Consider the following 72,089-nt stretch of genomic DNA (forward strand, 5'->3'; position numbering starts at 1 on the left):
TTAATAATTAATTAATTATTTATTTATTTATTTATTTCATTTACCTCATCATTTCGGCTTTAAATGTTATTACGTATATTATTTCATCATCTTTCAAGATTCAAATTTGACAAGAATTTCACATTATGGTGTTAAATGTTGTACATTCCTGTTATAAATAACTATCATGTGGAAGACCAGTAAATTAAGGTGAAACTGTTTCTGCTATACGTGTCTGTCTATTAGAAAATTAATAATAAATGAAATGTAAGTCCTCAACTTTGCACAGGTGCTATCACACAAAGCACACATCACTCCGAACATTTTAAGCCGAAATGATGAGGTAACCACATCCTAACACAAGCCCCCACCCATACATGCATCATCATGTTACGTCTAAAAACGTGCAAAACTCTGCAAACTAACTCACAACTCCCCAATAAATGATTTCCCAAAAATGCAGATTAACGCTGTCCGGTCACCCATGTGTGTCCAAATTGCACATCTTGAATTGAGACCAAGACATGCTGTTATTGCAATTGTTATACCGTTCCGGTTGGTTTATTACCTACCATTGCCTACGAGATGCAGTTCTAAGGTGACAGAGGGACAGGTCTGCAATTCGATTCCACAACCATTCATACCTTTCATCTGTTTTATTGTATTATCGTGCGAATTGCTCCGTGGTACCTTACGGGTACCTGAATTTTATTTGAATGAAGATGACTCTGTCATGCTCGACGTCATATTGCATAATTTCTATACAGTATATGCAATAAACCAACCAGAACAGTATAACAATTGAAATAATAGGCAGTTCTAAGATAGGTTAAGAAGAATATAACGTCACAATTCTGTATTATTATTCAAGGTTGTAACGTGTGTCTATGCTGTCATGTAGGCCTACCTGGCAACAGACACGCCCCCGGTACAAACAGATGAAATTTGTAGAAAAGCGTGATTATGACAAAAAACATTAAAAAATGATACTTTGAGGTATTGTTTTTTTAATTTTTGTATGGCATATCATACATACACATGTGCTGAGGTCAAAAAGGTAAACATTTTGTTTTTGACCCCTGACTCACCTGTCATTCCAAACAACCCCTTAATGGAGGCTACTACTAGTACTATAGGTAAGTTCTGTGAATAAGTGACTTGTGATTAAAAGCAATTAGCTCTTGGAAACCTTAAATTTCTCTGTCAGACGGCGGAGCTCTGTCCAATTTTTTCAGAAAAGCTTTATTTTAAAGAGCTCTATCTCTTGATACAGTTCATATGTACGTAGGGGGCACAGTTTTCAAGTTATGAACCTTTGAAGTTGACACTTTAACATTCAAGCTTTTCATAACATGCATTTATTTAATAAAGGAAACAAAAACACGTTTTTGGTCCAGGATATTTCCAAAATTGACCCAGGCAACAGCTTCTTAATTATTTTATGGTTAAAAGCACCTGTTTCTTAGTGTTGTTTAGGGGTAATAATTGCATCAATTGTTTAGGGTTAGAGAAAAGACAACTACTTGTTTAGGGTAGCAAATCACGCTACTTATACTTGTTTAGGGGTGCAAATTTCAGTCTTAGCAATACTTGTTTAGGGTGCTTTTTGTGAGTCCACGGACGCGCCTGATACCCCCCTTCACCATTACAGTGGCACCCCCGGGGGAAAGTGGCATCATTTCACTGCCGTGAAAAAAGTGTGACAACGGGGTGCACGAAACCATATTAATATTTTCATTTTCAAATTAGGTGGCGTTGTATTGAACTGTTGCTTAGTATGACAGGGATAGATGGCGCCTTAGTTACACTGGACCCAATCCCCGGGACCCAATCACGAAAACCATTGGCTACTGCGAATGATATGAATTGTCACCACCACCATGACCACAGAACTAGTTCTGTGATTGTCACGCTTATTGGTTTATTGCATCCAACAACCGTTCAGAACTTACTCATTGGCGATTGGTCAATAGAAAAGCAACCCGTAATAGTAGGCGTGACAGTTTATATGTGTCACGTGTATACTACACCGAAAAGTTATAAAATGGGGGTTCTTGGTTGATCGATTCTATTTCGGATCTGCTCCCGGGATCTGCTCCGAATAGACTTCATGCAAAAGTCGTCAACCCAGGACATCAACCGAACAACTGTTCTTCACGGACCGACAACTAGGACAATACTCCTTGAATCTCAAGTTCAGCAGTTTTCTGTCAGGAAGGAACAGGCATTTCAAATCATCGCAGAAAGACAAACAGAGCCAGAGTTATATCACACCTATTTGCAGGTAAGTGTTCCATTTCACAATTTTTTTATGTGAATTTATCATTTGATGTGTATGAGCGGCAGGGGTGGGGCCCGGGGGCGTAGGGCTGGCACTTTCGCAGTAAGGGGCATTCTGTGAGAGCAACATATCAAAAATATGGGGCCATTTGGGTGAGAACATGTTTTTTGGCATTCGGTGAGAGCAAAATGTGCAAAATATGGAGTCATTGGGTGAGAGACGGACCATGTGGATCTAAATTAGTGAGGCGTTGGGTGAGAATAATATGACCTTTTTTAAATGGGGTCTTTGGGTGAGAGCCAAAAGAAGCATCGAAAATTGAATTTTTAGTTCTAACTGGCTTCAAAAAGTACGGTAACAAAATTAGTGATAGATGACTCGTTCCTGTTCAAATGGAAATAAAAGGGTATTTGGGTGACAGATCGAAAGGAAAAATATGGGGTCTTTGGGTGAGAGAGCATATTTGCTCATAAAAAATATGGGGTCTTTGGGTGAGAGCGATGGGGTCTTATATAACAGCCCTATACATACGCGGCACCTCCAAAGTTGGAGTGCCCTCCCCCCGTGGGGTACGCCCTAAATTTTCCATGGGAATGTCCCCCTAAAAATTTTAAGAGAAGAAAAAACAAAACAGAAATTGCCCTGTGCATCTTCTTTTTTTAGCTTAATAAACACCATGTTTTGGGCCAAAATAGGGTGAAATTGCACAATTTTGCAATAGACCAGTATAATGTCACAATTATTCACCTTCATTAAGGGATCTGTTTAGCGACGTTAGTCACGCATTTTTTGTGGGAGCTGAATCAAATAATTTTTGAAATTCGCGATATAATACAAATTTTATGACAAATTATTAAAATTTGATATTTTTGAATTTTGATATTTAGCAGTCCTCGAAGTAAACTTTATAAATCTAATGATATGTACTTAAAGTGTATGTAGCTGGGATGAAAAGCCGACGATCAATTGAAAATTTTGACCTTACATATTGAAGATATACATTTTTTCCCCCAAACACCTAAATTTGTTACTTTTGTTTGGTGTTTTGGGAAAAAAAATCCATTTTTGATATTTAAAAATATCAATTGTTAATCATTCGCTATGTATATCGCAAATTTCAAAAAATCAAAATTATTTGATATCAGAAGGACATTCTTCGTATGCAGAATGCAATTCGATATGTCTGATGTGCTCTCATGTCCAACAAAAAGTACTGTCCAAACGTTCATACCCACCCCTTAATATGGGCTAATAATAATATAGTAAGAAATTGCACATTTGCGCGCAATTGTATGAACAGCCCAAAAGAAACTTCGACCCCCTAAATTTGAATGCTTCCGCCCGCCACTGATTTCCGAATAATCGGCAATTGGCTTAAATAGTTTCTTATTCGGACCTCGATCCCGCCTCAATTTTTTAAACATTGTCACTACGGTCGTTTCCTAATACTAACAGAGGTCCTGGGTTTCAACCATCTGTAAATTACACCCATGGTAATTGGTTATAACGCTTTTAGGCCGATAAACAAATTGTTTGCTTGCCCTCAAATGAATTTTAAAAATTGGGTCGATCAGATTTCTCTTTTTTTTCTGTTTTTTGTAATTACTCATAGCAAACTCTACTGTTTGAAAAATCAGACAATTTTGGTGTCAAAATGAATCAACTAACATTACAAAACAACTATAATGTTGAACACAAGCTCTAAAATACATTTTTTAACATCTTGAGAATGCAAAAATTTGAAAGAAAAAAAAAAACTTCAGGAATTTCCAAAAATAGGGTCGGTATTCTTTTGTACAGTAAATAGAAAAAAAACCCTTTTTTCTGATTTCCAAAATTAGGGTCGGTCGGTTGAGGGCAGCAAACATCTTTTTTTAGCCTTAAGTTAAAACATGCTGAAGTAGATAACGGGTGGGATCCATGGGATTTGAATTTTATTATTTTATTTGACTATTATACGGTAATATCGTGAGATGCATTAATTGGATAATTAGAAAATCCTTAAACATGATATGTATAGATAATATGTCATTAAACACACATGTAATGTCCCTTTATGAAGACCAGTGTGTTTTAAATTTTCATATGAAAATGTACGAACGGTGCAATAAAAGCAATAACTTGATACTATTTTTTTTTATATCCTGGTGTTAAACTGATAGGCGTGACATTTTGTCTTCTAGTGTAACATTTTCAATTTTGACAGGCCTTTGCTTACTTGGCTCTTGAAGTCAAAGTAATTATTTATCCTATCCTGTATCGTTTTATGGATAACAATGACTCAAAATGTTATTTTCTTTTTATTTTACAAATAAATACTATCTTGAGTAGATAGCGGAAAAACTAACAAGCAAACAAATAAACAAACAAACAAAAAACATCAAACAAACTTTCCTAACAGACGTTTTCTAAATTTGTGAAATATTTTCTGTGTTGTTTTATTAAGCTCGTGAAGCCATTTGCGAATTCCGAGAAAATTATGCAAGCCGTATAGTAAGTATAGGCTTTGAGCGCGTTGATGTCGCAAAGGGCCTATAATGATTTGCAAATCACACCGTGAATTCTATCTTGAGTAGATAAGACACAAACAAGCAAACAAACGACAAACATGTAGTACCATAAAGTATACCAAATGAAATTTCTGACTTGTCTCATGCTAAATCTATGGTTTTTCTTAATTAGTTCATACGGTTCCAAATGGTATCATCAGTAGATAACAAAATATTGTCAACCTTTCTTACTTACTTTCTTTGTATTTTATAAAAATGATACTCTCTTGAGTATTATATAGATAGCGGAAAAAACAAAAAAACAAAAACAAAACAAACAAAAAACATCAAAGACAAACTTTCCTAACAGATGTTTTCTAAATTTGTGAAATATTGTTTTATTATGCCCGCAATGATATCCCCAGAAGATACCGGTAGCTGTTTGCGCGCGAGTTCCGAGAAAATGATGCATGCCGTAAATGATGCAGGCCGTAAGTGGGCTCGCGCGTGTTCACAGAAGATGATGCATGTCGCAACGGGTGATTTGCAAATCGCACCGTAAATGGTATTTTGAGTAGAAAAAAACAAAAAACAAAAAAACAAAAAACAACAAATATGAAATATAAAATATAAAAAATATACCAAATGGTCTTTCTGACTCGTCTCATGCTAAGTCTGTGATTTCCTTCTTTTTTTGTATTATTTCATTAGGTTTTAAAAATGCTATCATCAGTAGATAGGCCTAACAAAATATATTCAACCTTTCTCAATTTCTATGTATTTTACAAATAAATACCATCTTGAGTAGATAGCGGAAAAACTAACAAATAAACAAACAAACAAAAAACATCAAAACAAACTTTCCTAACAGACGTTTTCTAAATTTGTGAAATATTTTCTGTGTTGTTTTATTAAGCCCGTAAAGCCGTTTGCGAGTTAACTAGAAAATGATGCGAGCCGTAAGCATAGTAAGAAGGCTTTGAACGCGTTTTTTGACAGTAGATGATATGCGTGATGTCGCAGGCCCTATAATGATTTGCAAATCACACCATAAATTCTACCTTGATTAGATAACAAACAAACAAGCAAACAAACGACAAACATGCAGTACATAAAAAATATATCAAATGAAATTTCTGATTTGTCTCATGCTAAATCTATGATTTTTTTAAATTAGTTTCTATGGTTCCAAATGGTATCATCAGTAGATAACAAAATATTGTCTACCTTTCTTACTTACTTTCTTTGTATTTTATAAAAATGATACTCTCTTGAGTATTAGATAGCGGAAAAAACCCAAAAAAACAAACAAAAAAACATCAAAGACAAACTTTCCTAACAGATGTTTTCTAAATTTGTGAAATATTTTCTGTTGTTTTATTAGGCCTGCAATGCTATCTTCAGAGCGTTCCGAGAAAATGATGCAGGCCGTAAATGATGCAGGCCGTAAGTGGGCTCGCACGTGTTCACAGAAGATGATGCATGTCGCAACGGGTGATTTGCAAATCGCACCGTAAATGGTATCTTGAGTAGATAAAAAACAATCAAACAAACAAACAAACAGACAAACAAACAAACATGAAATATAAAAAATATAGGAAATGATCTTTCTGACTCGACTCATGCTAAGTCTATGATTTCCTTCTTTTTTTGTATTATTTCATTAGGTTTTAAAAAAAAAAGTAGATAGGCCTAACAAAATATATTCAACCTTTCTCAATTTCTATGTATTTTACAAATAAATACCATCTTGAGTAGATAGCGGAAAAACTAACAAGCAAACAAATAAACAAAAAAACAAAAAACATCAAAACAAACTTTCCTAACAGACGTTTTTTAAATTTGTGAAATATTTTCTGTGTTGTTTTATTAAGCCCGTAAAGCCGTTTGCGAGTTAACTAGAAAATGATGCGAGCCGTAAGCATAGTAAGAAGGCTTTGAACGCGTTTTTTTGACAGTAGATGATATGCGTGATGTCACAGGCCCTATAATGATTTGCAAATCACACCATAAATTCTACCTTGAGTAGATAACAAACAAACAAGCAAACAAAGGACAAACATGTAGTACATAAAAAATATATCAAATGATATTTCTGACTTGTCTCATGCTAAATCTATGATTTTTAAAAATTAGTTTATACGGTTCCAAATGGTATCATCAGTAGATAACAAAATATTGTCTACCTTTCTTACTTACTTTCTTTGTATTTTATAAAAATGATACTCTCTTGAGTATTAGATAGCGGAAAAAACAAACAAACAAACAAACATCAAAGACAAACTTTCCTAACAGATGTTTTCTAAATTTGTGAAATATTTTCTGTTGTTTTATTAGGCCTGCAATGCTATCTTCAGAAGATAGCTGTTTGCGCGCGCGTTCTGAGAAAATGATGCAGGCCGTAAATGATGCAGGCCGTAAGTGGGCTCGCACGTGTTCACAGAAGATGATGCATGTCGCAACGGGTGATTTGCAAATCGCACCGTAAATGGTATCTTGAGTAGAAAAAAAACAATCAAACAAACAAACAAACAGACAAACAAACAGGAAATATAAAAAATATAGCAAGTGATCTTTCTGACTCGATTCATGCTAAGTCTGTGATTTCCTTCTTTTTTTGTATTATTTCTTTATGTTTTAAAAATGCTATCATCAGTAGATAGGCCTAACAAAATATATTCAACCTTTCTCAATTTCTTTGTATTTTACAAATAAATAAAAAAAATATCTAACAAGCAAAAAACATCAAAACAAACTTTCCTAATATATATATATATAAAATACTGTTTATGCAGAAAGGGCGGGAGAAAGAGTAGCTTACTTCATTCATTAAATGAAATATGATATCTGTACTTTAATAAGCATCGGTTTCGAAATAATAATAATAAAAATAATAATAAAAAATTATATTATTATCATTATCATTATTATTATTATTATTATTATTATTATTGTTGTTGTTGTTGTTGTTGTTGTTGTTGTTGTTGTTGTTGTTATTATTATCATCATTATTATTTTCATAGTTGTTATTATTATTATTATTATTATTATTATTATAATTTTTCAGATACCAAAGAGTTGTATTTTTATTGTTAAGAGTCCAGTCATTCGATCTGACCAGTCACCATGAATGCAATTTCGGTGGTGACGGTGACCTTCATGTTACTTGCATGGCTGCACACAACAACCGCACAAGGTATTTATGGGATCTATATACAACAATGGGACAGGACCATGCGCACAAGAAATTGAATCGCCTCACATATTAGCGGCGCTCTTCATATTTTATACCGGGCTTTATCCCGTAACTCTAGTCTGTATACCTTCCTCGAAAAAGAAATTCAGATATTGTTTTTTTTATTTTATCTCTAAATGCAATGATGAGAAGTATATAAAACTAACATTTTCTGAAAGAAAATGGTGTAAGGAATCCAACTAGCATAACAGATTCCTGCGAAAATTAGCAGTTTTTGAGAAAATCTCAATTTTTTTTTACTTTAGGAAGGTATATGGACTATAGTATTGATTTTTTTCATGAAATAGGTGCATTTGTAGGATTGATGATTAACTGATTTTAATGATAAAATAAAAGCTTTCACCGGTACCAATTTCGTGCTCAAGTTTCATACTACTGCCTGTTAGATTTTTTTAAATTTATTTATTTCCTAATGAGATAGAAAGGGCAATAATAGAAAGTGGAAATCACTAAAGTATCAATTTGAAAATATTTGATCCAGTTGCAGTGATGTATAGCTACCATAGGCGTAGATCCGGGGGGTAAATCCTCCCAATATTTTGCCATATATTTGGCCATTCCCCCCCCGTGCCAATTTATTCCACTTGTGCACTATATTTCATCAGTTTAGCTTCAATATGGCAAAATTTTCACTCTTATGGCTAAATGGCTTTACAGCAATCATAGTTCATCAACGGATTCGGCAGTAGACTTACCACTTAAGAATGACCAAAATTAGATCGAGTATTGCAAGTTCCCAAAGGTCTTGGCAAGTTCAATTGATCATTAAATCTTGGAATGTCATGTTACCTTATTTTATCCCCGGCCCGCATCCTGCTCTCAGTCAGGACACTGGTTATGCACAAAATTAATACTAGTGTTGGTTATTTGGTTTTCTCTTGTTTGGTTTGGTTTGTTTTGTTTTTTTCGCATAAGGGTAAACGCCCCTAAATTCCACTTCGGCACGGGGCCGAGGACGTCGGCCCCAACTGCTTGCGTCTCGTGAGAACTCACTAGCTAGTATAACTGTTCCCCTAATGATGCTTGTCCAACATCGTCTCCGGCGTACTTGAGAAATTGTTATGCCGTCTCTATCGCTATTTCGCCCAAGACAGTGAAATATCATTAGGCTCCGCTCACTCCACACAAATAAAGACACCGAACGAGATAAAATCGTGTTTCTGTGGAACTCAAAACGAATTTGTAATTTTATGTACCCTTGTGTTGCAATCCGACTGAATAAAAACTTTTAACCTGATTCTGTATTATGAAAGCTGGTTCCTGACATACTTACGTTATATTTGGCAGATTCTTGCAACCCTCTCACCGAATTTCCATGTGCCGATGGACTGTCATGTGTGCAACAAATCTACCGTTGTGATTTCTTCATAGACTGTGCAGATAACAGTGACGAATCTGATTGTGCATGTCACTCAGATACTGAGTTCCAGTGTGAAGCAGGTGGTTGTATCGATATTGCATGGAAGTGCGATGACATTCCAGATTGTTTTGACGAAAGTGATGAAGCACAACATGTTTGTAACGTCACTACAGGTATGGTCATCATCACCACCCGGTACCGTCACGACTATACCACACATACGCATGATTATATGTCCTTTCCCGTGTTTACCCAAAACGTTTAAATTTATTTGGCGTCTCATTTCTAATACACAAAATAAAGCTTAAGTTAATAGTCTTTCTTCCTCTAAGTCTGCATTTATCAGCCTTTGTTCTAGCTTTGTATTTTTAAACAAATGTCTATATCACACTTGGCATTGAAGGTGCAGATGATGTACATTATTTCTGAACTTCTGAAGTAAAAACACAAAACATGAATGACCAAGGAGCATTATGATGGGCTATATGGTAGTGGTTTTACGTACCCCCGCATTTCAGCCAGGAGGGGATATGGAAGTATGCCATGACAATGGTTGCACGGGTTAATCTCATTATCTCCTCATGTAGCCAGTTTAGCCACATATATTGGAACACATATCTGTGGTTAGTCGGAATAGGAAATCCATACGGTTAGCCAAGATATGCATATAAATTATTTATCCAGTACAGTCATAAAAGACTGGCCCCTGTTTTATTTGTCAAAGCCGGTGTGTCCTTATAATCCTCCATTGAGATCAGCGTTACAGAATCTGCAATAGTGAGAAACCATCTAACTATATACAACCTATGACAGATCTTTCTCTGATCATGCCCCTAAGAGCGAGCGGGAATGTAATGCAAATCACTGTCAGAGACTCGATGACGACTTCACAATTATTCAAATCGTGGCTTAAACTCACTTGTTCAAGCCTTTCTTGTTCACTTCAAGTTTAGTTTTATGTGTGTTTGCACTCGTATATAGACTGTATTACTTAACGCGGCTGTGTACTCTAGCCATTGTTTCTTTCTCAAAATTGAGTTTTTATGATATGTTTGTACCTTGTTATATTATTTATAAATACAAGGAATGAAAATCCAGATTTATAAACTCCAACTGCAATATTTTAAGGATTTTATTTCACTATTCCACTCGTGTTTGAAATTGAAAAGGAAAGAAAATCTTTGTTGTACCAGCAAGGTACACGCGCGCAACAACTCATCGCGTTGCGTATCGCGCAATTTGTTAACGCACAAATACGCGACGCATACGCGACGCTTATCTGCTTGCGCGGCGCATCTTATGGAAACACCACGGAAGCACTGATTTCACAAAAACCTAGTGGTCAAATGGCTCCGTTTTAGCTGATAAAATGTGGGTTTTTCAAGTTCTTTCCCCGATTTAAATATCAAGTTATGAATGGATTTCGCTCAAACTTCTCAAGGGCTGTGGATTCACCCGATGTTCACGTAATATAAGTTTCAAAAACGAAAACTGTCGCATTCTCCTGTGAGATTCGATGAAAGTGCAAAATGTGACCACTTTAAACTTCAACGGCCATTATTTCAATGTTCATTTTCTCGGTAAAATGACGATTTAGGTACACGATAACTCAATAAATACAGCATCTATAGGTAAGCAAATATGATCATCGTAAAAAGCATGATCGACTCAAGAAACGGTTTTCTCATTTTTTATATTTTGGTCTATTTCCGATTTTGGGCATCATTTTGTGCAAATAGGCGTTTTGAATTTTAAAAGTTCATTTTGATGCCTTATATGGTCAATATCTCAAAAAATAAGGCCAATATCAAAAAATAAAAAACCGTTTTTGGAATGGAGCCTCAAGATTGAGCTAAAAACAAAATAAAATATTTTGGAAAGAGTGTTTTTTGTTATGATGTACCTAACAAATATTGCCAAAAACTCACTTTTTGTGATTTTCTTCAAAATTGTTGTTTTTACCCCAAATCTGTATTTATATTAAGATTTATTGATGTCTTGCCTTCATAAAATGTATACTTTTATATGTTTTGCGCGAATAATTACAAAGTTATTGCACTTTTACTGCATGCATGTCTGAGAGTACACAGCCACCTTAAAAGAGGTTTTTTATTAACTTTGTATTGGTTTTATTTTTGGCTTGTTCAGCGCTACGAGACCTCCTGTTTTATGTGCTATGTAAGTTTTCCTGTACCCGTTGAGTTCCAACCTTTTACTGGTGAAAAAGTTTATCGATCCTAAAGCAACATATATTCTTTTATTTATTTCTTCAAGTTGTGAATGAATGTGATTCAGATCCTTGTCAGAATGGAGCCACTTGTGAGGATGGTGTAGACTCCTACACGTGCGTATGCACGTCAGGATGGACTGGTGACAACTGCGAACAGAGTAAGGATACTATAAAATTAAGATTGCTGAATCTACTAGTCACTGAGGTATACTCACGGCCCTGCAAGGTGCTAACACTTCAAAGTGTTCATACTGGTCGCTAGGGTTCAAATCCCCGCACAGGCATGGAATCCTACGTAATATGTATCATGTTCGCTTCCATCTAGCGATCAATAACCTGAATAACCATTGTGTAATTCAATTAAATGCACAAGCTCATACACATGTGGTTCTTTGATGTCAATCGCATACAATATAACCCGTGATCAATAACGAACGTTGGTCAAAAGACGAGCTTACTGAAGTGAAAAATTATGTACATGCAGATTCATCATTTATGCATATTGCCTTGAAAATCATAAAAAGCAACTGCTTGATCAACCCAAATGATTTTATTAGCGTTATTTCTAAACCAAATTTCAAAACCACAAAGTGTTTTACCTGACTTTTGACCCAGAAATGTATGAATTTGATGAGAAATTGTGATGAAAAATAATATTTTACAAGTCAGAATCAGAAAGATAAAATCTCATTACACACGTTAATTACATCACAATCCAAACATAGATGGTTAAGTTCATGGAGAATGTTACAAACTGTTGTATGTTTTGCCATATTGTTTTTCTATAGGGAATAATGTTTTATCGGTAAAATTGGACATGAAAACCTATCAAAAACACAACAAAAACGTGCATCGCTATTTGTATGCATGAAACAAATTATAAGAATTGTACAGAAGTGACCTAACACTTATGAAGGCTGTATCTTGAGAAAGCGCATAGTCTTATGCTAGAATCTTGGCAAGGACACTCTGGTGAAATAAAGAAAAATACATGTGATTGATTTTGTGTGACTGTTGAGCGTTAAATGTTTCAAAATTTAAAAATGAACAAAATGCGAGTAACTATGCTGTCATCAACATGACAATAATATTCATGATAAATAATTATTGCTCCCTAATAAAGAAATGGTTAACAAATGGTTTGAATATATCGCACGACATTATAGTAACTGTATCTAGAAATTTGTGCAAGTCACTTGTCAATTTTCGCCAGAAACGACCTTTTTCTACGGTTACTGCCCAGCTCATTAGTGCGATATGGGATATTCTTTACCTCGAGTTTACTGCCCTCTGTTGACGACAGGGCTTCGAACTCTTATTAAGGCGATCTAAGAAGTGCAGGGCCGTGTACTATGATCAGCTCGTAATAGATGGGACTTATGACATTTGGATTTGTGTACACACAGTTGGGCGCAGACCTAAGCGCAAACTGGGCTTTGCATTTTGCGTGACTGACACGTGTTATTGTGAATTAAAGCAAGGCGTAAGTTTGGACTTTAAGAATTTGTGAGCGTATGGAGCCAAAAACATTTGATTTTTTTTTTAAAGCTTTTTTGATAAAAAAAGGGTTTAATTTTGGGGAAGATAGTTCACTTTTCACAGAATTGCCCCCCCCCCCGAACAAAATCAGCACCCCTCCTCCCCAAAACAAATCCTGGCTACGGGCCTGCATTTGATCTTGTTGTTGCTGTTTTGTTCTGGGAAAAGAGTGGAATGTGCGAGCTGTAGAGGTGCAGTCTTGAGGTAACATTTCTGTTTACAACAGTTTTATGGTAAAATTTCTTCTAGATATCAACGAGTGCTCGTCACGCCCTTGCCAAAACCGTGCACGCTGTGTTGATGCGGTTAATATGTACAGTTGTATTTGTCAAAGTGGATGGGAAGGAGCCGACTGTGAAATAGGTAAGAAAGGCTTATTTGGCAGTCAACCCTCAGTCGTTCCGCCAAATCAGAAATAAAGTGTGTCGATATCCTGACAAAGGGACTATGTCAAGTGCAGATGTAGATGTACATGTAGTGTGTGGATTCGGCAACAATGCTCTATAAATTGGCTTTGCCTGTTGTCTTTCCTCGTTATTGTCAGTGGTGTTTAAATAAATAATAATAAATATTTCAGAGTTTCAATAAACGAGCACTAATATAGAGATGATGTTTTAAAGGAGCCGTGGCTTTTTTATTATTTAATTTTTAATTTTTTTGTTAAAGCTGTGAATGAATGTGATTCAAATCCTTGCCAAAATGGAGCAACTTGTGAGGATGACGTAAACTTCTACAATTGTGTATGCGAGTCAGGTTGGACGGGTGATAACTGTGAACAGGGTAAAGTATGCTATCATCATATTACTGCTCAATCTAGTCACTGAGCTAGCTGGGAAGATTCAAGCTTAAAAACGTTATTTTTTGAGTTCACGTTAAAATTTCTATTTATGATTCCTATGATCTGCACACAGGATTGTGGGTCCTTTTCTCAAAATGTTAAATTTTGTTTGGCGTTTCATTTCTTACATAAAACAAAAGCCTACATTAGTGGGCTTTGTTTATTGTATTTGTTTCATTAAATGTCCATTGCACTTAGGTAACGGTGTAGATTTAAAAACACAACACCAATATGACCAATTGTATGGGTTGACAAAACCCCTCTTTTTTAATACGAGTGACAGTGAGTTCTTTGAAATATTTTTTGATAGTACATGTAGTAAGGGCTTGAAGACCCGATTGACGACAAAGTATAGGGCTACATGGTTCCAGCTACATTCCAACTGGTCCAAATGTTTCTAAACCCAAATTTATTCTTGTATTTATTTCTTAAAGCTGTGAATGAATGTGATTCAAATCCTTGCCAAAATGGGGCAACTTGTGAGGATAACGTAAACTTCTACACTTGTGTATGCGCGCCAGGCTGGACTGGTGAAAACTGTGACCAGGGTAAGTATTCTAATCGACTAGTCACTGAGCTAACACTAATATTTTTGTGTTTAAATTCACCATAAAATATATACGTACAGGAGATGCATTCTAGATAACGATAATAATAATAAATAAGAAAAAGAAATGGTAATAATAATAATAATAATTATATAATAATAATAATAATAATAATAATAATAATAATAATAATAATAATAATAATAATAATAATAATAATAATAATAATAGTAATATCATTCCGACAGCCTGTCACTAATTCAAAATCGATTTGAAACATTTTGAACAGATTTTTAAAGACGAGATTCTACTCTATTGTTCTCATAAAACAAGCACGATTGACTTAAATTTAGTACCCTCGAGAGGCTGATATATTTCGCTCAGGTGCTATTTGTAACGGGAACTATACAAAGTTACACCAAATGCGGAAGGATTTAGACGTCAAATGACCCCGGCAAATGACTGTACAAAACGTTCAGGAGAAATGAAGAACGACAGTTACAAAATAACAAAATAGGTCCTTGAAACATTTGTATAATCTACCGATTCCGAAATGTTGTACACTTGGGGGAACAATACTGCAATTAGATATTATATCTGCCACTTTTGACTTTGTTGTTACTGTTATTATTGTTGTTGCTGGAATTCTTTTTGCTGTTGTTAAACAGTGTATGTGTGCCTGAGGCAGCATGCACTTCTGTTTACAACAATTTTATGGTATAATTTCTTCTAGATATCAACGAGTGCTCGTCACGCCCTTGTCAAAATCGTGCACGCTGTGTTGATGCGGTTAATATGTACAGTTGTATTTGTTCAAGTGGATGGGAAGGAGCCGACTGTGAAATAGGTAAGAAAGGCTTCTTTTGCAGTCAATATGACTAGTATTATGACAATGATTAAACTTACATTATGAACACATCAAAAAAAGAAAGTCCCCACCCCATATGTTTGAGCATTATTATCATCATTTGGCTGCGGTGCAGGCGACAACGAGTTTCCACCAGCTACATCGTTCTTTTAATGAAGTTATACAGATGATATTTTCAAACAATTATTATTCATTCAATGGGCTATTCCAGTTGAAATCCTTCTGCCTTCTTCCTTCATATATACGTGCATCCCTCAACTTTTGAGTATTGTCGCACGAGCTTAACGTACACAGTTTGCCTATGCACGATCCTGGAACCTAGGATTGATTGCAGATATCAGAACCGGGTATGGTTCCTTCTCTTTTCGAATAGCTCTGACACTTAACGTGCACAGGGTTTGACTCTTCCTGTACACGGGACCAACAGCTTTACGTAACATCCGAACCACGAGACGTCACAGTCACACCCTACTTATATCTGCAAGTGATAAGCAGTGTATGGGGCGAGAAGAAATTCTACAATTTTATTTTGTAAAGTAACTGAACACAATTGTAGGATTTTCGACCTTATAGGAACATTTTGGGAGAGGAAGAGAATTCCGATAACCTCGCCGATCGTATTCTCCCGGCCGACTTCGCAACGCCTTAACCACTCGGCCATCTCGCCCTCTTTGGAAATATCTTCCACAGGGGGAGTATCTGTTTTAGATATAATTGGTCAGAGTTAATCATTTTGAAACTCATACTCTTCCTATTATGGGTTTACCTATATCTTCCACAATTGGAGTGAGTATTTCAAATGGAAGTTACCCAATTGTCTATTCTATTCAAAATTGATACTACCTCTGAGGCAGACTTAAGCTAAATTTTCCACAGGGGTAGTGTGGATTTTAAATGGAATATCACAATAAATTACGCACATAAATATGACTTTTTTTTCTTCAGAAATCAACGAATGCAACACATACCCTTGTCAAAACCATGGAAGTTGTGTTGATGAAGTTGGTCAGTACAGTTGTATTTGTCCAAGTGGATGGGAAGGAACCAACTGTGAAAGAGGTATGAAAGGGTTTTTTTCCAAATCAATATTGATCATGCGGTTAGTTGGGTTGCTCTGGTGTTTTCATGACTGCTACTTTTGTAGGAAGACGCAGAACACACTTATGCTTATTCGCTTGCAAAGTCAGAGAAAATAAGCTGGTTGCTTCCTTCGAGGAAAGGCAAGTCCATGGTACATGACTATTTATGTGTCCATGTTTGAGCTGAAGCCTATAAGATCTGTGCATAGGAGTTCGTGAGGCATTATAGCAATAGTGCTAACCACAAATAGACTGAACATAATACCAAATTAGACGACAAAATATATGAATGTTATGGACTTTGGAATGATTTGTGTGCAAACTTTTAAGCTTAAAAGCTTAATTTAGCAAACTTCGGGAAAAAGATGAAAAATAGTTATTATTTAGCAACTTTTGAAAATTGCACAATTAATTGGTTTAGAGATCTAAACCATTTTTTAAATTATTTAATTTGCGACCGACATCTAACCCTAAAAGCCTGAAAATACTACCCAAACCGCACATCTCCGTACCTACCTTTCCACTAATGAGCTCCCCTTCCAAGTTATCATACAGTACTATCCAATAATATTGATATCCTCATTATTTTCTGATGCTATATATAATTTATTTGAAATAGTATCATGTGACGAAGACGAATTTGCATGTGCTGATGGTGTTAAATGTATTCCTGACAACTACCACTGTGATTACATACCTGACTGTAATGATAACAGTGACGAACTAGAAACATCCGGGTGTGAAGCTTGCAATGTAAACTATGAGTTCCAATGTACAAATGGTGGTTGCGTGCACAGTACATGGGTGTGTGACGGTTTCGAAGATTGTTCTGATGGCAGTGATGAAGGGGCATCGTGTCCAGGTACAGACTTTTGTGTTTTAAATTACCTTCCCTATATATTTTTTTGCACAGAATTTTTGTTTTCAAATTTGTCTGCTTTAAACCGGAGAAACCAACATTGTTTGTTAAACGAATGTAAACGTTTCTGGGTTTCCTGTAAAATATCTGTAATTCCACTTTTAAAATGTGGGCAAGTTGCTGTGAATACACTGAAAATGTATTATTAGTATGTTAAGGGATCTGGAATGAGCGTTTATGGCGTTTCGACAGTATTTTTTGTGGGACATGAGATCACCACAGACGTATCGAATTGCATTCTGAATACGAATAATGTCTTTTGATATCAAATAATTTTCATTTTTGAAAATCACGATATAATACAAATTTTATGACAAATTATAAAAATTGATATTTTTCACATTTTTGATATAACAGTCCTCGAAGTAAATTTTATAAATCTAATGATATATTTTAAAGTGTATGTAGCTTGAAAAGCCGACGATCAATTGAAAATTTTGACCTTTCATATTGAAGATATGGATTTTTTTCCCAAAAAGACCTAATTTTTTTGGTGTTTTGGGAAAAAATCCATATCTTCAATACGAAAGGTCAAAATTTTCAATTGATCGTCGGCATTTCATCCCACCTACATACACGTTAAGTATAAATCATCAGATTTATAAAGTTTACTTCGAGTACTGTTAAATATCAAAAATATCATTTTTAATGATTTGCCATAAAATGTGTATTACATTGCGAATTTCAAAAAATCAAAATTATTTGATATCAGAAGGACATTCTTCGTATTCAGAATGCGATTCGATATGTCTGATGTGCTCTAATGTCCCACAATAAATACTGTCCAAACGTCCATACCCCTTCCCTTAATAAGAATGAATAATAGATAATTTATCCAATATGTCAATGACTATAAATGGTTATCTTTTTTTCAGATATTGATGAATGCATTTCAGATCCTTGCCAGAATGGTGGTAGTTGTTATGATGGACTGAATCACTACATTTGTATTTGTGAAAACGGATGGACGGGAGCAAACTGCGAAAGAGGTAAGCGGAATTATCAACAATTTGAAAAGCCTTTGGTGTGCTTTTGAAGTAAGGTGGTCTGTTCCTTCACATAACATGAGTATTTGGTTTAATGATAACTTGGTTGTGCTAATCCGCTGATACTTCAGACATTATTAACTTGTTTATTTAATAACTATAACACGTTTTTTATGTAATACATTACCTAGACATGTATGAATGTCTTAGCCGGCCATGTTTGAATGGAGGACGATGTGAAGACCACGAAAATGGATATGAATGCACATGTGAGCCAGGATGGATAGGAATTAATTGTGAACAAAGTACGTACTCCATTTAAAATATTAAGTTTTATTCAATATAATTTGCCAGTCAGTAAGTCAGGCTGACTAGCTTTTTCTTGCGTGTCGGGCGATGCCCACGCATTTATGTATGTAGTTAATAACTTTCTGTTAATGAGTCTGTCAATTTTCATGCTTCATTTTGGGAGAGCGAGTTGACCCAGCGGTAGTTTCCTCGCCTTGCACCACTGAGGTCCTGGGTTCAAGCCCCGGCCGTGCCCAAGGACTGTATGTGCATTTGGTTTATCCCGATTCCATGCTCGCTCTCGCAGGTTTTCTCCGGGATCTCTGGTTCCTCCTGCTTTCAAAAAATCGGTGATTAGTTGTTTGTTTATCAAAAACTTGCATTACCCAATGGAATTTGGGGAGCTTCACAGATAATAATAGGTGGATGTTACAATCTCAGTGCGGATACCCAAGTGCGGAACTGCGCCAGGTTCGGCTGCAACTGGGCTATAGATGATGCGAATTCACCATGGCAGCGAAATTACAGCGCTTTGACTGAATCCTTCAAGATCTAGCTAGAAAAATGCGCTATATAAATCCGAAATTTATTATTATTTATTTATTTTGTTTAATATTTAAGACTGTCCCGCAGTATAAATTAGTGTTGCGTAAATACGTTGCAGTATAAGCATAGAACAATTCTCAGAAGTGGCACTTCCTAATTAGCATGTGTCACATTGCTATTAAAATTGGCCATATTCTAATTACACTACCACGTATAGGGCAAGTCATAAATGATTTAGCGTTGTGAATGTAAATAAAGCAGTTTTGAAAAAAAAAACAGTAGCACGGTATAAAACCACTAAACCAACTAATTAACTGCTGTGAGCATGTGATATAGATTAGTAAGAAAAGTAAAAAAAAAAGCAAAACAACTTGCCTATAATTGTTATGTTATGTTAATAAGTCCATAATATTCAAAATGAGTTTCCATTATATAATAAACACCCATTTTTTGTAAGTTGATGATTCAATGTCAAATAGTGAAAATACAGCTACAGGTATGTGAACGTTTAATTCATTATTACAGATATCAACGAATGTAGTTCTGGACCGTGTCAAAATGGAGGAACATGTGAAGATGGTATCAATGAGTATGTCTGTCGATGTACTCCAGGTTACACAGGGGTACACTGTGATCATAGTAAGTACTTTATGATTAATAATAACTAAAGAAAAAAATTATAATGTGCTTTTCTTAAACAACTGAAGATCTTGTTAATCATCACATTCAAATATATAATGGACTGTGACTTTCACAGATATCAACGAGTGCAGCAGCGTTCCTTGTCTAAATGATGGCATATGTAGGGATGGCGTTAATGGGTATGAGTGTCAATGTCTTCCGGGATGGACTGGGTTCATGTGCGAAACAGGTGAAAAGATAGATAAAATATTGTAAAAACAAAACTATTTTCGATTGGCTCAGCATGTCCAAAACTAGTCAAATATTCAAGACGTCAACATTAATTATCTCGTAATTGTTCACTCTATTTTAAAATATCTTAATAAACTTTTATTCATAATTTTCTTTGTGCATGAACATTTAGACCTGGATGAATGTGTTAGCCGGCCGTGTCTGAATGGCGGGCGGTGTGAGGACCAAGTGAATGGGTATATCTGCAGGTGTGAGGCAGGATGGACAGGAATATTTTGTGGTCAAAGTAAGTGTAATAAAGAAAAACAGAGCTGTATACACGTTCCACTACGTTAGTGCTAATAAAACAGGTTGCCCGAAAATGACAGAATAAGAGGAGAAGCAGATATATGCAATGATGTTACACCACTGATTACTCCTGGTGTGGTTTTAATTATTATTTGACAGATATCGACGAATGCGCATCAGATCCTTGCCAGAACGGAGCTGCATGTGAAGATGGTACTAATGAGTATGTCTGTCAGTGTACTGCTGGTTACACAGGCGTACACTGTGACCAAAGTAAGTGCTTAATGACCGGAGATGATATTTATAACAAAACTCAAACTAATTCACCGACATTAATGCTTTGCGTGCTAGTCATGCCCTTCAATGGAAAAGTTCAAGTTTTGAAACATTTTTTCAAAATATCAAGAGCTATCTTAAGAACTACTGAATCAATACTAGGCTTGTTTGTACTCATTTTAATGCATTTTTCATTTTGATTCCAAATATGGTCATGAAAATTTACATTTCTGAAATTTTTTTCGTCTGCAGTCGACATCCGCGTGAAGAGAATTAACATCATTTGTTTTGAAAATATTTGCCTGTGTTTTTAAATAGATAATATTCTCCGGTTTCATTAATATATGTTGTAAATTTCAACGCTTTCAGATATTAACGAGTGCAGTAGCATGCCTTGTCGTAATGGATTATGTATGGATGGCGTGAATGGATATGAATGCACATGTGAGCCAGGATGGACAGGGGTTAATTGCGAACAAAGTACGTAGTCCATGTAACAATTCCATTTTATATTTTACATTGTAATTTGCTGGAGCACATTTTCGCTGACTTCTTTGTCAGGATCTCGGACTAACCCGTTCTTGCGTGTCGGGCGTTGTGCATTGCCCACGAAAGTATTGTAACTTTGTGTTAACGGGTCTGTCTTTATTTTTGTTTCATTTTTTTTATAATAATATTCTTGTTTCAAATAATATTAAATGCTGAATATCCCGAATTATATACCGCATCTAAAGATTCCCGTCATCTGATTGGTTAAAAGAGCGGGCATAGTTTTGACTATGCCCGCAAAAGTAACTATTCCCCGGGCATAGTTCTGCGTGTGCGTTGTTCCCAGCGTAAAATGATATTACGCACGCGTTAATGTTTTCGCGCGCTATAATTACGCGGATATCGCAGATAGTAATGATCTGTGCCGTTCGCCTTGAAACTATTAATTTCTCTTACCAAAATCGATGCTTTTAACCAAACAGATGACAAGAATCTTAAGATTTGGTATATAAAACAAATATTGACTGCTTAATATTCGGGGCACAGTTAAAATTATAGGCCCGAGGTGATGTCAAAACCATGACTATGCCCTCAGCTTCGCTTCGGGCATAGTCATGGTTTTGACATCACCTCGGGCCTATAATTTTAACTGTGCCCCTCATAGCAGTCAATATTTGTATAATAATGAATAGTTATTGTAAGTACTATTTTATAAAGACGTCGCACGCGCAGTAGTACAAACATGAAATCACATAGTGACGTCCCAGCAAACACAAATTTTTTTTTAAAACGTTACAAAAGGTTATAATCGTGTTTTTGGTTTTGGTCAAAACGTTTTAATAACATTGCAATGCCGGGTTATGTAAAGATCCTGAACACATTTTAAAGTCGGTTTTCATGAAAAAAAACCCCACTGCAACAACATTTTCAAAATGTTATCAAAATATTGTAGAAAATATTTTGCCAGACATTTGTGTCAAATATATTGCAACACTTAGATTATATTAGAATGTTTTCAAAACGTTTTTGAATGTTATTAAAACGTTTTATGTGCCCGACATTTAAACGTTTTCTGTCAAATTTCTGTGTTTTTTTTTCCATTTTTGCAATATTTGGTCTGATTTGTTTGTTTTAAATATCGCTCACTTGAATTACGCCAAGTCCCAAAGCTGAAAATTATCTTCTTACTATAATTCACCAGAATCTGTCTGTCTGTTTGTGTGTTTGTGTGTCTGTATGTTCCCTTTTTTCTCAGAGACCGGGGTCGCACGTTCCTCAAACTTGGTGGGTGGGTGCAGCTTGGTATGAGGAAGAATGAGTTTATATTGGTTAGTGGGTCAAGGTCAAACAAGGTCATCCAGGGGTCACTTTAGTAAAAACTGTTTTTCTCGGAGACTGGGGGTCGCACGTTCCTCAAACTTGACGGGTGGGTGTGTCTTGACCCGGGACAGAACAAGTTTGTGTTGGTTAGTAGGTCAGGGGTCACCAGAGGTCATCTAGGGGTCAAATTAGTAAAAACTCATATGGGCATGAAACTTGGTGGGTAGGTGCATCTTGACCTGGGACAGAACAAGTTTGTTTCAGTTAGTGGGCCAAGATCACCCGAGGTCATCCAGGGGTCATCTGAGGTCAAATTAGTAAAACTATCGTATGGGCATGAAACTTGGTGGGTACAGTCAACTTTTATAGTCAAATTTTTGGAAGGTCATTTTGGGGTCATCCGGGTCACCCAGGGGTCATCTGAGGTCAAATTAGAAAAATGTCGTATGCGCATGAAACTTGGTGGGTACAGTCACCTTTTGAGACACATTTTGGAAGGTCATTTTGGGGCCATCCAAGGTCAAATTACTAAAAACAGTCATATGGGCATGAAACGTGGTGGGTACAATCAACATTTAGAGCCAAATTTTGGAAGGTCATTTTGAGGTCACCTGAGGTCAAATTAGTAAAAACTGTCCTATGGGCATAAAACTTGGTGAGTACAGTCACCATCAGCCAGGTAATCGCGACAGCCGAGAACCGCCAAATACGAGTAACCGCCTAGTATAATTAATTATAATTAAAGTAATAAAAACTAATTGAAGTGGCATATGGTAAAAAAGAGTAGAAATCGCTGTATCACATAGCTTATGTATAATTTGTTCGGAATATAATAATACGCCACTTTTATAATACATTTTGTGTATTGTATGCAACCGGAAGAATCGTCAGAACTCAATTTCGCTGTATCACATAGTGACGTATTATACCGTAAACATAGGGAAAAGTGTATCACATAGTGACGCATTATGCGGTCGGGCGTTTTCATATACTGACGCATTAAGTTACTTTGAACACTTGGGAACGGGTTTCATACAGTGAATTCAAGTCATAAATGATTTAGAGTTGTGAATGTAAATAAAGCAGTTTTGAAAAAAAAAAAATGGGCTAAAAATCGAACTCAGGACCTCCCAGTTGTGAAGCACGGTATAAAACCACTAAACCAACTAACTGCTGTGAGCATGTGATATAAATTAGTAAGAAAAGTAAAAAAGGCTAATATTAAAACAACTTGCCTACAATTGTTATGTTATGTTAATAAGTCCATAATATTCAAAATGAGTGTCTATTATATAATAAACACCCATTTTTTGTAAGTTCATGATTAAATACGGCTACAGGTATGTGAACGTTTAATTCATATATTACAGATATCAACGAATGTAGTTCTGGACCGTGTCAAAATAGAGGAAGATGTGAAGATGGTATCAATGAGTATGTTTGTAGATGTACTGCAGGTTATACAGGGATACACTGTGATCATAGTAAGTAATTTATGATTAATAATAACTAAAGAAAAAAATTATAATGTGATTTTCTTAATATTAGTATGAAGCAACTGAAGATCTTGTTAATTATCACATTCAAATATAAAATGGACTGTAACTTTTACAGATATCAACGAGTGCATTAGCGTTCCTTGTCTAAACGATGGCATATGTATGGATGGCGTTAATGGATATGAGTGTCAGTGTCTTCCAGGATGGACTGGTCTCATGTGCGAAACAGGTGAAAAGAAAGATAAAATATTATAAAAACAAAACTATTTTCGATTGGCTCAGCATGTCCAAAACTATTCAAATATCCAACATTATTTATCTCGTAATTGTTCACTCTATTTTAAAATATCTTAATAAACTTTTATTCACAAATTGGTTTGTGCATGAACATTTAGACCGGGATGAATGTGTTAGCCGGCCGTGTCTGAATGGCGGGCAGTGTAACGACTACGTGAATGGGTATATCTGCAGGTGTGAGGCAGGATGGACAGGAATATTGTGTGGTCAAAGTAAGTATAATAAAGAAAAACAGAGCTGTATACACGTTCCACTACGTAGGTGCTGATAAAATAGGTTGCTCGAAAATGACAGAATAAGAGGAGAAGCAGATTGTGAAGTATAGGCACACCGATTATATACAATGATGTTACACCACTGATTACTCCTGGTGTGGTTTTAATTATTATTTGACAGATATCGACGAATGTGCATCAAATCCTTGCCAGAACGGTGCTTGTGAAGATGATACTAATGCGTATGTCTGTCAGTGTACTGCTGGTTACACAGGCGTACACTGTGACCAAAGTAAGTGCTTAATGACCGGAGATGATATTTATAACAAAACTCAAACTAATTCACCGACATTAATTCTTTGCGTGCTAGTCATGCGCTTCAATGGAAAAAGTTCGTTTTGAAACATTTTTTTTTCAAAATATCAAGAGCTATCTTAAGAACTACTGAATCAATACTAGGCTTGTTTGTACTCATTTTAATGCATTTTCATGCTGATTCCAAATATGGTCATGAAAATTTACATTTCTGAATTTTTGAATTGTTTTAAAAACTTTTCTGCAGTCGATACCCGCGTGAAGAGAATTAACATCATTTGTTTTGAAAAGATTTGCCTGTGTTTTTAAATAGATAATATTGTCCGGTTTCATTAATATATGTTGTAAATTTCAACGCTTTCAGATATTAACGAGTGCAGTAGCATGCCTTGTCGTAATGGCGGATTATGTATGGATGGCGTGAATGGATATGAATGCACATGTGCGCCAGGATGGATAGGAGTTAATTGCGAACAAAGTACGTAGTCCATGTAAAAATTCCGTTTTATATTTTACATTGTAATTTGTTGGAGCACGTTTTCGCCGACTTGTCAGGCTGTCTTGCGTGTCGGGCGTTGCCCACGAAAGTATTGTAACTTCGTGTTAATGGGTCTGTCTTTATTTTTGTTTCAGTTTTTTTAAATAATATTCTTGTTTCAAATAATTTTAAATGCTGAATATCCCGAAATAATGAATAGTTATTGTAAGTACTATTTTATAAAGACGTCGCGGTAGTACAAACATGAAATCACATAGTGACGTCCCAGCAAACACAAAATTGTTTTTAAAACGTTACAAAACGTTATAATCGTGTTTTGGTTTTGGTCAAAGCGTTTTAATAACATTGCAATGTCGGGTTATATAAAGATCCTGAACACATTTTAAAGTCGGTTTTCATGAAAAAAACCCACTGCAACAACATTTTCAAAATGTTATTGTAAAACATATTTTGCCAGACATTTGTGCAAAATATATTGCAACACTTAGATTATATTAGAATGTTTTCAAAACGTTTTTGAATGTTATTAAAACGTTTTATGTGCCCGACATTTAAACGTTTTCTGTCAAATTTCTGTGATTTTTTTTCCATTTTTGAATTACGCCAAGTTCCAAAGCTGAAAATTATATAATTAATTATGATTAAAGTAATAAAAACTAATTGAAGTGGCGTATGGTAAGAAAGAGTAGAATCGCTGTATCACATAGCTTATGTATAATTTGTTCAGAATATAATAATACGCCACTTTTATAATACATTTTGTGTATTGTATGCAACCGGAAGAATCGTCAGAACTCAATTTTGCTGTATCATATAGTGACGTATTATACCGTAAACATAGGGAAATGTGTATCACATAGTGACGCATTATGCGGTCGGGCGTGTACGATTTTTTCCTTTACATATACTAACACATTAAGTACTTTGAACACTTGGGAACGGACTTTATACAGTGAATTAAAAATTAGTGCATTTTTATATAGTACGTAGATACGTCACTATGTGATGCGGCATCTTCTGAAGAAAGTTGCATTACATAATGACGCATTGTGTGTATATTATACATCTCTATGTGACACAGCGATTGTATCAGAAACGAAATTTCAGATAGTGACGGATAATTTTGGAATCGCTTTTTACCCATTTGAAGCTAAAATTTCAAATTAAAATAGTTCAAGAAAGTGCTTTGAACACTTAAAAGCAGTTGTTAGACAGTGAATTCGAAATTAGTGCAAACAGCACAACAACACTATTACAAATCGGCACAACAATACATTTTTTTTTCAAGATCGTTTTCTACGTCATGATATATGATACGTCACTATGTAGTATATGTGATGAACCCGACGATATGTCCATCACATTTAAAATGAGTGTCCATTATATAATGGACACTCATTTTCGATTCGTAAGTTCATCATTGATTCCATGTCAAATAGTGAAAATACAGCTGCAGGTATATGAATGTTTAATTCATTATTACAGATTTCAACGAATGTAGTTCTGGACCGTGTCAAAATGGAGGAACATGTGAAGATGCTATCAATGAGTATGTCTGTAGATGTACTGCAGGTTATACAGGGATACACTGTGATCATAGTAAGTACTTTATGATTAATAATAACTAAAGAAAAAGTGTAAAATGTGATTTTCATAATTATTAGTATGAAGCGACTGAAGATCTTGTTAATGATCACATTCAAATATAAAATGGATTGTAACTTTTACAGATATCAACGAGTGCAGTAGCGTTCCATGTCTAAACGGTGGCATATGTATGGATGGCGTTAATGGGTATGAGTGTCAGTGTCTTCCGGGATGGACTGGTCTCTTGTGCGAAACAGGTGAAAAGAAAGATAAAACATAAAAACAAATATATTTCCCATTGACTCAGCTTGTCCAAAACTAGTAAAATATCCAAGAATTCTAACATTAGTCATATCCTAATTATTCACTTTATTTCAATAATTATGTCTCTTCTTAAAGCAATAGCGTGTGATTTGCTCCATAGTATGTGATTTGCTCCACAATGATGCGTTAAGGGCTGGGGTATGAACGTTTGGACAGTATTTATTGTGGGACATTAGAGCACATCAGACATATCGAATTGCATTCTGAATATGAAGAATGTCATTCTGATATCAAATAATTTTGATTTTTTGAAATTCGCAATTTAATGGCAAATCATTAAAATTGATATTTTTGATATTTAACAGTACTTGAAGTAAACTTTATAAATCTGATGATTTATACTTAAAGTGTATGTAGGTGGGATGAAAAGCCGACGATCAATTGAAAATTTTGACCTTTCGTATTGAAGATATGGATTTTTTCCCAAAACACCAAAAAAAAAAAAAAATTAGGTCTTTTTGGGAAAAAATCCATATCTTCAATATGAAAGGTCAAAATTTTCAATTGACCGTCGGCTTTTCCTCCTGCTACATACACTTTAAGAATATGTCATTAGATTTATATAATTTACTTCGAGGACTGTTATATATCAAAATTTGAAAAATATCAAATTTTATAATTTGTCATAAAATTTGTATTATATTGTGATTTTCAAAAAATGAAAATTATTTGATATCAGAAAGACATGCTTCGTATTCAGAATGCAATTCGATAGGTCTGAGGTGCTCTCATGTCCCACAAAAAATACTGTCGAAACGCAATAAACGCTCATTTTAGAGCCCTTAAGCTCCATTCAATTACGATCGGTGAGCTATTAATTATAGCCACTAGAAAGAAATAGCAATTTGCTTTGTTTACTTCTGCTCAAAATTAATATGTAAACAGTGACTAACACTTTGTGGAAAACAAATAATAATCTTTCCTTTATAGAAATCGCACATCATTGCTTTAAGGGGAGGCTATCTTTCATCCAGTTGATTTTTTTGGTGGAAAATAATTCCAACACTTTTTCAACTATATACTAAATATCATTGTCAAAATAATGATGCCTCTGCCCTTTGGTCGCTTAGTTGATTCATGAGTTTATATGCAATTATCCCAGTTAATTCTTTATTTGTTTTTACAAAGTCTTGAATTGTCCAATTGTTGCACTCTGTTTTTCTTGAAACGTGAGGCCATAATTCTTCTTAAATAAAAAACAAACAAACCCTATATCATAATTTAATCTGTAGCACTGCTGTGGTCTTTACAAGAGTACGCCATCTCGTTCGATATTATTCTAAGTTCGTTGTACCATGCATTCTACATTTTTCTACATCTCCATGTTTCTTGACAATATAGCCAAAGTACTTCAGATTTCTCTCCATAATGTCATTTCTTGTCTAGGATCCAGGAATTTGTCACCTCTTTTGTCTCAACAATAGCTTTTTAGTATTGCCAAAGAAGTTACTTTTTAGTGAATGGCATAGCGGATCACCCAGTTCCCTTCTACCCTCTTGATGGCTCTTGGTCCTGGTTCAAAAGCATATTTTACCCTTTTGGTAGCTCTTGGTCCTGATTTGAAAATATATTTTATTCTTCATAAACTTTTCTTTCTACTTTGCTTTTGTACACGAACAATTAGACCTGAATGAATGTGGTAGCCGGCCCTGTATGAATGGAGGGCAGTGTGACGACTACGTGAATGGGTATATCTGCAGGTGTGAGTCAGGATGGACAGGAGCGTTTTGTGAACAAAGTAAGATTAATAAAGACAAGTTTAGTAGAGTAATATGTCCAAACAAAGATCGAATTACATTCCGCGTTTGTTTCAAAAACATCAAATCAATAATTTCTGTTCTGTGTGTTTCTGCTAGAGAAGGGTTGATTTGTTATGCGGTTTATATTGGAGTAATGCAGTAAAGGGTAGGCATGATACGGGAAGGCACCCCGCCCGTCGAGGGCACATCATCAATTTTTGGTGGGTATGTCCCTCTCCCGAAATTGGCGATGGTAGGTCTTTTGGAGCTGACTGTTGTGTACACTCACATTCACATTGTGTCAATACGCTCGTATTGGTACAGTAAATGCCGTGCTGTGATCGATAATCTGTATTACAGCATACGTATGGTCACGGTGTACCTCACTTTATGACAGTAATAGCACTCTCTGTTGGTCATAATTCACTTTAGTAGGTATTTTCAACGTAGTGAATAAATGTTTGAGGTAATATGCGACTGACCCCATAGAATATAAAAATGAAATGAGGTATGGGGCTGGCTGGGAGTGGCTACGGATCGTTATCTCAAAGACAATATTGCTCAAAAACAATAGAAAACAAGCTTAAAATATAAATTAGCCCCCGATAGAGGGCAGGGCCTGAAGAATGAGGGTAAAGAGGTATGGGGTGAAGAGTAAAAAATGTCAAAGTATGAAATGGGTGATGAGCTGTCCATAAGACGGGCTTTCGATAACATAATCTCGTGCTAACAGGCTACTCTTGCTTTTCTTGCCCTGTGGGCCCTTATATTGGGGTCCCACTTGGAGTGTTTAGTCGTCGTATGGGAGTCGCCGGTCTCAGGCCTGCCGGTCCTGTGGTTTGTTGTTTTTTGTTGATACTGGACTCAGTATCAACAAAAACGATGAGTAACCTTAAGAGTGACGGGTTGTCACTACAAATATTTTTTTAATTACCTTAATGATAAAACCTTGAGTAACCTTAATGTAACGACCTTGTTTTATATTCTACAGTGTTAAAAACTTTGACCACGTTGAAAATACGTACTAAAGTGAATTATGACCAGCAGATGTCGCTATTACTGTACCTAAGTACGTGGTATTTTGACAACGGGGTACACCGTGACCATACGTATGCTGTAATACAGAATATCCATCCCAGCACAGTATTTACCGTGCCAATACGACCGTATTGACACAATGTATTACGTGTACATATGTGTTTATTGTGGTACAGGACTACAAGCTCCAGCCCCCCCCCCCTTCAAAAATATTTTCCCTCCACGTTTCTCTTTAAGTTTGTGTTTCCTATTTACTTTTTCATGTGCATTGTTTTTCAACGAGTTTGTCTTTCTTTCTGTCAATCTGCTTCTTCTCCGACGAGCAGCATCTCCACTTGGATGACTATACTTTGTTGCGAACGAAACAAACCCACTTTGTACTATCATTATCGAAAATCTCGGCCCAATAAAATTTAATCGCACGAAGTGAGTTTCAGGGGGTTGCGCTACATTTGTTAACTGGGTATGGTTACGTTCATAACAGTGTAAACATAACTAAAATGTGTAGAATTGTTGTATTTCTGTCATTTTATGACTTATTACAAAGATTTCTTGAAAGTGATATCAGTGGCGTAGCCAGGTGACCTCCCACTCTTACCAGAATGGAAAACATTTTTCTATGATTGTCCATTCTCAAGATATTGGATAAAAACATAGATATCTATTGAAAGTCACGACTGTTGCCCACTTGACCTCTGGCAGTCTCTGCATCTTGATAAAGCTGTGATTTTTTTTTCATTTGAAAAAAAAAATCTTTGTACCTTCCAGGATCAATTCGTCTAGTTGGCAGCAGTGACCCCAACCAAGGCCGTGTTGAGGTGTTCCATGATAATGAGTGGGGTACAGTATGTGATGATTTGTGGGGTACAAACGACGCAACAGTGGTATGTCGTTTTCTTGGACTCCCACACAGTGATGCACGTGCAGTTACACAGGCTCATTTTGGACAGGGATCTGGCAGGATATGGCTGGATAATGTGCAGTGCTCAGGATCAGAAGACAATTTGTTGCAATGTACAAACAGTGGATTAGAGTGCACAACTGTGCTCACTCTGAAGATGCTGGTGTTATATGCGCAAATGGTAGGTGCATTCAAATCCATTTACTAGTCTTTTACTGTAATATCAGTTGCTGGTTTGTTGTTTATTTTTTCAAGTTTGGACAACATGTGTTGTCTTGTTTCATTGTAACACTTTGGGTTGGTAAACTGTTCTTTCTTTCTTATTCATTAAAATTGTGCTGACATCATTTACAACACAAAACCGGCGCCGGTCATTTGAATAGTCGGGCACAAGATACAGTGAAATATAAAATAAATTATTCGTCCATCTACATATCTAACCATGTTAACAGCTTATGAACACGTGCGGCCTTTTAAACTAAATTTTAAACTAGAAGATAAAGCAGCTATGAGCGAAACATTTTGTGTTGTGAAAGAGTTCATGAGGACTTTCTCTAAAAAATAATTAACATCCGGGTATTTGTTTAAGGTTAGCAACTATTTTAAACTGTTGCAATTTGGTAGTTCACAGCATCTTGCGAATGGTAGTGAACTTTGGCAAAAACTGCATTGATCATTTTGTAGCAAAGAATTCAAATATCACAGATATACCTTTGTAGGTCCTGTGGTTCGTGAGTTATGATGTAAAGAGGGCTGAAACAACAACACTTTTGTAAAACGTACATAACTCATTAACAACAATAAATCAATCAATTTTTCAAAGTATAATATGATCTGCAAACATGAAAGTATTATTTTTCAATAATATATTGATTTAGATAATGAAAATCGATTTTTTGGCTGCTTCGACCAACAATACCCTTAAAACTCTTATATTCTCATTACTATTGTACATCTTGTAAGGCCTAAATATTGCTGTGTGCGACTATGGCTGTGCTGTATAACTGAACATGGCATACTGCTAAGTAGCTTTGGTCTATTAGTCAATAGCCTTCAAAATCTATTCCTTGAATAATGAATTGAGACCAGACAGGGATTTTCCCATATTTCTTATACAACTGAAAGGTGTTTCTCTTTTCGCATAAAAACGAATCAATATCACTTCTTACATGTCTTACGTGTCTGCCTTCCTGTTTAAATATCTTGTAAATTACATATCATAGAATGGAACACGTGAGAGTCGTGGAGTACCTGTACTAGAACGTGTGGTGATGGGACAAGAACCAGATTCAGGACTTGTCCTTACATGGTACATACATAGGGCCATATACTACTCTCCTTCCTGCAACATACAACATGCACAAAGTATTTTCTCCAAACAGTATAACATAACATACAGCAACAAAGTATCTAGATTTATAGCTATTTATGATGTGAGGTCTAAATATTTGTATCTTGACGTATCCCAGCCACCCCAAAGGTTTCACTTGTGGTCCTGTGTCACAACCTGGGGTACCTTTGTGTTACATAGTAAAAAAATGAAATGGTTCATACATTTTACCTACACATCTCATTTGAAGTGGTTCATCCTTCTGAGCATTTTGACACCTTTTTTATGTAAATCGGTTAAAAAATGAGAGAGTGCGGGCAAAAACAATCACAAAGTAGGGAAGATGTAACCCCACCTCTTTTTTCCACATTTACAATTATTCTGAGCAAGTATTGGTCTTTTAAATGAACTTTTGTATTTATTCACTTGGTTTAGATGTCTGGGAGTTCATTTAGACATTTTTTTACTAGATTCAAATTTTTAAAGGGGTTTTAAATCAAATTTACAATATGAATCCCTCCCCCTAATCCTCCTCCCCCCTAATCCTCAGCCACCCTTGGCACATTTCATGCCAAACTTCATAAGAAAATAATTGAAAAATATTTGAAAACAGGATAAAAACATGAGTAATATAGAATAAATTAGCCTCAATTTAAGACCTAATTGAATCTTCTAAGTGAAGGAATACTCAAGAGACAGTGTTTTGAAATCCAAACTGCACATCAAAATGTAACAAAGCCACCTTTTTGTGTACCCCAGTATATGGCACAGGATCTCGTACAAGTGATTTATATGGCATGCTGATTAGCTTTTGTCCAATGGTAGAAGCATTCAAACGTTATTCCTTTGATTTACACTCTTAGAAAAAAGGGTGCCATTATAACCTTTTTGTCCCGTATATGGAACCCTAGCTTTTGAACCCTCAAAAAAGGTTCCAGGAAATCCAGGAATCTTTAATGGTTCTATAGCGTGCACAGAGAACCTACAAAGGTTCCCCAGGGTGCCTTAAGAACCTTTCGTGCCTTTCATTAACCCAATTCTAAATGAATCATGGGGAGAGCGGAAATCTGAATTTAATCTACAGAGGTTGCCAAATTAATTTTTTTTTTTCTCAAGTCAATATACCAGCAAATCGCCACCGCCGGGAATTGAACCCGGGACCTCGTGCACTAAAGGCAAGTACCCTAACCATTGCGCCACGCTCTCCCTCTTTCAACATTTGTTCACATTTTTAATAGCTTTCTGCCTTTTTGCATATCTTGTAATTTACACATCATAGAATGGAACACGTGGGGGTCGTGGAGTGCCTGTACTAGGACGTGTGGTGGTGGAACAAGAACAAGATCTAGGACTTGTCCTGGAACATGCATAGGGTCATTTACTGGATCCGGCTCCTGTAACACAGATAGTTGCCGTAAGTACACTCCTCAAAAGAATTTTGATTCTTTAAAAAGATCAGTTGATTATAATCAGCATTTTTGAAAACATGTTGTGCTTGATCTTTCATAACTTGTTTCCGAAGTAGTAAACAAAATTCACTCATTAAAAATATCCGCTATCACTGGCATCTTGAGGGGAGGGGAAAATGGAGGCTAAAAGTTCAATTTTGAAGCCATTTTTCAAACGTCACCACTGTCAAGGTCAAGTCACTTATTGAGGTGGGTGTATGTATGCGATGTGTGTTTGGGTCTATACGTCACATTAGTGGGTATAAGATGCCCTCAATGTCTTGTTTCTTACTCAAATCTTTTGGCAACGTGTAAATTTGATCTTGCTCTGGCATACTTTAACCAATTTTCACCATTATTGTGTTTTGAGTGAATCCAAGACCCGGGGGGGGGGCACTCCAACTTTGGAGGTGACGCGTATGTAGGGCTGTTAAGACCCCCTTTTCAGCATCGCTGTCACCCAAAGACACCATATTGTTTACGAATACATGCTCTGTCACCCGAAGATCCCTTTTTTCATTTGATCTGTCACCCAAAGACCCTTACAAGTTCAATTTGAACAGCAACTTTAATTTATCACTGATTTTGTTGAAAATATAATAATGATGATACAAAATTAGATCGATTGAGCCCATATTTATTGGTCGAGCTATGAGTTTAAAAAATATTGGACGAGACGTAGTATTTTAAAACTCATAGCGAGGCCAATAAATATTGGGCATAAATCATCCAATTTTATTATTATTATGTTTTGGATCCAATATTTGTACACTCTTGGATTCATCAAAACATAATAATAACTTGCATTGAATGCTTTACTCCCAATATTTATTGGTCTTGCTATGAGTTTTAAAATATTGGACGAGACGTACATCCAATAATCTAAAACTCAGATCGATGGGCTTAATCGATCCAATTTTATATCAAACATGGTCAAAAGCATCATTGATCTTGACAACACATGTCATATGAAATAATTCCGGTAAAATGGTCTGCTTGATCAAAATCGTGATTGGTTAAACAATCAAAATGTACATTCTTCTACAAATAAGGTCATTAAAGGGTCATTACCGGTCTGAAGCTAAAAACGTTCAAACATCCAATTCTGTCACATAGTACAGTAACAACACTTGCACGCATGCATTGCTATTATTAAATGTCTGGAGTCAAAAACATTCGAAAAATGTTCACAAATATCGTCTGTTAGAAATAACATATAGCAGAGTAACGTCACTTGCCCAGTGTCTATAGGGTGTTCATAAAAAGGTCAGAAAAGGGTCATTTCCGGTCTAAGACCAGAAACGCTAAAACAATATTCAATATTCTTCTTCTTTTAAAAATAACGCACATAGCCCGTAATGTTTGTAGTATGCGGACTACTGATGTCGAATCCGTTTGTGTTTTTGTTTCAGCTCTTTTTTGTTCGCCCAGCTGGCAATCTAATTCGGCTAATGGATTTTGCTATTTAGTAAACGGCGATGCGGAAGTAAGCTATGCAGCAGCCCAATTAGCATGCGGACAAGAAGGTAGTACTCTAACCAGCATTGTGGACCAAGCAGAACAAAATTTCCTCGAAGGTATGTAGTGTGATAAGGTGAAGAAGTTGAATTCATTTCCTTTCCTTTACAACTTCCATGTTCCCTATTCATAAGTTATTATAGATAGCGATCGATAGTTTTAAGTGATGTATGCTGGGAACGAAAAGGGCCGAATCGCGGGTGACGAATTTGATAGCTTTTGAGCCCTTTTCATTCCCAGCATGCATCATGTTTGTCTATTGATCGCTATCAGCAATATACCTAATATGCGTAAATGATTTAAAGGATGACTCCGGCAATCACAACATTGTGCCTTATATTACTTAAGTATTTTTAAATTGATTCAGGCCTAACTTATTGGCTGGGAATTGATGAAAGAAACATTATGGCGTTTAAATAATCTTAATCGGACGTTTCAATCCAGAGATATGGCCTTTCGAGTGTCACGGTTTTATATAGGGCTGCTAGAACATGTTAAAAGTCCAAAAAGGAATACTAACAGAAAGTGCAATATTAAGGTGCTTTTTCTTAATATATTTATTAACTAGCATTATATTTGCTTATAACAACATGAAATAAGATCATCCTGAAAATTTAAGCGATTTTGTTGACATACAACAAAAGTATAAGACCTCAAAACCCATGGTTTGTTTGGTGGAACCTCAAGTATGACCATAGATGGCTGCCATGGAAACTATATCCATAGAGGAGCTGAACAATAAGTGCATTATTTCAAATAAATAGCGGTAGGCTTAAACATTGTTCAACCTTTTAAGGCCAGCACATTTTATCTTCAAATATGATTATATTTCATCATGACATAAGTTTGGTAACATTAATCACTACCAATTTTGAGAAATTTGCTCCAACTCAAAGGTTATCTTTACATGGTGGTCAGAAGTGCATAATTTGAGATGGGTTTTGGAAGGCTTAAACATTGTTTAATTTCTTAACATCCTGCACATTTTGTCTGAATCAATCCAAATTCGGATATAATAGCGTTTCAAGACCTGATGCATAGAATGGTGTCACTTCAACCTGTTGTAGATCTCATCTCATTATTTTTTTCTTTAAAAAAGTTGATCCCTTGATAAAGAAAGGTCTTCTCTATTTACTGGCCAATCACGAAAGAGTTTGGTTAATGTTTTCTGGTGGAATCAGGAACTTCTTGAAACAACCTGTTTTAGGTCTAAATCGGTCCGATGCAAGTACTGCATACCATGGAACTTCCTGCATTGATTTGTGTTTGCATTGACAATACATGGGTGAGTGCACACAACAGTAAATGGGAAACCGTTCTAGTAGCAAATGTATTGACAGTGCCTCATTTCAAATATATAGTTTTAGTTTTGGTTTTGGTTTTGGTCACGTGGTTTCCTATTGTCCTGCCTAACCACTTGAATCACAAGATATCGAACTCATTGTTTCTACCTTTTGTTTAAAACTAAACATTTGTGGCAGGTAGTTTCGGTTTTGGTTTCAGTTTCTTATAAGTGGTGTGACGAATAAAATTACAGGATTTTCGAGTTACCTGATCTAAGTATACAAAAGAAATGTTTAAATTTCGCAGTGCAATATTCACGAGCAGAGAAGTCGAACAAAGCAGTCTACATTTGAAAGCATTGATTTAGTTTGAAAGCATTGACAAGAGACTACGAAATAGCCTAAGCTGATTTCACTGTGAAAATATATAGACCATCGAAATATTTCCACAGACATGACAATAGACACTTGACAGATTATGACTTCAGTGATATAAACACTATTATACACAACTCTATTTATGTGCATGTCGCATGACGGAAGATCAATATCATAGAAAGCTGGTTTAAACTGACTTTTATTCAATTTATTTATTGGAGAAGGGAGAGAGAGAGAGAAAAGAGATCGCCAGGGAAAGAGTTTGTGTGGGGGTGGGTGGGGGGGGGGAAAGGGTAAGGGAGAAAGAGAAACAGAGGGGGGAGAGCATTGGAAGTGGGAAGGGAAGGAGGGGGGGAGGGGAGCTCAAGAGTGGAGTGGAATAATAGGGAAGAGTCGATATCGAGTGGGGAGGGGGGGGGAGGAGGAGGTTATATATAGGTGGCGGAGGGAACATAGGTAAGAGGTATGGGTTGTGCTTTCCGGGGAATAATCTAATTCATAATCATATCATCTACATCATCATGCATCGTTTATATTTCAGACAAATAAACAAAACACCCCCCCCCCCCACCCCTCAATATATGCACATGATTTCTACATGTAAGCCTAGGTACTCGGGTGTAATTTTATGGTGTCATGGAAGTGTGCCACCTACGGCAGAGAGCATCAAAAGTCACCCGCGTTGATAGATATCGATAATGAAAATGTTAGCACAATAGGCTATTATATACGTATGGTTATAGGCCATTATACTTTTGATTATATATACCCTCTTGTGTCCTCCCAGCACAATAGTGTTATGATTGCATACCAGTTCATCTCCACATTTTAATCCCTTGATTTTTGGTTTCTGAACAATAGAGAAACCAAAACTATATATTTGAAATGAGGGAGTGGACATCCCAACTTATATGTTAGAAAAATAATTTTCAAGCATGAATCATATGGTTTTATTTAAAACAACTCATATTGACCATAAAATCGAATAAAACAGCCGGATCCCGCGCCGAAATTGTCAAGTGCAATGACGTCATGGTTATTTCTGCTCAATTGTTGTCAGCCTTCATTGTATTACTGGGACGTCAAGTTGCACTCGACAATTTCGGCGCCTGGGAATTTTGAATATCGCGTGTTGAGAGCCAGCTGTTTTTATTCGATTTTATGGTCAATATGAGTTTGTTTAAAATAAAACCATGATTCGTGCTTGATAATTAATTTTCTAATATATAAGGCATAATGTTGTTATTGCCGGAGTCATCCTTTAATATGAGTTTATTTACTCCTGTTCTGCCTAACCTAAAGGAAACTAACCAAAAGGGAAAACCAAACTTGTTTTGAAATGTAAGTGTCTGGCTAAAGTTCGGTTTCTGTTTATTTACAGGTATAACCGGGACTGTTGTTGATAATTATCTATGGATAGGTCTAAATGACAGAAATACCGAGGGAACCTTCCAGTGGGACGATGGCTCTACGGTCAGTGTCAGCATACATGTGCAATATTATGAGCACATTGTGTTTTTTGACCTTTCTGTAAATAATAGACCTAATGATAATAATAAATAATTTCTAGGGAAACTCCCGTTTTAATGTTTGGGGATTAGTCAACAGGAATGGCAAAAAACAATTCCATGTTTGCTATTGTTGGCAATATCAAAATGTATATAGAAAGAAAAAACTTCTTTTTGCCAACAATAACACACAATATTATTTGACTACACATTATAAATAACCTAAAGCCGATAAAGATGGTTTGATGAGCTGGAAGTTTGTTACTTCTTCTATCCCAAAAAGCAGCGCTCTCCATACTTTAAAATACAACAATACCTCTTTCATGTCTTTTCAGCCTCTTATTTCCTTAAAAACGTCTCATTTTCAGCCAGTGACTGTTAGACCATTGATTTTATGCTAATGCTGTTCGTAATCAAGTGTGTGATATATTTTTTTACATGTGTTGTTTGAATGACAAAGGTACAGTGTTTATGTGATCATAGAGAAATGCCATGAAAATAATCCAAATATGGCATTACAAGTCAACTCTCATTAATTACTGACCGCCCGTCGTATGAAAACTCAGGCATCTCTTGTAAGCCATAGATTTTTTTTCAATTCATCAGAAACTACAACACTATAATTATAGGCCAATTTATCATACAAGTTGAAATTGCATACAGTATATGCTTTCAGCAATATACAGAATATATCACCACTCATCACTGCATGGAAACCATGATAAAACTAAAGTCAGTTGATGTCTCTTACTTCTAATTTAGCTGGCCAAACTAAATTAGAATTAATATGAGAATATTCTGTCACAAACTATTATGTACTTACCAGGGGCGTACCCAGCTTTCTTGGTGGGGGGGGGGGGCAAAATAAAATAAGGGCACAGCTGAAAAAATGCAATTGCAACATGCAATATTCGTTTTTAGAGAGACTGTACAATGTCTTCGAGCTTCCAAAAAAGGCTTTATTGTGACGATGTGCGGAAAAATTTTGACAATTTGCGCGCAAAAATTGTGTATTTTACACTATTTTAGCCCATGATCGGGTTAAATTTTGATGGAAAAGGGCTCCTTGCTCTTTTTCTTTTCTTTATTTTTTGGTCGGAGGGTACTTTTTCTTTCATTTTTTTGTCAGGGGCAGTCTGCCCCTGTCCCCCACCCTCTGTGGCTACGCTACTGGTTCCTGCTCACAAACCATAAGTTTGGGCTAATCAGAGTGAGTTCATCTCCTACACCCACATATATTCTAATTTATATTAATTATGTTGTATCAACCAGTACTTAGTTATGATTGGAGATCGGCAGTAAAGAGTTATGATTGAAATATTACTTTACAACTTTACATCTTATTCCCCGTTATATCTCGGTTATATTATAAGTACATGATATATAGTATTATAGTAATAATATCATTTTAAACACATTTTAGTATGGCTATACCAACTGGAGACAGGGCTTCCCTGATAATTGGAATAACGAAGATTGCGTGCATTTCCTTAACGGTGATGAATATGGTGCCCTTGGCCTCTGGAACGATAGATCATGTGAAGCTGGACACGGATATATCTGCAAAAAGTTACCAAGTGAGTCATTTAATACGTTATTGACGTTGAAAGCATTAACATAATACGGTATCTCACTCAAATGCATTACCATGATTACGTTGTGTATTTGAAGATACGTCTTAAAATGCATTATATTGTGCATATTTTGTAAGGCAACTCTAGATAGCGACGATCCCCGAGGAAGCGGTAGCGACGAGGTCGAAGACTTTCAGAGTAAAGTCTTGCTTAAAAGCGCACTATTTGATTTCCAGGGAGGCATGGGAGTTTTAAAAAAAAAAACTTCACCCACTAGTGAGACAAAAAATATTAAAATTGAAAAAAAAAACTTGCCGCCATCGACGGCGAAAAAAAAAAATCTGCCTTACCCAAACTCCCATGCCCCCCGAGAATCTAATGTGCGTCCCTTATTCCCAATCGGGAATATTTTAATGTTTGATCCATATGACTTTGACCTCGGTTTGATTTTGTTCACGCTTATGGAGATTTACTTGAACCAAATGTATGCCCAATCGGGCGAAGTTTAAAATTTAGCCACCTAGATGACCTTTGACCTCGATTTTATTTTCCCCTCATCAAGGAATCCAAAATTTATCCCTTATGACCTTTGACCTTGGATGACTACGATCTGATATTTTACAGGTTCCACTCATAAAGGATTCCACCCACCAAGTTTGAACACAATCGAACAAAGATTAAAATTTGAACCATCCATGACGTTCGACCTCCATTGACCTTTAAAACTACCCCTTCAACAGCGCGCGACGGCCGGACACCTATCTATATCTGAAATATCGGTTCGATACATCGACGCGTGGCAAAACCCATAGCCGAACAGACAGACACACATATCAAAGCCTGCCAGTAGTAAAAGGACCCTGTTTATAATTGATTTAATTTGTTATAGAGGCCCCGCATGCTTTTATCGATTGGCTCCAAACAAAGGATTTGAACCTGTGTCCTTCATTGTAATTATGGCTCATACATACATACATCATCATTTTATTTTCATTCAAATCAACATAAAATATATGTGACATGTCATGTCAAAAGGAGACACTTTTGGGCAGGTTATCAATTTTGAGGTTTTTACCTATCTTAAATATAGAGATATTATGGTCCACAACGCTGTTTTGCCCAATGATATCGGACACTCCTGAGCGAAGTATATTGAGTTCGTAAGTTGGGTAAATTTTGTTTTTAAAATACTACTGTGTTGCTTATATTGAACGACATTGGACAAACGGGGTATCAAATTGCGCGTAAATAAACTATCGTTCTTTCTACGTTAAATTATTGTGAAGTTCTGACGCTGTATGCGTATTTATAACGGCTGCGTTACTTTTTATGACAGTTATAGATAGATCATAATAATTATTATTATTATTAGGACACCTGTAGTTATGAGGGCACCGGCAACATGGCAGCGATACTTTTTAACCCCTGATCATCCTCTTGAATTTGTGACATGTTCCCATCAGATTGAGGATTCTTTGTACCAAGTTTAAGCCCTCGGACTTTGAGGTTCGACTCCATATGACCTTTGATGCCCTCGGTTTGCTTGCGTTCGCCTAATTGGCTCCTAGATGACCTTTGACCTCGACATGTTCCCCTCATATCAAGGATTCCTCCCACTAACTTAAAGTCCAATCGGACAAAGTTTAAAATTTGGCCATACCCCGGGACCATACATGAGCTTTGACCTCCGACGACCTTTAAATCCACCACTTAAACATCGTATCTATATTTTGTATGTAGGATGGGGTGCGTATGTGTGTATGTGGTATAGACGAAATGTCGAAACTGTTCATAGTAGATAAATACCTTTTTTTCTATGCTGATTCTGCTCAACATATATACTTGTTACATCAGTCGTTCCATCATGCAGTTATTGTTGCCTACATGTATGCACACAACACAGGGGCACTCACAATAGGCAATTGACCCCTTATGGTAGCGCTGTGTTGTAGATATAGGAGATGAACTAGTTAGCGTCATATATCAAAAAGTATAAAAGCTATGATTTTAGTACTTGCTCTATGTTTCTGAATTTTCAACCCTGTACAAGCTTTAATAACGGGGGACCATACATTTGTATGAGAAAGAAATTCTACTATCTATATCCAAACTCCCGTGTTATTCCAATGCACATTTTGCTTTACCGGGCCGCCCTGGCTTGGTCGCATTTGGAAGAGGGGTGTCACGAAACCGTAACAGGTCCAAATTTAGTACTGTCTTTCAATCAAGTATGGTTTATTCTCTACATGTCAATCTTTAACTCATTAGCATAGTCCTTATAATAACGGAAGACCGCCTTGATGAGTAAATGACAGCAAACCATTGCAAAATACCCCAAAACTCGGTCAGTGGATCTCCGCCCGTACATGTCAATAGCGTCATTATCGATTGGATTAGTCTACCGTAGCGGACAATTCGATCGCCCATTGGATTAATACTATCACGTGGTAATAAATTTGCATTGGACAATCGATTACTATAATGGTTTAGTACTGCATATCTCGGTTTAATCTTCACTATAAAGCGGGTTTATGGCAGGAAAGGTCACGGTGAATTTGCCGTGGACAAAACTGCACTATGCAAGCATAATCTTTGCTTTTGTTTTTGAACAGCTTGTCAAATTAATGCCACGCCGATTACATACGGGTACCAGTACACGTTGCCTCCAATCCCTGCAGGCGTGAAGAGGTTTACAATAAGTGTTCGTGCTAACAACGACGCACATATAGGCTTGTCACCGACCAATTCAGACGCCCAGCAAATGTATGAAATTGGTAGGTTAATTAATTGCAATATAATCAAGAAACTTCTCTTTCACGATCATACTGAAAATATAAATAATTTCAAACAGACAATGAAAAGGAGTATTTTGATTGATTAATGATGAAATGATGAAACCCATATGTATTGTACATAGGCCTGCTGCTTAAAAACAGTGTCCGTTCGATAAGTTCAATTTATGCAGTGTGACGAGAGCTACTCCATATTCCAGAAAAATACAGCACTAATTTTTTGGAATTAAAAAATTATTATCCTGTTTTGCTAAATCCTAACTCTTTAGTTAGTCCTAACTGACAATAAAAGTCAAATTTTTATATTTTTGCAATTTGATGTAAAATGGTCAAAACACATGGAAATTTGCATGTTTTCTTAGGGACCGTTCATTATTAATGCGGGAGGAGGGGCCGGGAGAATGTTGAACTTTATGCGTGAAAAATACCTAACCCCCCTGTTGCAGAGATTGGAATTTTGACATGGGGGATGGGTTGGAAAAAAATTCTTGAAGTCATAGGGAATGCAGCTCTTGGCAACAAAATAAATTTTTTGCTATTTTGAAGCTAAACTGATGAGAAATATGGTGCAAAAGTGGAACAAATTCGCTCGAAGTGCACAAAAATGTGCAATTTTGGACTAAAATAGGCAAATATAAGGTTAATTTGGTCAGAAACCCACATAGGCCTACATGCCTCAACATTGTGGGGATGATTGTATGGACCATCCCCCTGGCAAAATATTGGGGGGATTTACCATCCCATCCCCGGGATCTACGCCTACCGCCTATATGCCAATAAATCTATTTTGGGTGAGAAAATTTATAGGTGTGTGCTTGCAGGTGGGGTGGTCATGTAGTGAGTGGTTTGTGTGTGTAGCATGTGGCGTAGATTTCTTTTTTGACATTACGGCGATGGGATAGGAGCATAAAATTCTTGAAGTATAGTGAATCCAGCACATTTTGGCAGTTGACCCAGGCCGTTGACTATGTTTGTGGTACAAATGCGCGCGAAGCGCGCAAATTTTTTGCCCTATTGAAGCAAAAATGGTGCAAAATGGGAACAATTTTGTGTGAATAAGTCATTAGACAATTATGTATGGTACGGTTACTATATCATATGCAAGACCTGCCAGGATACTTGGTATTACTACTATTAGAAATAATTGTGAATGACTATTAAATTTCACATGACCCCCCCTATCAGGAAAAATAAAATCACATAACCCCCCCTGTTTGTCCAAGTGAAAATCACATAACCCCCTACATTTTTCCCGGCCCCTCCCCCATTAATAATGAGCGGTCCCTTACAATTGCAGTGACAAAATTGTAGGACTTGGTACATTTTTAATCATTTAAAATCTTGAGTATATGCTAAGAGTTACCCAGCAAACACAAAACGTTTTCGACATCATTCGCAAAAGGTTATAAAAGGTTGTCAGAAAACGTTTAAATGTCGGGTTATATAAAGGGTATATTAAGAGTATAAAACGTTTTCATAACCTTAAAAACATTTTTGATAATCTACTGCTCAGCAAACAAAAATGTTTTACAGAAAACGTTTAAATGTCGGGTTATATAAAGGGTATAAAAACGTTTTAATAACATTCCAAAAACATTCTTGAAAACTTAATACAAAACATTCTAAACAGAATGTTATTTTGGGGTTGAAAAAATATTTTGTGAAAAATGTTTGCCAAAAATATTTTCAATAACGTTTTAAAAACGTTTTCATGACCTTTATATAACCCGACATTTAAATGTTATTAAAAGGTTTTGAAAAAACATTTTAAGAACATTTCTGTGTTTGCTGGGTTCAAACATTTTAACATAATGTTATTTAAGTATTGACACAATATTTGGCAAAAATGTTTGTAAAAATAGTTTACAATAACATTTTTTGAAAACATTTAAAAATATTGTTGTAGTGTGTTTTCATACAAAACGTTTTAAAACGTTTTCATGACCTTTATATAACCCGACATTTTAATGTTGTTAAAACGTTTTTACCTAAACCAAAAGCCAAAATATAACTTATTTAAAACGTTTTTAAAACGTTTTTGTGTTTGCTGGGTAGCTCATAATTTTAATAATTTATGTTATTTTTGCTAATTGGCTATGAAAAAGATTGGAAAATGTGTTTTCCAAAAATAAGATTGCATAACTTGAAATTAGTCTTTTTTCAAGTCTTTGGGTCTGATTGTCACAGAATACGAAAAAGGTCGAAAAACACCCTAAAAATGCATGTTTTTGGCCCTTATTTCCAAAAATGGACCAAATATTAAAATTTGACTTTTATTGCCAGTTGGACTACCTAAAGGATTAGGATTAAGCTATGTTTCATTTGGCAAAACTGGATAATATTTTTTTAATCCAAAAAAAATTAGTTCTGTATTTTTCTGGAATGGGAGTATATACTTACGAGTGAAGACAAGGGAATAGAGATTGGATACACTATTGTATTGGAGTATTCTAAGGATGTCCACTATCCTGCATTCTCTTCCTGGCAGTATTCAACCCATGCCTGGATCTCCCCGACCAATACGGTCATCTTGGTACTGTATGCATGGCGTATCCATTAAGTCATCTGCCAAAGCTTATGCAGATGACCTTTATACTATGATTACAACGAAACCCAAAGACTGATGGTCATTATCGTCAATGACTTACTGAAATGGACTCGAACTATGAAAGCCAAGCCGACTATAAACTAAATGTAGATCACACGCCATGAAGAGATTTGTCGAAACAAGACAGAGCGACAAGTGAGACATAAAACCCAATACGTGGCTTACGACTCAATGTTGACTGTATAGATGATGTAGTGATTGCATACAGCCACAGCCAACCAATGTGATTCCTTGGCAAACTCATCTTCAAAGACCTGAATGACGACGCCATCAGACGTGGCTTACGACCCAATGTTGCCTATATAGACGGAGGAGTGATTGCATACATCCACAGCCAACTAATGTAATTCCTTGGCAAACTCATCTTCAAAGACCTGAAAGACGACGCCATCAGATGTGGCTTACGACTCAATGTTGACTATATAGACGGAGGAGTGATTGCATACATCCACAGCCAACTAATGTAATTCCTTGGCAAACTCATCTTCAAAGACCTGAAAGACGACGCCATCAGATGTGGCTTACGACTCAATGTTGACTATATAGACGGAGGAGTGATTGCATACATCCACAGCCAACCAATGTGATTCCTTGGCAAACTCATCTTCAAAGACCTGAAAGACGACGCCATCAGAAAATCTGTGAAGCAAAAACTAACAGATATGCTGAAGACAACAGACAAAGGTCAGTTCAATGGAATCATGAAATTGTAAACACTATCCTACCAAAACTGACATGGGAGTTCATCATCTATAATTTTCCAATCACTTACAATGAGAACTTGGAAGCTGCTTGTACCAAGTACCTGAAGAGGTGGCACCACCAAAGGTGCCCTGTACAGAAGTAGAAAGAGATATATGGACTATATCTAAAGAAGCTTACTACATCTTTAAAATATATGCAAGTCACCAAGTACTATCTCAACAAGCACTCCGTGGATGGAAGCAATCAGGCTCTCTTTAAGGACTGCCTCCGAAAGGATATAGTAAACATGATAAAACAATCAAGGTGGAATGGAGTCAGCGAATTGGAACACAGAGAGCGACATCTGATACTGAATGAATGAGATGTGAAGAGGACAAACTGTCAGAGCATATTGTCTGTATTCTATGCGGAGTGGAAGATAGGCCTACAACTGGTGACACGATCAGACCAGTCGGTAGCAGATGGCTTAGAAGGACCTTTATCGAAGTAGCAAATCAGAGGAAACATTCCCGGAAACATTGCACGCCAGATGATACCAACTTCATTCCGCCCTGCAGATGGTACAACCAATATTGCCTATTCCAAAGGGAGATGCAACCAAAATCTTAGAGAAGGCCAATGACTTGGAACTCCCGATGGATGAGGAACACAACCAAATAGTTTCCCCTTCTCAAATTACAGAGACAGCAAAGCGTCCTGATATCACCATCTATTCTGAAAGGACAGACACGGTTGTTATCAGTTATTTATATTATTACATCATATTTACCCAAGGTAGTCCGATCAGCAAAAATGCTGTTCTTACACGGTGCCCTGCATCATATATCAATTGCACAACAAAAATGTAAAATTACGGATAAAAATACAACCAAATTAAAGGTGGGTAACCTGATTGACAATCTCATCCCCCCTTTACCATGAATGCTGATTTTGGTATCAGATAAAAGCTCATATTTTTCTCATAAACATAGTGAAATTTGGCGTTCCAAATCAGTATATTTCGAAGAAATCATCAAAAAACTGCCGAATTAGTCTCAAATATAGTATACCATAGTTGACACGAATTAGGCAGTTTTTTGATGATATCTTCGAAATACACTGAGTTGGAACTTCTAATTTCAATATGTATATGAGAAAATATGGCCTTTTTACTTGAAATCAATATATTACATGATCATGATGATTATCATTAATAAAAACACTGTAGACTTCCAATATTACGCTGTATAAATGTCGTTAATTCCATTAGGAATTAGTCACATTTACAAAGAACATTTACATGTTGTTTTTTGCATGAGTGCTTGAAAGGAATGTTTTAGGTAAGTTTTAAAGAATTTGATTTATCAAATATATCAGGTCACCTTCCTTTAATAACGCATATCAAATCAAATCAACACGAGAGTAACAAATTGACCAACAAAAAATGAACATCTCTCTATATAAATAGAGTATTATAGTGGGAATTCCAATTGAATGAACGCAGCTTTAATAGCGTGACGATTGTTTTTGCGTACACTGCGCGATGTACGCCAGCGTGTGCGACTGTGCGTGAGTAACGCGGAAGTGAATCCAACCATGCCAACGCACTCGTGGCTGGTTAGCATTGTATCCAAGGTCGTGCGTTCGCGTTGTAATTTGAAATACGCGATATACGATTGCGGTTGGATCGAGTATAGCTGCTGAAAGCTGCGCTCATTCAATTGGAATTCCTACAATAAATATATAATTTTATGAAACCACAAATAACTTCACATTATAGCTTGAACTTAAACATACTCCATACCTCAACACCATGATTTTCAGATACATATTTACATTTGGAAGAAAGATATGACGGCGCTAGGCCATTTAAAGATTTACCCAGTAGTGCTTTAAAATACGTGCAACGATCATTAAAGTGAATTCAATTATAATGCTGGAAACATAACATTAGACGAGATTTGGGAATTTAAGAAAGGGCATCTTTGAAAGATCTTTCGCGTTTTAACAATATATTGCTGTATAACAATAATTTTCAAACGATAAGTATCGCATGTCTTGTTCACCTCAGCCCATACCCTTTTACCGCCAACTTCCTATTTAGTGACTATTCCATAAAACAATTTTCATCTTTAATTCAGTTATCGGAGGTTGGAACAACCAAGGGTCATCAATTCGTACTTGCAGGCAATGCGATGATAGTGTATATGTGTCAACACCTCTGATATTGAGCGGCACAGAATACCGAGAGTTTGTTGTTTCTTTTGAAAGCAATTTAGTGGAGGTCAGCAGAGCGGGTAGTAGTGCTCCATTCATGAGTTTTCAAAACACGATGAGCTTCGATGTACGGTACATAGGAATTTCAACCGGTTGGGGAAGTGTAGGCAGCTGGGCGTTCTGTGGGTTTGGTAAGTTTAAAATTAAACCCTAAGGGTACTCAAACTAAAGGCATATGGGGATGTGTAGACTATGCCATAGTCGATTTTTGATAACTATAATTAAAATATTCAGTAGTAAATGTTCATAAAAAGTTAATATAATAAGTGACAGTAAAAGTAAAGTGTAACGTAAGCCTATTTTATTTAATGCAATATTATCTTGACATAATTATAATGGCTCACTTCAACTTCAATACTGAACAATAATATTCTGATTTTTGAATCTACCAGTTTCTTGATCGCGAAAGCCTTACTAAAAATATCGACTATGTACTTAGGCTCGGTCCCAGCCGATTTATGCTCCACAGAAAACTGGCGAAAACAAAACCCAAAAATCACTTTTTCTTGAAAAGTGCCCCTCCAGATTTAGGTTGAGACAAGTTTTCTAGAAATTTAGAGAAATTGCAGGAAGAAAAAGAAGCACGTTTTAGTATCGCTATGGAAAATCTCAGCCCAGTAAAATCATCGATCTCAATGGGCCACACAGTGCGAGACGCATGCTATAGACGAATCCAACGAGCCAAGTGATGGTCCGAATTCAGTCGGCCATTACCGGGTCCCGTCTGCACCAAACTGGTGTTGTTACTGCCCAATTGGGTGGATTAAATCCGCTTAAAAATCGATGTTGAATTGTATTGTGTTGTAAACTTTCATCATTCTTTTGTCTACGTGTAACACGGGTGATAATTTAAGTTTAATATCCCCGCCAAGGCCACATAATTTCACATTTTAGGTGGGATAGACCTAAGGGGCACCCAGCTATGGCTGCCATTGAGGTGTAGGAATGCGTGAAATTGGATTCGTCTATACGTTTTGTACACAAAACAACACAAAACATGTTCAATTCGGCACAGAAACCGTGGCGAAAACAAGAGTTTAGCATCCATATCATCATCTGTTATTGTTTGTGAAGCTTGAGATAGGCGTTTGAAGACTGGTTTTAGTTGTGTCAACGATGTTCAAACTTTCCAGGCAATCCTCTTACCAATCCCATTAAACGATGACATGGTATCACATCCACAAACAGCATGCATGAATAGAAGGCTCCATGAACAATCTGTGCGTAGCTGATTGGCAATACCGTGTGCCGATATGTACCTAAATTTGGATCCATGTCTAAACGTCAGCCATATTCCACACCTGGGCAAACACTTGCTGTTGCCATGACTAATACATGTGGCAAGTATCACTGCTTACTCGTAGTCTCCATGAAGGACATGCATAGCACGCAGCAGTATCCTGTAGTCGGGCTCTTCATGGTTACAATTAGGTTGCAGTTCAGATACTTCTGATGGTGGGTTTGAAAGAACACGTTCTTCATTGGTTATCAGGAGCAATTTACCTTCTCGTACCGAGACTGTTGCTAAAACAGAAGCGAGAAACTGGAAAGGTCCTGTTTTATTGGAATCCACACGGAGAAAATCCAGTTTCTTGAGATTCTTGTGTTGTCAGCAACACGAATTGCTTGGCTGTCACCACGATATTGCCTTGCATATGACTTGAGACTTTGTCAGGTTTTTATGTATCCCATATCACAGCCAATTGCTACGTATTGAAGGAACACTTGGTGTGCATGGCCATTAAATGTCATGACTTTATAGTTGGTGATTTCTTGGGGTCAAGCGTGTGCACCAATGCGGCACCATCAATGATTTTCACATCTACTTGTGGCGTTGTTTTGGGCATTGCACTGCCGCATTATGTTGTTTTCAGCAAGTGAAGGTGGCCAGCATGGTTCTCATGTTCAAAGAAAGAATCAATGTTTCCATTTCTGGCCTGACATGATGTATACATTGCTTTAAACAGCTGTACATTACTTCTCATACCTGTGATCTTCATCTTGGATTTATTTTTGCCCGACCTGTGTAACACAGTTGCCTTTTAAGGATTGAACAAAAGCACCAGGACACTGAGCGTGAAGCTGCATAAGATCTCTGACATGGACTGAAAGCCATCTTGCGTAGTGGTAGCGATCCATAGCAGAGATCCATTGAATAAGTTTCTCGTTGTTTGTAAATTTGCCTAACACTGTGCCCTTACAAATTGGAGGAAGAGTAGTTGTTGTACTCCAATAGCTGAATTGCGGATGGGTTGTACTTTCTTGATATGTTTTGTATGCTTTTCCCTGCATGTTGACTGCAGTGGTAACTTGATGTGCCCACTGTGCTCTTATGTGTGAGATCCCTTCTGAAGACTGTCAGCTCTTCCTTTTGTTGTGACATTTGCGGTAGCCAGCACGGTAATCCAACCACTACCATCCTACCAGTGTCCAATTACTTTCAGCATTTCCATTTCTCTCTATATAAAACCACCCATTATAACAACACACTTGTCCTCACTATAGCTGCCGGGCCAGGACCACTGCATCTTCTTGGCAATTGCATACAAAGGCTGGTCCACCGTCAACACTGGCATCTGACCAGGATTTACATGAGTAGTTGCTTGTCTGATGACACCCATACCATACTTAACCATAGCAAATTAATGCGCTACATAAACAATTCCAATTCTTGCTGATGGTTGAGGAACTGAATCCTGTAAACTAGCAAAGTAAGCTGACCAAGCTGGTCATCCACTTAGTTTGCATTTCATCTGAAATGAGTATTGGTGATTCAGGAATCACACAACTGATTACATTTTAGGGGGTTTTGGCATAGTGTTCACCTAGGTTTCATTATCATTGAGGTATAGGACTTTTTATTTTTTTGGAGGAGAGCAGATAGGGCAACTACTTGATTATATTTCTACATGTTCATACTACATACTCTGAAAATTTTAGAAAATTCGCACGAGTCCGTTTTTTTAAATCACATTTTGTTCCTAAAATGGGGTTATAGCGCCCTCAACGGGCACTCTCTCCATAGGGCTACATGTAAAGACCAGTTATAGACAAATGGCCCTAAAATAAAACGGACTCGTGCAAATTTCCTCAAATTTTGCATATGATGTAGATTTAACATCTGGAATGTAATGCAAGTGATGCCGTTGCTGCTCTCCTAAATTCATTTTTAAAATGTCCGCCCCAGACCAAGGTGTGTTAGGCAGGCCTTGTGGAGGTATGAAAGTGTAGGTCTCAGGCAATGGCTTGATGTGTTTGGATTTAGGAATGGCTGCATTATCTAGAAAACTATTCTATTGTCCTGGAGTGGAGTACCAGTCTCTTCTGAATACAAATACTGGGTGAGAGACAGTGTGGTACCATGGAATGCAGCACATGCTGAAGTTGATGTTGGGTTATGATCTATGTTGTCCAGGTTGCCAGTGGTATACAAACTGTCGCTCATATAATTTGGATAAACAACCTCATTATGATCATAAATATGTCTATGACCTTGTAACACGAGACAGAAATGCCCTTATCAAAAAGAACTTTGATGAGACCACGATTTCTCGAATCAGAAGGCCCAAGTACATAGCCAGAAGTGTTTTACGTTCCACAATATGGCGTACAAAGTGACTCTTGGCCCTGCATAGCTTCACTGTGTTGAATATAGTGAGCTGCGTCAAAGAAGAGACAGCACTTCTGATTGTTTTGTTATGTGCTGTCTTCGTATAATACTAATGGAGTCACATTTTAAAATAATTACGGCAGCAGTTATCATGAATAATAATATATATGGGACTCTTGATATTACAAATATGGGCATTGCCACCATTTTTAGCATCCTGTGATCTTCACAGGCCAAGATATTCAACATTCTTTGTTTAATTGGCGGCCATTTTGAAATTCAAGTTGGTCCCTTAAGGTAACAGTTCTCATGTTTGAAAGTACTTTTTATGGGTCCCTTGATTTTAGCAACCTGCGACCTTCACAATTGGAGAAATTTAACATACTGTATATTCAAATGGCGGCCATTTTTAATTCCAAGATGGCTGCCAAACGGCTGCTCGGATTGTTTGTACCCATTTTCATGATTTCTGCCAAAAGTGAACATCTCATCCAATCTATGTCACATATCCGCATCACTATATAAAACACCGCAATATTTTATTTATTTATTATTCTGTTGTAAGACGGTTGGGATTAGCTGGTATTGGATATTACAGTGACGAGGCGCAGAAACACAACTGTGTACATTTCAGCTTTGCATTATAGTATTTACACTTTCCATGACAGTACCTCTTACAGTAACATTTGACCATTTCCCTACATGCTTTGGATGCTTCTGGAAGTGTTGTCCAAACAAGAGCCCAGTGTGCTAGCTATGTCGTCTTCTTTTACCCAGCCCCAATTTGAAGGAGAGGGAATTATTGGAAGTATTAGTGATTGTCCCAAAAGAAACCTGCCTGGATTAGAGCTTGCTTGACATGCTGGACAAGTGCAGACCTAGTTGGAGGAACGGTTCTCAAGATGACGCACAGTGTCATCGCCCCGATATCTTCATGACAGAAATCGCCATGCTAGGTTGAATCCACCGCCACGCATGGCCATTTTGTATCGACCTGTTTAATAGTTTTGAGTCGCATAATGGGCCGAAGGACATCTGACTAACGCTACTGACAATAGCCCCGATTAGGCCGGTGACTTACCTCGCCGATTCGAGCATGGTACATGTACGTCATAGGTCATATGCTTTTAGACTACCTTCACGATTGGCCTATACACTGCGCTATATAATTCGGCACATATAAATCAGAATTATTGTCAGTTTTTGACTCAAGACGCAAACCTCTATCTCAAGACGCAAGCTAACGACTATAATATCTGTTCAAAATATATATTCAAGTGCAAGGAACCATATCTGGTTTCTTTATACGAAATCATTTACGGGAGATATTCATCATTTTCTACCCCGGTATCCAAAGATGTTCGTCTCATATCAAACTCGTGCATAGGACATTCGGCGTGTATCGATCCCGGGTATTGATTTTAGTATCTCTGCAGAGAAAGTAATTATTAGCCAGGCGATGTCGGTGTGTGACGGTTCCCATAAGCAAATATATAGGTGTTTCCTTGCTTCGTTCACTTTAGCCAGAGAGGATGTTCTGTTATGATTTAGAATTCAATTTGAAAGATAATATTTAAAGTAAATTGTACATGTACAATCATTGGGCTATAATAGCTCGATGGTACAAATCATAAAACTGATAACATCATGCAGCTCATTTGATATATCGATTTCAGGTTGTCAGACTGGCTGGCATTTACACGGTTTATATTGCTACAAACACTACACTCCGGGAGGAAATGACGCATGGGCAGAAGCACAAAATTGGTGTCGTCGTCAAGGTGCAAATCTTGCCAGTATACACTCCCAAAGCGAGAATGACTTTATTGATGGGATGGCTGGTTCTAACGAGGTACGTGAAGTAACTAAGGGCCGTGTGATTCTTTTTGTAACTCAGGAAGTCAATATCTTGTGATCACGAATCCCGACATCTTGTGTTCTTGACATAGCCAGTTAGAAATAAAGAAATAGTAGAGATTAATCAATTTATCGATTAATCTCCGCCATGTATTTTTAAATACATGGCCCGGAATTGATTAATCGATAAATCGATTAATCTCTACTGTAAGAATTAATAGTAACTTTGCATAAGTTGTTTAAAAAAACATCTTATGCAAAGTTACTATTAATTCTTATTCACTTATCTATTTTGTCCCGTAATAAACTTTTTAGGCTGCGTCTTAAATGCAGCGCCTCTAGCGGTGACCTGTTTTCAGTAGCGGCTCTATCATTGGTTACTAGCAAACAAAGCTATAGCCTCAATTCTGTCCTCCCATAGAACTGCATGTTAAATGTCCAAAATAACCAGTGGGGTTTCTTTCACTTTACCTTGTTATTTCAGCTTAAAATGGACAACAGACCTTCCGGGCAGTTATTACTAATATTATTACAACATTTTGAATAAAGAATAACAAAATTAAAATTTGAAGGAAATCATACATTAAGGCTTTAAAGTCAGGAACTCACGCCGCGCTTGAGTTCGTGACTTCCTGACGCGAGACTCTAAACTGTCAAGGACAGGCGTGATCTCGAGATCCTAACTTCTTGACTTTATAGAGCTTGTGTTACAGGCGCCATCATAACTAAACTACTCAAAAAAAGTTTGGAAACTTTCCAAAAAGACTTTATATCAGAAATATTTGAAATCTATTTCCATATTGTTTCATATCAATACAAGCATTGTTCTCTCCTGTAAAAAATGACACCAAATTTGTGACCATAACTTATTCCATTGTTGAGTAACTGTCTTTGGAAGAGAAGGAGGTCCCAAACAAAATGTGCCAAATCTGCCATTGTCTGCGCCATTTGCAGCATTAAACATGAATAAGGAATATCACACTGTTTCATTAAAAACGGTTTCAAAGTGCTGCCAGTCTGATATACCGGTCTTCTGCAGCCGTTGTTTTTCTTGGGCGGCCACTGCAGGGTCTGCCTTTGACATCTCCGGTCTGACGAAACTTGACTTTTAGCTTGGAGATCATAAAATCCAAAAGTTGCCGCAACGCGATTCTGAGGTATGCCAGCCTCAAGCTGACCAATAGCTCGAGCCTAATCCAGGTCTGATAATCGAACAATGGTTGATTAGAACTTGCTTGCAAATGACCACTACGAAGAAGTGACCAGCAGGTTTGGGGTCATAACTCATTTTAGAGGTCACTGACGACTGTGCACTTGCGGTCGCAGGCGACCACAATCCGTTTCAGTTATTTTTGTGGAAAAGAAAGATATACAAATGTATTTCTTATGGAAATGTTAAAATATTGCTTTATCGTATCCTAGTGATGTTTTTTTTTTTCTCCTCAGGTTTGGATTGGGCTGAATGACAGGGATGGTGAAGGTACATACCGCTGGTCAGATGGTACTTCAAAGGACTATACAAATTGGCTACCAGGTCAGCCTAACAATTATGAGGATTCTGATTGTATCAAGCTTTATGGAAGCAACAGAGGGCTATGGAACGATGTACCCTGTTCAGAAGTTAGAAATTTTGTTTGCAAAAAGTTATTGTAAATAGCACATGATAAATCCTAAGAACAATAATAATTATAGCGTCCGTGCCAAGATACAGCCTTCATGCACACGGGCAAATCACGCACAAAGATAATAACAAGTTAATTTTCAGTTTTACACATTTAGAAGAGAATTAATAATGTTTTCAATTTTTAAAGTCAATTAGAATCTTCCAAAACGTTTACATAATAAAACATGCTTTTTAGAATACATTTTGTGAAATAAAAATAAAAATAAAAGAAGATATCACATTATCAAGATATAATGATTATATTATCTTAAAGGAGTATTTCCCAACATCCTCTCTTTATGGCATTTTTCAGTAGATATCCACAAAAAAGCTTGTTCCCAAAATTCCAAAAGTTGATTCCGATTTTCCGTTTGCGAGTTATGCATGATTATGCCACTGTTGTAATTTCGTTCTGGTATACCGGAACGAAATTCAAATGTCACAATATCTTACACGAATTAATCTGCAAGAAATATTTCCAGTGGTATACAAATTTCAACTTTTTTAGACAAGTGGGGGATGAGGCTGTGGATCACGAAATGCCCTTTTAAAAAATGGCTAACTTTTTAAATTGCTACGATGTGATGAGACGCTATAAAAGAGTTGAGTTATAAAAGAGTTTATAAATACAATACACTGAAAAGGAAATGATATTAAACATTTTTCTTATCTTTTTTTCTTTTCAAATCTGTAACAAAATTCAAATAGGATTTATAGGTTATGGTGGATGTTATATTAAGTTGGTCAAAGGTTTTGCCTTTTTTTATTTGAAACAAGAACACGACAAATTAAAGAAGGGGTCCGGTCCTGGGGATCTGGTGCTCTGGTTTAATTAAAAAGTCATTGTTCGGGCGTAGATTAAGCGGTTTCTTCATGGGTTTTTCGCTGCCTTAAATATATAGCTTTTGGAGTATTTTGATTCATGTCTGCTAAATATTTCTGATGATTACCATGTCATCGAATGACAATTCACAATTCGTTTGTGAAATTTGAAAAAAAAATGACTTGATAAATTACAGAAGGTGCTGATAAAGATCACCAAAGATGAAGATATTTTCTATTTCATTGTTAATATTGGAATGCTTGGTTATAAACAAATAATATTTACTAAAAACATATTGTATTTAATTGTAATAAGCCCAATCGCCATTCTAACTTCCGGTTTTTGAGAGCAGTTTTGGGACACTTTGACCTCTGACATATCGGGAAAATTTACGTAATTATTATTAATTTTCTTATTATTGTCACAATTTTGATCATTAAAAATACCAAATAATTAATTTATAAAATACTAATATTTTTTATATTTGTTTTAAGGTGGCTGTGTACTCTCAGACATGCATGTAGTAAAAGTGCAATAACTTTGTAATTATTCGCGCAAGACATATAAAAGTATACATTTTATAAAGGCAAGACATCAATAAATCTTAATATAAATACAGATTTGGGGTAAAAACAACAATTATGAAGAAAATCACAAAAAGTGAGTTTTTGGCAATATTTGTTAGGTACATCATAACAAAAAAAACACTCTTTCCAAAATATTTTATTTTGTGTTTAGCTCAATCTTGAGGCTCCATTCCAAAAACGGTTTTTTATTTTTTGATATTGGCCTTAGTTTTTGAGATATTGACCATATAAGGCATCAAAATGAACTTTTAAAATTCACAAACGCCTATTTGCACAAAATGATGCCTAAAATCGGAAATAGACCAAAATATAAAAAAATGAGAAAACCGTTTCTTGAGTCGATCATGCATTTTACGATGATCATATTTGCTTACCTATAGATGCTGTATTTATTGAGTTATCGTGTACCTAAATCGTCATTTTACCGAGAAAATGAACATTGAAATAATGGCCGTTGAAGTTTAAAGTGGTCACATTTTGCCCTTTCGTCGAATCTCACAGGAGAATGCGGTAGTTTTCGTTTTTCTACCTTATATTACGTGAACATCGGGTAAATCCACAGCCCGTTGAGAAGTTTGAGCGAAATCCATTCATAACTTGATATTCAAATCGGGGAGAGAACTTGAAAAACCCACATTTTATCAGCTAAAACGGAGCCATTTGACCACTTGAAATTAGTGTTTCCAAAGGATGCGCCACGCATGCAGATAAGCGTCGCGTATGCGTAGCGTATCTGTGCGTTAACAAATTGCGCGATACGCAGCGCGATGCGTTGTTGCGCGCGTGTACCTCGCTGATACAACAAAGATTTTCTCTCTTTTAAAATTGCAAACACGAATGAAATAGTGAAATAAAATCCATAAAATAGCGCAGTTGGAGTTTATAAATCTGGATTTTCTTTCCTTGTATTTATAAAAAACATAACAAAGTAACAAATATCAAAAAATCTCAATTTTGCGAAAGAAACAACGTCTTGAGTACACAGCCGCGTTAAATATTGTAAAACATTTTAGATTATATTTTGTACGTACAAAAACCCAATATTTCTGAATTTTCTGAAAGGTCAAAGGACAAAGTGTCCTAAAACTGCAAAAACTGTCCTACAATGCATTGCAAACTACCAATGCCGATTGGGCTTATTCATATCATGCCTATCACAGTATGAATGGTATGAGAAAAATTTTGACACCATTTCTGCATCTCAGCTTCTGGATCCCGCGCCGAAAAGTTTGCGCTATACGGCGTGCTTCATCATTACCTCACAGTGAGTTTGGTTGCCTCCCAATTTTGGCCTGGCTCAGGGTCCCCCCCAAAGGTAAATCCGGCACTGCTGATTTATATTAAAAAGTAATTTGTAGGTCGTAATAGGGTGCTTTAAAAGCTTTTAGTTAATAAATGCAATGACAAAAGGAGAATGTGTGGTTTGAAAATTTCTTGTCTTTGTAAAATGTCTGGTATGGTATCTTGTCTCTAGATGTAACAGAATTCAAATATAGGGAAGATAAAAAGCATTCAAATACAAGTTCTTGTCCCCTTCCCCAGTTCGCTCTCTTGTATGGATTCTTTTGTATGTCTTAGTTTTACATAACTTTTTGATTAAACTATTTCGGAAGTTAATATGTTGGTAATAGATCTGCATTTGTCCAATAAGTATTCAAAGGCAGGTAAACCCTCATAACCATTTACTAGTTTACAAGTGCCCTCTCCTCTACAAGTTACACAACTGATAACATGGTCATTTCGTTAAAGAAGTTAAAGGGACCTCCTGCTCCTTCCTTTTATCACAAAGCCAGACGAGAAGCTCCTTTGTTCATGGTCTTAAATTGGATAGTGAAAGTACCGCCGACAAGGGAGGGGTAAGGGTTGCGTTACCTCCGGGTTCGGTGTTTTAGTGGTCCATACCGAATCACAAGAAAAGGAGCACGTGAAAATGCAAAGAAAAGATTTACTTTTGACTATCTTCTGTTCCCATGGCCGCAAAGAGCCATTCCTAGCCCGGGGGTAATGAACACACCCATAGGCATGGGGGGCAATAATCGTGAAACGTCCTTTGCACCTTCCATTTTAGAGAGAAAAACATCGTGTTTGGGGTGATAATAGGGTCACAAATAACACTTTGGCGCGCGCACTGCCCATCAAATACCAAAATTCACATTAATTTTGAGCGAAAATAGTCTGAAATTGCACATGGTCTGAAAAACCGGCACAAAACATGGTCGTAACTTGTAATGCTTCCTCCGCCACTGAACACACAGGCCCCTTCTAAACCTGAGTTTTCGTCTCAGCTCTAAACAAAAATGACGTGACTGAAAAGATAAATGGGGGACACAGTGCATGGTTAATTTGTTATGACAATTTACGGCACTACGTCCGTATGGAATCCTGCACGTCATTGCTGTTCAGAGGAGCCGTCCGGGGGAGGTGGGGGGCTTTAATATGAAATAGATATCCCAGCAAACACAAAACGTTTTCGACATCATTCGCAAAAGGTTATAAAAGGTTGTCAGAAAACGTTTTAATGTCGGGTTATATAAAGGGTATACTAAGAGTATAAAACGTTTTCATAACCTTAAAAACATTTTTGATAATCTACTGCTCAGCAAACAAAAATGTTTTACAGAAAACGTTTAAATGTCGGGTTATATAAAGGGTATAAAAACGTTTTAATAACATTCCAAAAACATTCTTGAAAACTTGATACAAAACATTCTAAACAGAATGTTATTTTAGTTGAAAAATATTTTTGCCCAAAATATTTTCAATAACGTTTTAAAAACGTTTTCATGACCTTTATATAACCCGACATTTAAATGTTATTAAAAGGTTGTGAAAAAAACATTTTAAAAACATTTCTGTGTTTGCTGGGTTTTTACATAATGTTATTCAAGTATTGACACAATATTTGGCAAAAATGTTTCCAAAAATAGTTTACAATAACATTTTTTGAAAACATTTAAAAATATTGTTGTAGTGTGTTTTCATACAAAACGTTTTAAAACGTTATCATGACCTTTATATAACCCGACATTTTAATGTTATTAAAACGTTTTTACCTAAACCAAAAGCCAAAATATAACTTATTTAAAACGTTTTTAAAACGTTGTTGTGTTTGCTGGGATAGGTTTAGGGCTGACACTTTCACACTAAGGAGCTTTCGGTAAGAGCAAAAGGTAAAAATTATGTGGTCATGAGAGCATGATTTTCAGCATTTAGAGAGAGCAAAATGTAAGAGAATTCAAATATAGGGAAGATAAAAAAAACCATTCAAATACAAGTTCTCGTCCCCTTCCTCTAGCTCTTCCTTTTGTATGGGTTCTTTTTTATTCAAATATTAGTAATAGGTCTGCATTGGCCAATGCAAAGTCAGGCAAACCCTTCATAACCATTTACTAGTTTACACTGCCTTCTCCTCTTCAAGTTACACAACTGATTACATGTATTTCGCATGGTAAAAAAGAGAAGAAGAAAAGGGACCTTCTCCTCCTTCCTTTTTTCAAAAAGCCAGACGATAAACTCCTTTGTTCATGGCCTTAAATTGGATAGTGAAAGTACCGCCGACAAGAGTGCGGTAAGTGGTGTGTTACCTCCGGGTTCGGTGTCTTGGTCCGTACCGAATTCCAAGAAAATGTGCACGTGAAGACGCAAAGAAAAGATTTAATTTTGACTATTATCTGTTCCCATGGCCGCAAAGAGCCATTCCTGTCCCGGGGGTAATGAACACACCCATAGGCAGGGGGCAACGGGGACACGCCCCCTAATAATCCATAGAGAAGAAAAACTAAAGCAATAATCGTGAATCTTCATGTGCATCTTCCTTTTTAAAGCGAAAAACATCGTGTTTGGGGCCAAAATAGGATCACAAAATAGGGTCACAAATTGCACGCTTTGACGCAAATACCAACATTCACATTAATTTTGAGTGAAAAAAATCGTGTTTGGGGTCAAAATAGGGTCAAAAATTGCACGCTTTGACGCAAATACCAAAATTCACATTAATTTTGAGTGAAAAACATCGTGTTTGGGGTCAAAATAGGGTCACAAATTGCACACTTTTACGCGATTCGCGCGCACTGACCATCAAATACCAAAATTCACATTAATTTAAGACCGAATAGTAGGCACATCACCTCAAAAATAAGCGCAGCCGAAACACGTTATTTTTAAGTTTCTACATGAATGAGCTTTATTAAAGCATCAAAAAACGGAATTAAAATCGGTCAATGCATTGTGATGTAGTGTCAATTTTAAGATGCTCATAAATGGTATACAAATCTGCCACAAATGGCTATAATGACAAAATTGGCACATTTCGATATTTTACAGGTTTATTTGGACGCTTGCTTGAAAAAGCAGCGTTAAATTAAGTATCACAGGTTAAATGCCTATCTTTTCTGTCTTCGTCAAAGAAAACAAAATTAAAAAATCTATCATTGAATAATTATAATAAATTAACCAAACATACTATTTTAGCAATTTCGGCCAATCTGCAGACAAATTAAAGCTGAAAAAAATGACTAAATTCAGCTAATTAATAGGCAAAATTTATACCAATAGAAAACCGTACATGATATCAGGGTGCGTGTATTTTGCACACATATGTATACAAAGTTGAAAACAAAAATACACAAAAAGTAATTAATTATGCAAATTAGCTAATTATGTATTCATGATATTATTATGTAAATTAGGCATGAGTAATTTTGGGTTTTATCAATATTTGATGAAAGTTTTTTCATTCATCATAAATTTATCAAGTATGAACCTGTTATGATGTTGAATAAAGAAACTGCAGTTAATTACTTAAGGGCTGGGGTATGAACGTTTGGACAGTATTTATTTTGGGACATTAGAGCACATCAGACATATCGAATTGCATTCTGAATGCGAAGAATGTCCTTCTGATATCAAATAATTTAGATTTTTGAAATTCGCAATTTAATACACATTTTATGGCAAATCATTAAAATTGATATTTTGATATTTAACAGTACTCAAGTAAACTTTATAAATCTGATGATTTATACCTAAAGTGTATGTAGGTGGGATGAAAAGCCGACGATCGATTGAAAATTTTAACCTTCCGTATTGAAGATATGGATTTTTTCCCCAAAACACCAAAAAAAATTAGGTCAATTTGGGAAAAAAATCCATATCTTCAATATGAAAGGTCAAAATTTTCAATTGACCGTCGGCTTTTCCTCCCAACTACATACACTTTAAGAATATATCATTAGATTTATATAATTTACTTCGAGGACTGTTATATATCAAAAATTTGAAAAATATCAAATTTTTATAATTTGTCATAAAATTTAGTATTATATTGTGATTTTCAAAAATGAAAATCATTTGATATCAGAAAGACATGCTTCGTATTCAGAATACAATTCGATAGGTCTGAGGTGCTCTCATGTCCCACAAAAAATGCTGTCGAAACGCAATAAACGCTCATTCTAGATCCCTTAAGGCGCAGGCATGGGGTATGAGCGACCTTGAAGTACAGGTATCTGGAGAAGGGAAGCAACGAGTTACCCCAAATCACAGCGACAGGTAGTGACTGGGCCGCCGAGTGCTAATATATATTTATTTTGGAAGGTTCGTCGTGTTTGTTTTAAATTTTGGGGCGTTTTTCCAAAATTTCATATTTTTGGCGATAAAGCGACATGCCAAAGACAAATCTTTTTGCACATACTTTGTTATTGCTAATACAACTCTTTTCTGCATACCTACGTTACAATTCGTTGTGGTGATTTAGTGATATTATAAATTTTGTGACTGCATTTTGGCGTTTTCGATGCGATTTTAGGCTTACCGTGATTTAACGTTGATATCTGGTCTTGCTCCTTTTATAATTTTACTTTGATCGTCGGCTTTTGTAAATAACAGAATGTAGATTGGCTCTGAATAAGTATCGTAGTCCTCTTGGTGGGTTTTTTCATGATATAATTAGTTTGAATTTGCATGTAACAACCCAAACTCGACCTCTGAATTCGGGGTTGAAGACTGTTTTCGGAATTCCTGTGGACTCAAACAAGTGCACGAGTGGCGACTATGGTTTTATACTTCCGCATTCATGATTGCGTCAACGCCTAATAATATACTTCTTTGTATAGGTTGACTGTAGCTGGTATACGGCTGGTATACAAAGAATTGGTTACATGTCAATGACCATTAACTTCAGGGATAGACCCTTTGCACGACTTTCTATCATGCAGTATCTTTACCCGCAGACATGTGCCCGTGTCATGTGCCAATATTGCGTAACGTTAAAGGTTAATATATTTTTTGACATTAAGAGGACTGTGTGCTTCTATGGCCGAGCGGTCTAAGGCGTTGTGGCCCGTTTCTTCGTTGCTGTTCTGATCGTCGCTTGTTCGAAACCGTGCGTCTGTTACTTTTCTTATGCTTCATTTATTCATTTATTCATTTATTCATTTATTCATTTATTCATTTATTCATTTATTCATTTATTCATTTATTCATTTATTCATTTATTCATTTATTTTTCGATTGATTATTTGATGATTGAGTGAGCAGATTTATCGATTGCTACTTTAGTTGTGGGACTTCTATTTGATTTTGATTGACATCGTACATTAGTATTGATTTTTTCCGTTAAACATCAAGAATATCACAGGTTTTAGTGCAGATAGGAAGTTGGCTTAGTGATACTATCTGTTGATTCAGAAACGGAAGGTGCCGGGTTCGATTCCCACCTATGTCTATTTTTTTTAAAGACTTGGAAAATTACTGTAGTAAGTTTATTTGGCGCGCGATCTCAGTTATTCATTTTCTGATGGCTGTGCCTCTTACAGACACCCTCCCTCTGGAATCCAAACCACGGTTCGCTCATTACACCTCCCTTAAATATAATACAAAAAATACAAAGTTTGACATTTTGACGATGTCTGGAATTGAATTTTCATTTTTTTTCTGTAATAATAATAAACAGACCATGTAAACATGGTATGTGCCATCATTGCTCAAATTAAAGCCAAATCCGAAAGGTAAAAATAAAAATTCATATGCAATGAGAAATTAACATTTTGTTATCTGGATTAACGTGGGAGGACAAATGATAAAAGGAACAGCCATTCCACTATACCGCGTATACAAAATGGTGTGGCCTTGGACACACACAATGGCGTAGAGCTATTGTGGTTTGGAATATTACTCCCTTTTAAAATCACTGATAATATTATGTTTCAACTCGTTTTCCTCAAGTGTGCCATTCGTTGTAGACGGAAATAATTTACATGCTAAGAAAGTAATACATAAGACATCGTATGTTTGATTGCATTCAACCGCGACAGTTCGTCTCACACACATTTTCAGCTAAATGGTGGTAGGTCTTTTTTTATTTTAAAAGACCTTTATTTATTGATTTATGAGGGATTTTAAACAATCCATAAAACAGGTAGTAGCTCTTAAACGAAGCAACATTTATTTTTAAAAAACCGATGGTAGTCACAGAAAGGTTTCACACACCATATATTAAAAATTCAAACAATTGGGATAAATGGCACATATGAGGAAATGAATTTTTCGACATGGATGTTTCCCAAAATTTAACAACTTCAATGCGCGCGCTTTTCAATTTACTGTTATGCTTGCATGCACAGTGTGGCAGAATTATTGTGCAGCCACTGTGACATACCTACGAATTGTCTGAAATTGAAATTTTAGAGCGCCCAGTAAAACCGACACAAAACATGGTCGTAACTTGTAATGCTTCCTCCGCCACAGAACATGCAAGATAAATGGGGGACGCAGTGTATGGTATATTTGTTATGACAAATTACGCCACTACATCATACTGCAGTTACTGTCCGTTTTCCTATACACAATACACAGTGCTCTTTCCCATTGACGCGTGACCTTTACAAATAGCCCTACGTTAACAGTATGGGGATATGACTAGTTAACGTCGCTGTGTGAAAAATAACCGGCCAATATTAAAAGTACTCTTCTAAAGTTCTAGAAAATATAGTTTTTAACATGTCCTAAATTTTTAGCTAATTTAGATGTTTGGAAATATTCGTACTTTGGTGTTTTAGTTAATGTTATAGGTAATAGTACATTGCCTAGTTAACGTCGCTGTGTGAAAAATAACCGGCCAATATTAAAAGTACTCTTCTAAAATTCTAGACAATATAGTTTTGTAACATGTCCTAAATTTTAGCAAATTTAGATGTTTGGAAATACTCGTACTTTGGTGTTTTAGGAAGGATATGTAAACGACAGATAACACCAAAAATATGAAGAAATTATTTCTAAACCGTATTAAGTCAAAAATCATTATGTTGCTCATTTTCAAGAATGCTGGTTTACAAAAAGCACGACATTGTCTGATTTCGTGAACAAAGCCACACATAACATTGTTTCCTTTCGTTTCCTTTATAATCGGTTACCCAACTGAAGCTATGAATACCAGCTTTATTGCGATATCGCACATGAAAACAGTCACTTGTGCACAACCAGAGAAGATCCGATTTAATCAGTTGAGCTGTTTCAATGAGTGTTATCTTGGTTTAATAGCTTTTAATGGGGTTAAGTCCTGCAAAGGTCGAGATGAATTCTACTGTAGACATGACTGCATCATGTCCTTATGGAATCCTGCACGTCATTGGTGTTTAGAGGGAGTCCGTCCGGGGGGGGGTCTTTAATATGAAATGGATATAGGTTTAGAGCTGACACTTTCACACTAAGGGGCTTTCGGTGAGAGCAAAAGGTAAAAATTATGTGGTCATGATTTTGATCATTTAGTGAGAACAAAATATAAGAAATATGGAGTCATTGGGTACCGCTTGGACTTAAATTAGGGACGCATTGAGAAAGCTATATTGAGAAAGATAAATTGCAGATGGCTTATTTTTACGACGAGTAATACACATAACTTGACACTTTTGGGGATTTTACACTGTTGGGGATTTTAATTCCCAAAAGTGTCAAGTTATGTGTATTACTCCGACTTAAAAGTTGGAGAGCATTATTCTCTGACCACCAGTGAAGTGCAGTAATATCATTCTGAAGAATTACAATATCAGAATGATTGGTAATTGTGCGAAATAAAAAGGTATCATCAGCGTATTGAAAAATGTTGGAGCAGAGGTGAAGATGGAGGTCATTGACATAAATATTAAAAAGCAGTGGCCCCAACACTGATCCTTGGGGCACACCTGAAAGGACAGAAACAAAATTGGACATCTGATGGATGGATCAAAAGCGCAGCTATAATCAATGAGACTAAGTCAATACGCGGTGTCGGGGATGTACGACGATCCAAAATTTTGTCCCACTCACAGACAGCTTCATTTAAAGCAGTTGTACAGGATTTCCCAGGAGAAAATCCATGATGGTCAGTGTAAAGAAGACCGTTATACAAAAGATGGTTACGGATGTGGTCAGAAACAATACTCTCCAACATTTTGACAATATTTGACGTAAGTGCAATCGGACGATAATTTTTGAGATCACTCCGATCACCTTTTTTTTATACACAGGAACAATATTAGCGGTCTTCCAACATAGAGGAAGGTCACAGATGAAATGGATATGTTAAAAATACGAGCAAGGACAGGGCAGATGAAGTTTGCACACAATTTAAGCATACGACATGAGATTTCATCAGGACTTACTGCCTTGTCAGGGGAGAGAGTCTTGAGTTTTTTAAAAACCATGTCATCAGATATTTCAAAGTGACTAATGGTGAGGACATCAAGAACAGGAGAAGTTACCTCCCTGACATGATTGGAATTTGTAAAATAACTGGTAAACAATTGATTGAAACCATTTGCTATGTCTGAAGTGTTTGATGATTGTGTACCATCAATGACAAAAGAACAAGAATCTGGCTCGGCACGTTTAGAGCGGACAAACGACCAGAAACTTTTTTTAAACCATGGTTTTCTCATGATCTGAAACGTATGAGTACTAAAAAACAGAAAGCTTACCATAGAGCTAAACGTAGTGACAGACAAGTTGATTGGGAAACTTACCGTAAGTTGAACAATGAATTTTCCTATGCTAAGAAACAAGCCTACAATTCTCATTGGGAAGTTAAGTTTGCTAAAAATGATAAAAGTTCCCAAACGCAAGTTTTAAAACGCTTGATATATTACAAACAAATAGGCGGGCAAATAGGCCTATAAATAAATAATATAAATACAAGCTAAAACCGTTGGGGTTCGATAATGAACTCCACAAAACTAGCCGAGTATATGAAAAATGCCATACGGCCGAGCGGTTTTGCCGGCTCTCTTCGACCATCATGCCACTCGCCGGGCGAACTTCACTATTCCGAAGGTTCGCTATTCCGAAGGTTCACTATTCCCAAAACTAAAAAGGTTCTCTATTACGAAGGTTCTCTATTCCGAAAACAGAAAAGGTTCTCTATTCCGAATATGAAAAAGAATATGAAAAACATGGGTTCTCTATTCCGAAAACGAAAGAAGGTTCTTTATTCCGATATAAGCCACCGTGTTCTCTACTCCGAAAATGAAAAAGGTTCTCTGTTCCGAATATGAAAAAGGGTTCTCCATCCCGAAATCTGTGGCCCGTGACCTTTGACCTCTGGGGCCGAGATTGGCAAAGGATAAATCTACGGGGTAGGGCCCGTTAGTGTACCACATATGGGCTTTGGGCCTTTGTAGTTTTAGCGCTAGCCTTGACAGAATGATGTGTTTGATGACGGAGGAAAAGGCCCTAAAAGAAACCAAGTAAAGTTTTTTGGTTAGTAATGATGTTACGAATTCTACTGCATATAACATATTCGGAATAGAGAACCCTTTTTCATATTCGGAGTAGAGAACACGGTGACATGTTTCGGAATAAAGAACCTTTATTCGTTTTCGGAATAGAGAACCTTTTTTCATATTCGGAATAGAGAACCTTTCTGTTTTCGGAATAGAGAACCTGTTTGTGTTTTGGGAATTTTCGGAATAGAGAACCTTCGGAATAGAGAACAGTTTTTTTTTCGGAATAGCGAACCTTTAATTACATTCGGAATAGCGAATGGTAAAATTATTACACGTTCGGAAAAGCGAACCTTCGGAATGGCGGACCTTCGGAATAGCGAGAGGAACCCCACTCGCCGCCTGGCTCATATCGCCATTTATGGCGTCGCCATTGGATTAACACATAATCACGAAATCTTCATAAACAATTCTAAATGTGTTTTGTGTTGCTAAAAAAAATTTGGTATTCTAAAACCGTTGGCGTTTGACAGAGTACAGTCGTGCATCTATCGTCTCATATAACACGCGACATCATTATAAATAAACGCCGCAAAGACTTCATTATTCAGACAAACTTAATAACTGCAGCGTTACGGACATGTATAAGACCGTAAAGCTTCTTGGTAACACAAATAAAGCGCTCACTGATACTGACTGTATACTGAAGATCTTGATAAAGAATTTGACAAAATAATGTTGGGAAGGTAAACCTACGTAACGAGGTGGATGATATGGTGTCCAATAATACAAGCTGCAAGTCATGTATGAGGTCAGATCAAGTTATATGATTGTTCCCTGAATTTAGGAGTGTTACTAATGTAGAGTTGCTTGAGATCATTATAAGAGGCTATAAGAAGTGTCCAAATCCAGGGTCCAAATAAGTACTGCACAGCGTCATCATCCCTATATCTTCGTGTCAAAAATTGCTGTGATAGTACGGCGAATCCTCTCGTGTACTGGTATTTGTAATTTCATACAAATAGTCCAAATATTTCCACTTACTTGCAGACGTTTCGGAAACTCACAGTTTCCTTTATTGTTGCTATTGTTGCAGTGACGATCTGTTTACAGCAGATGATTTTTGCTGCTTAGCAGTCGAGTTGCCAGTTGATTTTCAGCTATGAGATCGTCAAAGACGTGACTCAAGTTGTATTGTCCCTCGTCTCGGTTCATGGTTTTTTCCCGCTTTCTGATGGTGATCGCCTAATCCATCTCTTGTTTCATCACTGCAACAATAGCATCGATAAAGGAAACTGTGAGTTTCCGAAACGTCTGCAAGAAAGTGGAAATATTTGGACTAGTTGTATGAAATTACAAATACCAGTTTACCATGAACAGTCTTCATGGTCTTGATGAACATCTTCAAGAATGACTACCGTGTGTTCAGCAGCACATATATGCCTTCCTATTTTATGTTTATTGTAAACGCATTACTGCTTTAATGCTCTCTAGCGTGTTACCGTATAGTCTATATAAAGCCACTGTTACTCCTGGGTTTTTAAAGCCCATACTTAATCGTTATGAGCTCAATAACTATCGCCCAGTGGCAAATTTATTATTTGCTTCGAAAGAGTTGGAAAAGTGTGCTTCCTCTCAATTAATTGAACACACCGATGCACATTGGTCTATGAGCCTTTGCAGTCAGCCTACAGGAGATAGCACAGTATAGAATCTGCTTTAGTCTGCGTTCATAATGACTTCTTGCGCGCCTTTGATGATCAAAAAGATGCTGCTGATACTAGATCTATCAGCAACGTTTGATACGGTTGACTGTAAAGGTTTCGAGATGATTTTGGTGTAACTGGTTCAGCCCATTGTTGGTATAGGTCTTATCTTGAAAATAGATCATAGCATAGATCTTTACATGGAATATGGCCTTCCACAAGGTTCAGCTACAGGACCTTCGGGCTTCGTGTATTATACTCATGTTGTTGATTGAATATTACGGTATCGTGATTTTAAATATCATGCTGATGATATCCAGATATATATGATAATACGGTACTCTGATCCCAGCCGGGATCCCAACATTCTTGGCGATGTCCAATGTACTCTTTTTTAAGCTTTCGAAGTGTGTAGCTGACGTTTAGCATTGGATGAACCAAGACAAAACGAAGTTTATCATCGCTCCTGCTCTGCGTCATCAGAAGAGACTGGAAAACACCAGTATTCTTATGGATGGAGATATTTCCGTCTAAGTATGTTCGGATCATAGTGCACTTATGTCCACGGCAAATTCACCGTGACCTTTCCAGCCATAAGCCCGCTTAGTGAAGATTAAACCGAGATATGCAGTACTAAACCATTATAGTAATCGATTGTCCAACCAAATTTATTACCACGTGATAATATTAATCCAATGAGCGATCGAATTGTCCGCTACGGTCGACTAATCCAATCGATAATGACGCTATTGACATGTACGGCGGAGCTCCGCTGACTGACTTTTGGGGTATTTTTCGCTGGTTTGCTATCATTTACTCATCAAGGCAGTCCACTGTTATTATAAGGACTATGATAATGATATAAAGATGACATGTAGAGAATAAACCATACTTGATTGACATAAAGTACTAAATTTTTACCTATTATGGTTTAGTGACACCCCTCTTGCAAATGCGACCAAGCTAGGACGGCCCGGTGAAGCAAAATGTGCATTGGAATAACACGGGAGTTTGGATATAGATGGTATATTTCTTTCTCATACAAATGTATGTTCCCCCGTTATTAAAGCTTGTACCGGGTTGAAGTAATTGAAACATAGCAAAAGTACTAAAATCATAGCTTTTATACTTTTTCATATATGACGCTAACTACTTTATCTCATCTACAAACAGCGCTACCAGTCATGCCAGTAGGGTTCAATTGCCTATTGTGAGTACCCCTGTGTTGTGTGCATACATGTAGTTAAGGATACGAGACATGATTTACCGACAAGTGACTCATTTCGGAATGCGATCATGAATTTTGAAGAAAAAAAGTTTCCACGGGCTTCGTTGGGACTCGAACAAGCGATTCTAAACTTCCTTCGATTACGCGTCTAGCGCTTTACCGCTCGTCCACCGTGGCAGTTGATCGATGGAGTGTAATGATAAAAGATAAATCTCATAATGCCATCTTTAGCCTTTTGTTTACCATAAAAAAGACGCGTTTTGTAAAGATAGATTAGCCGTTTTATGCATAAATAGCACGAATGTTTGGGAAAGGTTTCAAACAAATAATAAAGACACTGATGTGATGATGAAATTGCGTAAGTCGGGAATTATCTGCGTCGCAATGTTTTGTTTTGGTTTTAGGAATTTGACCTTAAAATTTACGACTTCATGACATTATCATTCGAAATCAACAAAAGATATTTCAACACTATATGTCCTCATTCTTTCTCTAGAATGTTTTGTACATGTATGTGAAATAGCTTCAACAATGGTTCGCTGCATAATGGTAAAAATAGCCTTGACTCAAAAAAGGGCGAGAGGTACCATATTTACGGATTCAGGCTAAATTTAAAATTTTAAAATTGATCGATTACAAAAATTAATTTTTGTCGTATAAAGAAATTGTATCTGGCGTGAATTACACTACAGTTTTTATTCCTAGGGCTCTTTGACTTCTTCAAATAATTTTTTTAATGATAGAGTGAATCCCCTGGCCTTCTATAATTACGCACAAAAGATCGACCCCTCTTAACAATAACTGTATGATGTCCTTGGGGTTGTGGCTGGTTGTTTTCAATCATCAAATGTGTAGCAGGAGGGTGAAAGTGCATAGGAACAATGCCGGAAACTACGTCACGCTATTGTTCGACCTAGGCTACATATTTTTAACGCATGCGTGTTCGTCAATACAGCTTTAGTCTCCTCCACCTTCGCAACACGGTACGTGGAGTGTCTGGAATCACAATCAGGAGAATACTAGCTGGTCAAACAGTTTAATTTTATCAAGCATATAATACCTGAACAATCACCGTCATTTGATCTATTTACTACAGAATATACTCAAAATATAATTTTAAAATAGTAAACCTGTTAACTTATATATTTGTGTACTAAAATATAAGGACACGTGAATAAAATCATGTCGAAGACAAAATGGCCTCTAATCCGCCTATTGTGAGACCTAGGATACATATTTCGAAAGAGGGCAGCAGACTAGGATGCCTATCCCATTGTGAATTGTCTATTATTCCTGTGTGTATAGGCATATATTGTCGGTCGCAACACATAGTGGCGTACGTGGAGGACAAAATACCTTTCCGAACAAAACGTTTTTGAAGGATATGCTACTAGTAATGGAGTCGATACGCCTCCACTGTTACCTCTCAATAGCCCCATTCCATTTGAAATTGAAGTTTAAGGTTCAAACTATTAAACTGTATCTAAAAAAGGAATAACTATTATAGGATGTGCCTAGCTCTAAACTTAATACGTCACTACTATGTGAAACAGAAAATCTAGAAAATCACTCTACGCCACCATGTCATGTATGTGTTGCGACCGACGATATGATCTGACCATGATCATGTAATTCAATTATGCCAAGTCTATCAA

At 36.5% G+C, this 72,089-nt stretch overlaps 2 protein-coding genes and 1 long non-coding RNA gene across 3 annotated transcripts; all 3 read left to right on the forward strand.

The window, feature by feature from the left end:
• Positions 1–7,815: 7,815 nt before the first annotated feature.
• On the forward strand, positions 7,816–13,337 carry LOC140172686 (uncharacterized). The gene is made up of 4 exons (XM_072195818.1): positions 7,816–7,945; positions 9,293–9,538; positions 11,640–11,753; positions 13,303–13,337. Exons 1-4 carry the CDS (start codon positions 7,876–7,878, stop codon positions 13,335–13,337), a joined length of 465 nt encoding a protein of 154 aa, XP_072051919.1. The 5' UTR covers positions 7,816–7,875.
• Positions 13,338–13,382: 45 nt separating this feature from the next.
• Positions 13,383–14,523, forward strand: LOC140136084 (uncharacterized). The gene is made up of 3 exons (XR_011856610.1): positions 13,383–13,497; positions 13,801–13,914; positions 14,407–14,523. It is a non-coding gene; the product is annotated as an uncharacterized lncRNA (long non-coding RNA).
• Positions 14,524–15,315: 792 nt separating this feature from the next.
• Positions 15,316–35,131, forward strand: LOC140172687 (uncharacterized). Its single transcript, XM_072195819.1, has 21 exons — positions 15,316–15,367; positions 16,334–16,447; positions 17,087–17,329; positions 18,262–18,375; positions 18,564–18,677; positions 19,732–19,845; positions 19,964–20,077; positions 20,252–20,365; positions 20,527–20,640; positions 21,013–21,123; positions 23,823–23,936; positions 24,067–24,180; positions 24,347–24,460; positions 24,645–24,755; positions 25,143–25,256; positions 26,763–26,876; positions 27,008–27,121; positions 28,813–28,926; positions 30,734–31,047; positions 33,476–33,610; positions 35,057–35,131. The coding sequence occupies exons 1-20, from the start codon at positions 15,316–15,318 to the stop codon at positions 33,566–33,568; spliced, it is 2,520 nt and encodes an 839-aa protein (XP_072051920.1). The 3' UTR covers positions 33,569–33,610; positions 35,057–35,131.
• Positions 35,132–72,089: the final 36,958 nt, after the last annotated feature.

The sequence above is a fragment of the Amphiura filiformis genome, chromosome 16, assembly GCF_039555335.1.
Source record: "Amphiura filiformis chromosome 16, Afil_fr2py, whole genome shotgun sequence".
NCBI classification, from domain to species: Eukaryota; Metazoa; Echinodermata; class Ophiuroidea; order Amphilepidida; family Amphiuridae; genus Amphiura; species Amphiura filiformis.

Coding starts and splice junctions, on each gene's coding strand:
- LOC140172687 (XM_072195819.1), top strand. CDS start 15,316: ATGTACAGTTGTATTTGTTCAAGTGGATGGGAAGGAGCCGACTGTGAA. Junction 17,330..18,261: donor TGAAGGGGCATCGTGTCCAG/GTACAGACTTTT, acceptor TCTTTTTTTCAG/ATATTGATGAATGCATTTCA. Junction 21,124..23,822: donor AGGGGTTAATTGCGAACAAA/GTACGTAGTCCA, acceptor CATATATTACAG/ATATCAACGAATGTAGTTCT.
- LOC140172686 (XM_072195818.1), top strand. CDS start 7,876: ATGAATGCAATTTCGGTGGTGACGGTGACCTTCATGTTACTTGCATGG. Junction 7,946..9,292: donor GCACACAACAACCGCACAAG/GTATTTATGGGA, acceptor TATATTTGGCAG/ATTCTTGCAACCCTCTCACC. Junction 11,754..13,302: donor TGGTGACAACTGCGAACAGA/GTAAGGATACTA, acceptor TTCTGGGAAAAG/AGTGGAATGTGCGAGCTGTA.